The sequence below is a fragment of the Anopheles stephensi genome, unplaced genomic scaffold (assembly GCF_013141755.1).
Source record: "Anopheles stephensi strain Indian unplaced genomic scaffold, UCI_ANSTEP_V1.0 ucontig65, whole genome shotgun sequence".
Taxonomy (NCBI): domain Eukaryota; kingdom Metazoa; phylum Arthropoda; class Insecta; order Diptera; family Culicidae; genus Anopheles; species Anopheles stephensi.
Genome location: NW_023405433.1, coordinates 22,559 through 88,804, shown reverse-complemented (window position 1 = coordinate 88,804; position 66,246 = coordinate 22,559). Strand labels below are relative to the sequence as shown.

At 45.6% G+C, this 66,246-nt stretch overlaps 1 protein-coding gene across 6 annotated transcripts; it reads right to left on the bottom strand.

The window, feature by feature from the left end:
- Window positions 1-5,560: 5,560 nt before the first annotated feature.
- Window positions 5,561-56,355, bottom strand: LOC118517203. Of its 6 annotated transcripts, none has more exons than XM_036063163.1 (6): window positions 55,245-56,355; window positions 34,425-34,479; window positions 11,681-11,791; window positions 11,306-11,488; window positions 7,024-7,270; window positions 5,561-6,953 (listed from the first exon to the last, which is right to left on the bottom strand). In XM_036063163.1, the coding sequence occupies exons 3-6, from the start codon at window positions 11,789-11,791 to the stop codon at window positions 6,667-6,669; spliced, it is 828 nt and encodes a 275-aa protein (XP_035919056.1). In that variant the 5' UTR covers window positions 34,425-34,479; window positions 55,245-56,355; the 3' UTR covers window positions 5,561-6,666. The 6 variants fall into 6 exon arrangements, with proteins under 6 accessions (XP_035919056.1, XP_035919057.1, XP_035919052.1 ...); XM_036063164.1 differs by having other exon boundaries at window positions 11,306-11,485; XM_036063159.1 differs by having other exon boundaries at window positions 11,306-11,791.
- Window positions 56,356-66,246: the final 9,891 nt, after the last annotated feature.

Genomic DNA, 66,246 nt, shown 5'->3' with positions numbered 1-66,246 from the left:
TACGAAATATCGGACTGCAACTAAATTGCGAGATGTCGGTTGATCAGAATTTATACGGCTTTGTGCTGGTGTAAGTGTACTGTGCCGGCCTGTGTGCGCCCCCATGGCAGCCGTCACCCGTCGACGGTTGAGCGACAGGAATCCATCAGCAGCAGCAGTAGCAGCAGCGGGTACAAGCGGGTACAGCTGCTCCAACGCGAGCGGACGGTGCATATATGAATGATGATCATTGCGATCGCAACTCCGGTAGTAGTGGTCCCAGGGATGCTTGCGGAGAGCCAGTTTGCTCCGAGTTCTGCGTTGCGGACTCTAGTTCCGGAGCGCGAGAGAACTGAAGAAGCTCCGTAGAATCTGAGGAGTGGTCCAGACCCTGGAACTAGATGACTTCAAGAAGATCATGCATCGGGAAGATCTCTCGATGAAGGCATCTCCAAATTCTTGGAGAATCATCTCTCTGCTCGAGAGAGGTAGTATTCTGGACCTTTTTGGATAGAATTCTCCCATTGAGCCCTGAATGTACAGTGATGCTCCATTTTGTAGTGCTCTTGGCAATGAACCTACCTACACACTGCAGCAGATCGGAACTCACGCGCACGGTCACTGATAACGTTACTCCGCGAGAGAATGAAGGATCGTTACAGAGAGATCACTCCCTCGTTTTGACCGCATGTAATGTGGCTATTCGAGATATTCGCGCCATTTACTGACAAGAGGCTGGTTAGCGGCATCATCATCAATCATAATTTCTACCACAGATGATTGGCTTGACTCGCGCACGTCCACCATGCTAAGGAGAAGGTAAAGGAACTTTGCTGGATACTACGATACTAGTGTTGCTACATCTGGATTCCTGTCACCAATGGACAAAAAAGGCCCCCTCTACTCATGACCAAACAGCCACACACAAACACACATACCTCAGCAGCCACTATCAGCTGGCTGATAATTTCGTTTTAGAGTACGTTGACCATGAATGGTTTCGGTGTGCTCTGTAGATGATGGTAGTAAACATTCCTGGAACAACGCTACCGGGACCTGAACTCGTTATCACTGAAAACGTGGCACAGCGTCACGCAACTAGAGAGCAGCCAGAATCTTGGACGAAGGTGTCTCGGTGAAGCTTACAGGAAGTGATGTTTTTTTTTTTTTTGCAAAAAATGCGCGAAGTAAATTACAAACAATTCTAGAGTGCAGAGTTCCAGAGCGCAACTGCGAGCGGCTTGATAAGAACTCCACAGGGTGCTAAAGGGTGAAGCAAAAGGGCACACATCATAACACAACACACACACACACACCCGGTCTCGGTCGGGGTGAGGAAACCGTGCCAGTTTTGCTCTGCTCTGACCCATTTGGTACTCGCGAAATACGCGCTCCATCAGACATCGCAGCGTCCTTGGGAAGTTCATATTACTGAGGCACTGGGCGACTGGAAGGTCTGTCTCTTGGCGGGATTGTTCATGTTGTTTTCATCAGGGGAATGCACATAACATCATCTGCATTTCTAAAAGCAAGACGTTGCTCGGAGTTTTTTGATTTAGACTTTCAAATTCGTCCATCGAACGATCTAGAAGATTGATCCCGAGTCCATGATGAAGTAATCGAGGATTTATCCAGAGTGTGTTCCAAATCAAGGCTAACTTTGATGCTATCACTTATGACAGTTACCAAATGCGTTTACATTAGGCCATCCAAGTATCAAACACATTAAAATGGTATGCATTTCAAACGTAATCCCGGAAACGTTCCCGAACGGGAATGGAATTTCTCTTTCCTCACCGGTCAGTTCTTCTAGGTTCCTTCGGCAGTTGCGTAATGGAACGTTAATTTGAAAAACGACACAACCGACTCCTTCTGCCAATCGTCACTTTCTCTTTCCGCGTTTCTATCCAACGGTATTCGCTTATGCATTACCAGCACGTCGTCGAAGAACTTTAATATGCCTTCCGGTGGCCGGCCAGTTTCGGAAGCGCGTCCATACGCGTGCACCGCGTCGGTGGGCACGTAAGCTGACGTTGTGACAGTGTGATGATGCGTATTGCGCATATCGCACATTGCACGAACGGTACTTGTTTGGAATCCGTGCGCCAGCAGGGCTCTTGTCATTGGCCATTAGTGTCAAAGCGGAGTTATTTCTACTCACTTTCGATCACATACTCATAGTCGTCGATTTGCGTTGCATCGTTGCTCATCGTGCACTCCTCACGCGCCTCGCGTTCCTCATTCCGGACCGATTACTTGATGGTGCGGTACACCGGAATGGGTACTCACCGAGGTACAATTTCTCTCCCAAAGCTGAATAACTGCGGCTTACTCATGCGTTCACGCGGATGTGCAGGAATATGGTGATGATGATGGTCGCCAGCGAGCCGGGTCAAAGCGAAACGAATGCAAACCGATTAGCGGCCAGTTCGGACGGTTCGTTTCGGAGGCCAATCACCAATTCTAATCACGTCCAATTTTGGATTCTATTTTGAGTGCGCCGCGTCGATGATGGCGGCATTGATCCATATTTTGCATTTCGCTCGAGGACACTGGGACCAATTGGACGAGATTGGGAATTGAGTGATTGGGCTTTTTTCCAATGGTACCTATCAATATTCAGCAGAGACAGATCGACGGAAATAGCGATCGTATGCACATATCCTGATGCTTCGTTCGATGTTTAGTGCGTCATGTAGTGTTTAACTTAAAACATTAAACTTAAATTCCTGAAGATCGCTCCTCCTAACAACCAAGTCCCAGCACAGTCACAAGGAGGCACGCCACTTCTATTGCCAATTCACCAAGTCCCGAGAAGACCCTGGACGTGATGGAGACATCGAGTTGGCCAAAAACCAGTAAAAAAGGCCAGGCGCCAATCGCATCTTCGCGCTTTTGCAGAGCTTCCTATCGACGCTTGCTTCCCATGAATGAATGTATGAGCTCGCTACCAGGTTTCGACCACTTTCGTCCGGTTCAATCCGCTTCCGTGTGGTGTGGCCGTGCCGTGGCTGTGCAAACATCGATTGAACTCCAGAATTGATGGCGGGTGTGTGTTTTGTAGCTGTGGGATGCCGGGAAAGGGTTACAGAATCTGGAGCTATTTCAAAGTATGTGAGTCCCACGGGTGAACTGCGCCCCACGAACCACTGATGATGCTCGTGTCTTTCGGTATCGGCAGCGTACATGTATATAATTGGAACGACAATTCCAAACCTTGGTCGGAAGACGGGGGCGAACATCACGTGTACGCCGCTTGTATGAGTCAATTGAAGACGGTCTAAATTTAATACTTAATTTAATAGACGCGTCGCATTTCCAGATGCTCCGTCGTCGGACATTGTACGAACTGGGCAGCCGGTGGGCATCATCGTCTTATCATCGCCACTAGCGTAGATCTGAACCGTCTGTTTTGGGATTTGTTTTAGCAACAGATCTGCGGTGGAGGTGATTCACACTGGCAGACACACTATCGGTAAGTCCCGATCGATGTTGATGATCTTGTGGAATGGTGGCATTATTGAAATCTGTGATGTTGGTTGAAGTTGAAGAAGAGAAATTCAAGAATCGTATTGTTATGGCTACTGTGTTATAGAACCACAAGCCCTTAAAGTGATGTCGTCTAAAATCATGTTGATATTGTCCTCTATCGATGAGATCTCTCGCTCACAGATGCTTCGAAACACTTTTCTATAATCGTAATCAAAAGAAATTCCTCGATAATCTCATTGTCAAAATCTGGCAGCATTTGACTTTGAAATTTTGAGCCATTCGATAGATCTCGTAGACTCCTTGGATTAATTTGAATGACTAAACACAATGCGATTTTATCAGGCAAGTTCGCGATAAAGATCCTTCTCGATCTGCTCGTGGCTCTGTCAATACGCCTCGAATCGCGAGCCCCGGGTCTGGTTTCGTGGTGTAAATTAATTGCACACATAGGGACGCCCTAATAGGGTCTGCATGTGCTAAACTTTCAACAACGGCGGGCGCATGTGCACGTGAGAAGACTCCTCGCAGATGTTATTGACCGAACGCTGCTGCTGCTACTGCTGCTCCACTCCCGATGATTGTGTTTGTTTACTGCCCAGCGTCACATCATATCGTGTCGGGCCGGGTAAAACCAGATCTCGAGTGTGCTGTATGCTCGGGTGTTAGCTGCCTGCACCCCATTATGGCGGCAGCTGACCGAGTCCCGGTCCGTGAGGGGAGCGCTTACGGGGGAGGGCGTTAGGGGACCTCCACAACAAACCCATCCAGCAGATACAGTTCTTGGAATTTGGAAAAGTGGGTGTTTTCCCGCGCCTGATACCCAGGATGCCTTACGTAAAATCCGTCCCATCCGAGCCAGGCACTGCGGCACCGAGTAGCGAACCTCGCATGATCTAAGCGAAGAAGTCGACCGGCATCACCAAGTACGGACTGTCACCATCAGGTTTGCCGGTGATAACTGTCCGTCTGTGTGCAGTTTTTTTTTCCCCTTTGCTCATTTCCTTTTTGCTGGCTTCTCCTCGGTTTTGTGCGTCGGTTCCTCGTCTCCACGACTGGTGTGTCGGGGTGCGCTATGGGACATTGCCAGTTGTCGTCCACCTTGCCGGCCGATCGATCGATGACAGATTGATGAATAGACCGCACCGATAAGGCAGTGATGTCACTCTCTTAAAGGGAACGTGGCGTGAAAATTTCGCTTTCATTCTCTCACCATTTCGCCCAGAAACTAGAGGAAGCACAGGGCGATGAATGGGCAGAAGGGAACATAAAAACTGAAAGTTGCACCTGGTGGTGGTACCTGATGGCTTGTGTTGCATCCGATTGATCTCCTACCGAATCTCGTTCCTTTGGACGTCGTCGTCGTAGCTCAAACCTTCGCGTCCAACAGCTTCTAATGGTGATGAGCACTTCTTTTTGCACACTACGGATGAGATAGGTGATGGTTCGGAATGTGGCACGCAAATGTCATGCGTGGTGGTTTGAGTTGGAAGGTTGGATGGTGTAGTTTTTCTTTCTAACTTGCCTTAGTGGTAGTCACTGATGAACCGCTTTTTTCATGTTTTAATTGTGGAAAAATCAGGAGCAATTTACGAATAGTTTTTGAATTATTGAGTTCCAATCTCGTCAGTTACATTCCTATTATCCGGTTTGGATGTGGTTAAGCTTAGTTCTCTCAATAAGAATTTCATTGTAAGTCAATTCGATCGAAATGGAATACTTTTGCGCTACTAACAGATGTAGAATTTCCCTTAAAGAGTAAATTACACGCCCAAAATCCTGTCTCTCGCTGAATCTGTCAATTGTATCTTTGAAACCCCTGTAAAACTCCAGTTTACCAACACTTGACTCAATAAACCCTCTAAAGCAGCTCTTAACAAGCGACCAAAGCTGGACAACCGCTGTGACACACTTGTATGCTACTTTGCAACTTGTATTGAAACCTTTCATTGGATGAAATATTTCACGGAACGAAACATTTTTCAAATTCAAATACGAATGCGTTGAAGAATTTAAAAATGAAATGCAGTAAATTGACATTTTCTCAACCTTTATTTTTGCTCGTATTAGAGTAGTAAAAATAATTAATTCATCTGATCATTTTGATAAAATTGAAATTTATTTCTTCAAACTACACAAAAGGTTTTGTTGTTGTTGTTGCAAATATTTACAGCACGTGAAACACTGATGTTGCTCAGCATTGCTACCAAAATACATTTATATCATTACAAACGCACGTATGCCGCGTGAATGCCGGTTGTCTACATTCACTTGGATGTTCTTACACCCTCTGTACAAATGGGAGAAACGCATCGTCCTCCACAGACATCATATGCTTTGGCAGATAGGGAACGCCAACTGTAAGCCAATTGTACGATGCGTGTATGCGTATGTGTTTTGAGTAATAGCTTATATATGCTTGCAAATACGGTGAAATAAGAAAACTTTCATCAATCAGTTCTAACAACTAACATGGTTTGTGTCCAATTTTCTTCGCCCACTATTTTTCCGACTCCGTCTATGCCGGTCGCTTCGACCGGTGGTCGATCGTACCCACTGATCGTGGGGACATGATGTCTCATGTGTCTTATTTTCGTTTATCACAGACATACATTTAATTCACACTGACCAACTCTCCCGTTCCGTTCGATTCCATTTTCGTCCTATCCCTTAAAGCTAGTCACTTAAGCATCTACAAAAAATGTGGCACTGCAGTCTAGTCGTTCTAGCTATCTGCTATCGTCCCGAAGCAATATGGAGTTCGCTGCTGAACGTGTTGTTGTTACATGAAGAGATGTGAATGTTCTTAAGGTCTAAGAGTAGATAAAACCATGGATCTTAACTGTGAGTGAATAACCTGAATTCTCTTTCGAAGGGAGGTGAGTGTGTTGTCTGGGAGTTCTGATGCTAACATATGTTCTTCTTCTACATCTCGTATCCTTTATCTTTAGTTGCCTATCGCACAATCACGTCATTACTTATCGGCCTCTCAACTAAAATCCATACGCTTGATTGCACTTCGTCCTTAGAGATTAAACACGCACACGAAGAGAGGAATTGCCGAGGACACAAAGGAGAAGCTTGGAAAATGAGTTTGAAAATAAACTCCTACTACTTCCGGACACACACACATTCTCTGTTCCCGTGTCATGGATGCTGTCTATCCTGTCCATTCTCGCTCTCTCTCTCTCTCACTCTCTAAGGACTTCGGTGCTTTACCGGGGCCGAAACGAACGCCTGCAGACTGAAGTAACGCTGCGTGTCACCGGTCGTAACGCTGGTAACGTGATTAAACTGGCACGGTTGCGAGATTTGTGACTTCGGTGGCAACACGATCGGTTTGGCACGCTTCTGTGTTTTGCGCTTGCGGCCCGGTGCCGATAGGGCAATGTTTTCCGGATTGCTCGTCAGCTCCTCGACCCGGACCCACATCTCCCGGGCAGCTTGGTTCGAATCGAAGCTGAAGCCGATCACTTTCCGATGATCTGTAAGGTAAGCAAATACGCTTGTTTAGCACGATGCTAGCTTCTCGGGGATGCGAAGACCGGCGCTTACCTGCTGATAGACACATCGTATGGAAGGCAGCCGCTGCCACCTTATAGTCGGACAGATTGTCGATGGTATCCTTCCACAGGGCGAAGCACGTACCACGCTCGGCCAACACGAACGACACCCTCGGCGTGCAGCGTGACCGTGTGCTGCCCTTGTCATGGAGCAGCACCGGAATGCCGGTAAACACTAGGCGCCAGTCCTCCTTGCCGACGCGCTCGTACAGATTGGCCAACGATGAGCTGACGTACACCTGGAAACGAGAAGAGAGAAATGAGAAGCGTGTTTGTAAATTATTATTCATGCTCATGGTCGGAGTGAGACGTCTCACTTTTGGTCCCAAACGTACTATGGTCAAAAAGGGGGTTTTCTGGAAGATTTTTAGATTTGAAAATCATTTGTGGAATTTCAGAGATCTGAAAGTTGGATTGACTCTCTTGTATGGAAGACTGACTATCCAGCTACGGGTATTTTAAGTCAACAGGAGCCTCCTGAGGTTCTAGTTCCTTAGACGAAAACTTAACCTAGATGTGTGTTAAAAAATATTTACTATACCTAGTGATAATTGTAGGAAAATCTTCTTGTCATTTACGGTCAACGAAAGACAATATAAGGCTGAGTCTTTTTGACTAAGATATGACCTTTCGACTGAGACCACATTGATGCATAGTTACCATAAATACTAAATTGGCCGGCTTGTTGTTCTAACTTGCCCATAGTGCCATACAGTAGATCCTCATTTTTCATAATAGAAGCACCGTTCAACCTCCAACAGCGTGTATAGTAACGGGTTGAGCTGCAAGGATTCGCTTTGTGGAGGATTTTATTTGCAATTTAGATCAACACACAGAGTTGCCTTCTCGTGCAGCATATGTTAATAGTGGACGGGAGCTACCCAAGCTCACCTCGCAAGGACCAAGGATTCTTCTCGGAAAGTCCACCAAGCCCAACGCAGCAAGTTGGTGTACGTGTCTTTTGATTCTTTCACTTCCCCTCCCGGCTCAAAACTTCAACCCTGAATGATTGGAACTGTTCAGGCATGATGGAGTGAGTTCCCTTTTTTTGTGCAGTCTTCTCTACGGCGAGTCCTATGAAGGAGTCTTCCTTTCTCAACAAAAAAAAAACAGCAAGCAAAAGTTTATGCTAAATGTGTTTGATAAAGTTTACCCATTCTGACCTCTTCTTTTTTCTTTTTCAGAGGTACTTTATTTGTGGTTCGTGCGCACCACCCCAACATATGGAGTCATGGCCGGGTAGCGCATGAACGATTGCTGCCGCAGATTTAGACGTTATTTTCCGGATGCTTTTACGGTGTAACAACACGGCAACAGCTTCTCCCGCGGGACAACTACCTGCCCGGGTGCGGTATAGCAATGTGTGTAATGGCATTTTTTGGCGCCATTTCCGATGCTAATAAGCCTCCCCAGTGCTGTTCCGGCACGACCCAGCGAATGTGGCATCTTGTAAGGCGTTTGTTTAACAGTTTCAAGGTTTTATAATGAAACGCAAACGAAAGGCGCACAGATGAATTGCGAGCTGTTGATTACGGTTGCGGTAGGATGGAAACATAACCGAACCTTACCCGAAGAATGACTCCAGTGGGAACCATTATGGTGGGTTTGGTGCAAAAAACAGAAAAAAAACGACCGGACACGTTATGATTCTTAAGGGTGAGTGAGGGAGTCACATCGCTCGTTTTGTTTCTCCACGTCCCCATTTAGCTTAATAAGAGCAGTTTTATGGCGGTGTTGACTAAAAACAGTAACCAATTCATTAACTCGTTACGTTTTTCACTCCCTTCTCACTCGAGATCAATTAGATGACCGCACTTTGTAACGCTGTGAACCATAGTCATTTCTCTTGGAGAAACGTTTTGTGACTGGACCGGCCTATTTTATGATCTAATAAACGATCATCATTTATGTACTAAGTAGGTCTCTTGTTTGTTAGAATGCGGTTAGAATATCCAATGAGACATTGAAGTTTTCCAAGAAAATTAAATCCTCTTTAGTGAGTCTTCAAGATGATTTTGCAAAAATGTTAATTTCTGATTGGATCCCTGTAGGGTTGTGTAAAATCAGTGTCCCCATTCTTCGATTCTTCGCCATTTTCGGAGCTCTCTGGAAGTCCTCGTGTGGCAGAAGAATTCTTCGTAAAAAAACGCACAATCAGTGAGCCTTCAGCCCATCCTGCGACCTGTCGAGGATGTTCTTCTTCTGCCGGCAGTGCATTTACCATGAAGCATCTTCCTCCTGTAGCTCCGCAAAAATTGTATCGATCATTATTTGAAGCAGAAGTTCGGCTACAAAACGTTGCCACAGCTGCCAGTAAACACATTCCGAAAGCCACAAATCATCATTAACAGATGATAACTTTTCGATTTAAGATGCAAAATCACCTTTTCTTTGTTGTTGTTACCCCCTAGAGGGAGGCACAGTGTCCGTGGCGCAGACTGTTTGCCGATCTCCACATCTCGAGCCGTTGTTTGTCCTCCGTCTGGGCTCTCCGTCCTGATGGGCTGTTTTTTTTTTCGCGATGTGCCCTGCCGGAGGAGGAATCCTCATTTGGCGAAAGAAAGCACGAGATGGCCCGTCGATGTCTGTCTGTTCTTTCGTTGCAAACTCTCCACCCGTAAGTGTCATAATAAAAAAACTGGCGAGTATAAACATATTTCGCATTTAAGTAAATCCTCCCCTTGGGAAAGGGAAGCGAACTATACTCAGCAAAAATGGCATCCACGCACACACAACAATAACAAACCGAGGCGAATCGGAGAAAAGGAGAACATAAAAACAGCTCCGACGAGGACGTCCCACAGATGACATACCACAGCATCAGCAACAGCAGCGCACCAGTGGGAATATCAAAGTAGTCAAACTTTTTGCTGACTTGTACAGCTTCAACCGTCTTGTTGAACTTCACTCCGCATCTCGCTCGTCCAACAACGAAAACAAAAAAATGGTTTGAAAGATATCCGTATCGTGCACGTGGCTCATCACAACCGCCATCTTCCGGTCCGGATGGGTAAAGGTTTTTCTTTTTTCACCCGAAAATCACGTTGCCCATGACTTGCGTGCGTGCGTCACAGATATTCGCGCGCGCGTATGTGTGTGGGGGTTAGTTTTTCTTTTCCGCCAAAGCCTACTAAGTATGTCGCTGTCATTCGATCGTGATTACTCGCATGAAATTCCTATCCGGCTATGTCAAACAGTCAACAGGAAGAGGTGATGTGATTGTGGTGATGCCGTGACACTCGAACCGTTTTGGGACTCTCGAGAAGAAGATACATTAGCCGAAAGGATAACATTGGTGGACGAAGCGAACGAGCTATTGTTGTAGGTGACAGCTCGCCCCGGAACCACGGAAACACGTGACCCGGATTCACTGGGTTGCAGCATAGCATGGCGGCGTCAGAAAACGATTCTGACTCACGATGTGGCAATAATAATTGTCACTAATGTTGCCGCCGACTGAGAAAATTGAGCCCATATGGGGAAGATGGCGGTAGGTGTAAGGGCACACCACCCCACTAATGACTCACTGTTGTTCGTGGCGTCGTCCAAAAAGGGGGCTAATTGTTTGTTGACACCTTCTGCTCCACGAATAGCGCGGCGTACTGTTGCTTCCGGCCACATCGATAAGGCAGCAACACGGTTTTGCAAACAGTTTTTCCATCTCGGGGTGACATACTCTCCTACTATACTACGTGCAGCACACCCGTTTTATGGATATTTAATCTTCACGTTGGTCAGTAATGGAGAAGGTACTGTAAGCTGTCAATTGCGATAGTTTATGTGTCTTGGTTTTCACTAACGATTAAGAGTTTTACTGATATCTTTGTTTTTTATAGATTCTGAGAGTTCTCCTGCATAAAGCATCTTTCCCTCTTCTTCTTGGAACTTCAACTTCGTGATGTGTTGACTGAGGAACCTGTAGCTGTAGATAGGCAAGCCTTGCGTACAGGGGAATTGCATCCTGGAGGGATTTGATTCCCGGACCCCATCGTATGGAACCACCATCTCCACTACACGTCACCAGTTTCAAGTGAGCATCAACTCCGGCTAGTTAGAACCGAAGAGGGTTCCATTAAAACCCACCATCAATCGATTCCTCGAATGCACATGACATTAATTCTCCTACCCATTCGCCGTGTGCAATCGGCACTGGCAAGCGAGCACATGCACATGTTCCAATTATCACCTCGGCCGGCTTGGACGATGCTGCTGACATCATCCAGCCACTCCAGCCAATTGATTTATCGATGTGCCGCCCTGCCACCAGAACTCACCTCGGTACCGAGACCGCTGAAGAAGCTCTCGACCTGTGCCCGCTCGTAGTCGGTGATGATGCCGTTGTCCAGGCTGATGAGGTCGTGCTTGCTGTACTCGAGATCGTCAACGTCCTGCTCGTCAACGTCCTCCTGGGTGTAGCTCGAGTTGGGCGAGCTGAGCTGCTGCTTCGGTGGCTGCTGCTGAAGATGATGATGTTCGTGAGTCGCAAGAAGCGTACGGTGGTGCTGTGGCTGATGACGTTGATGGTTGTTGTGCTGATGATGATGATGATGGTGATGGTGGTGATGCTGATGATGGAGCAGGTTGGGATGGTGCAGCTGCATCGGATGTGACTGCGGGTCACTACCGTCCAGAGACCAGTCCTGCATTACCTCGCATATCTCCGAGGCCGAACCGTCCGAGCTGTCCGATTTGCTCGACGAGCTGGACGGACCACTGTGGTCACTCACTGACTCCAACCGGTGCCGCTGGAGGTGTGTCATCTGTAGCATCGGGAGAAAGAGCAAGAGAAAGGCGGTAAGAATTTTGCACCAGTTTCAACGGTTTTATCTACATCTCATTACTTTGGGAGATTTCGACAACAGTCGGCTCATTTCTATAACTCTTCCCGGCGGCAGTTTTAAGCGAAAGATTCTGACCACATCAAACTACGTGCACCATTCGACAGGCCCAGTGAGGAACTGCAACAGCTTTCACTCTCCAGCCCCCAAATCAAATGAATACCGGTAAGTGTGTGTGTGTGTGATAGCGATAGACCACCGATAAGAGTCCACATTGCATTTTTATCACGATATGATACGCATGTGCGCAAGGGTTTGTAGGAACTGCTCGATTGAAGTACTTCCGTTTAACATGAGCCTTCATTGTAGTGATTTGATGTGAACGACCCAAGGTCGTATGTCGTTACTTCAAATATTATCCTATCAATGAGCTGTGCTAATTTTGATAACAGCAACACGATAGTCAAATATTTCCTCGACAATATTTGTAAATCTTATTGCATTTTGGGGTGAAAAGTGTGTCGCAAAAATAGCATTAAAACGAACGGAGCAACCCATTAAATCTGATGCCTCCCTTGATGACTGTGCAGCATAACCGATGTCTGCCAGGTAGCTGATAAGAAGGGAACTCCCCTTTCAACGCCAACGTCAGAATTCGCTTGGTCCGTACATGAAGCGTCATCAGGTTGTTTATGTTCAGAATTGGTCCTTCCACTGATGTGAGGTTCTATGCCTCACCGATTAGATAAAGTATCGTGTCTCACACCTTTACGAAACCCTCGTCAATGGCTTGTCACGCCGATGGAGCAAAACCTTTCTCATCGACCAGATTCGAGGGGCCCGTTTTTGCAATTCTACATTGGCAAAAACGAATTTCCGTGAGGTCTCCTTGATTCGTCACTTGCTTTTATCGCGCAAAGGTGTAAATACTTTTTTTTGCTCCAACTGTTTATGTTTGTTAGAAGGGATTGTTTACCCTTTAAGTTTACTGTTTACTTTGCCGAAAGCATAACATAAAGGGATTCAAGAGGCAAAATAACTCCATCAGCACAGCTTTAAAAAGAAGCGAGCTCCCAGTATTGCACCGTCCACAGTCAAACGGTCCAGTCCCGTCCAGTGAGTCAGAAAGAAAAACATTCGTTTTGCATCATTTCGCTGCAATGGAGAGGATCAACAGACACACACAGAAAAAACGACAACGCTGTGTCTCTGTCCGTGTTATCCTTCGCTAGAAGCGGCCAGCAGCGTATGCTGTTGATCGTGCTCCGACGTGGATGGGAAGAAATGAAATGATTAATCAACTGAAACTAGGACAAACCCATCGCGCCTCGGTGGACAAATAGTGCGGTTTTGATAGGGTTAGCTCTAAGAGGGCAGCAGCAGCAGAAAAGGACAAGGCAGGAAAAAAAACTGGCAACAAAAGTGTACAACTTATCCCGTTGCCTTAAGCGTTGTTGTCATAGCATTGCATACTTTCAGGAGCTCCAGGGCGGGACAGTTTCAACCAACCAAGCCACCTTTAAACCGCACATTTTTCCTCCCGGGCACGGTGTGAGCAGCGAGTGAAGAAGCTTTCTTGCAAGAAAGCTGCCTTGGTTTTCTTGGCGCTTTTACATCATCATTTGAGTTCATAATGGTGCCCTTTTTGGTTTTGTTTGGCAAACCCACCACGCAGAGTGGAGCGCACAGAAGCTGCGCTTTAAAGCACGCTCGACTCTTGGTACTGCTTTTGCTGCAACGTGCCCTCACGCTTCCCTGGGTCCTTTCGGGAAGCGGAATTGCTTTCACATGATGAACGATATTCATCCATCAACCGTACCATGGTTGACTACCAGCAGCACAGCCCCATCCCGTTCCAGGATGTAGTGGGGAGCAGCAGTTTTCTGTGCTCATTTTCCCAAAACCGTTCCGTTTTAATTTGAGCGACAATGTTTTTGCCGTAGCTGTGAGTTATGTGCAATTATTCTGTTCTTTGTTTTTGTTGGGTGTTAAGATTAGGATTTGAGCTATTTCCTGGGAAAAAAATAATTGCAAACACCGCCATGTTTGAATGTTCACACATTAAAAACAGATTTTTGGTTTAGTTCTTGCGAAATAAAAAGGTGTTGAGCATCTGTCATCACTACTGGCTTCGATACTTTCTACCAAAATGCTGCAGCAGATCCACAATTCATTATCCTTGGTTTCATATTATTGTTGCAGCAAAGTTATTGCTAAGCTGTTGCGAAAAAATATAATAATAGAGTCCATACCATTGCAGTACGTTGACAGGCTAGAATCAAGGCATCTCTGAATGCATTCGTCATCATGTTAGGTGACTAGGAATTGGATGAGATCCTCAACTACAACACAGTAGAATACTAGGGCTGCATGCAGTTTTATACAGTCCTATTTGCGGATCATTAACGCTGGATAATTCTAGAAAAGTTCTGATCAACACAGATTAACACATTTTGGATCCTATGACTCTCTAGCCTTAAGGTCTAAGTTTACAGCTCTTTAAACAGTAGTCTGTTCCAGTTTTAGTTTACTTAACAACAAAAACCAAGTTATATTTGCTTTAGTCCAACCTTGTAGTAGATTGTTGTTTATTTGTTGAACAAACCAGTAAAAATTTATTCTGTAGACCAACGTTATCTGGATGACTGCTACGTACGATAAAAAACAGCCATTAGGAAAATTAGCATAGGTTCGTAATGTATTGCCTCCCATATCAAAGCTCGATTACACATTCGAAAACCTTCATTGCAGCACATTTTGTCGCATTAAAATTAATTAAAAGTTAACGTTTAATGTCATTACATCTCGGGCTTCCTCTAGCCGTGCCACGGCTCATACCGTACACATGGTTAAGCAAACGTTCATTTACATTAATTAATGATGGGACATGTTAATTATTTTTATGAAAGACATAAGGGTCTGCATGCCGGTAGCGAGCAGGGAAGGAAGATTTTTATTAATTGCCTCAAATCTTCCCAGGCCCTTTCCTGCTCGCTCTCGGTCTCTAACGACTAATGGAGTCCATTTGTTCGTATTCCATCATGAAGGAAAATTGAATTCCAACTTTCCAACTCCTTCCCGACGGTGGTCCTCGGTATCGTCGATGGCAATAAATGGGTAACGCGATTGGCAACGATCTCGAGACTCCCGACGGGCAGGGATCATTTGTTGAACCTACGCACCACCGAACGGGAGGATATGTCACTCTTCATGGGGAGTACATTCCTTCGACAGCACGACACGCTGCATCAGCGAAGAAGTAGCAGTAGTTGATAATGTTAATAGCGCTTCTTGAACAGCGAGAGAGCGTGGTAATCAATCGGCAAGTGCCTGCGAGCGATTCAATGTTGCAGTCGTCGGCTGCTGTTTGCGTATGCCGTTCCAGATTAGACTAATTCAATTGCCCATTCGTCTGCCATCGCAGCACTCGGTAGGTGGGCCCCAAGCTCACCAAGACACAGCAGGTCGTTCGGCAGTGATTTGCTTCTTCGCGTGCCTACACAAGTAGCGTTTGGTACAAATGGCATTTGCATACGACGGAAAAGCACACCCGACTACGACCGCACCGACCTGGTCGGATAAAGTTCGATGAGCTGTGGCAAGTTTACTGCTAATTTACTTCCAACATTGATTGCAAACGTGACCCACGAACTGTTCGTTTGGCCAAAAATTCATGAAAGCGCACCGGGTCAAACGGAGCCCGAGGAGCCGGAGGAGGAAGTGGTAGCTAGCAACAAGGTGTGAACAAGGCACACACAGAGTGAAAGTGTCGGATAAGTTAATTAAATCAATGTCTCGAGCGTATCTCGGGGTGGCCTATTCTGAAGGTACGATTGTTCCTCGTGACTACGGCCCGCTGTGGAATAACTTCTTTAGCAAACAGCCAAACAACGAGCAAAGGAAAGGAGGAAGAATTGTGCAAAAAAGCTGTACTCTTAGAAGGGAATAGATGAGAACCAGCAGCAGTAAGTAAAGGCACGTTTTTCGCTCCAACCCAGCACATCCTACGCACGTTGAAGCCACTCGAAGCGGATCGTTGTGGGGATGCTGCCGGGATTTTTAAACCCGCCGACGACTGTCGTCAGCGCCGCGTGCTACCAAAAGCAACCCACCGGAAGCAAGCACACCATGCAGCGAACGGAAGCTGCATTTGGCCGGTGTCCGGTCTAGTCTAGTCTCGGTTTGTCTACGCTTCACCAGTTCAAAGTGAAAATGCAATTCAATTACGAATGGCAGACGAACGGTGCAGACGACAGAATGTGTGGCATTCGGCATGACACAAACCCCCGTGAAGGTGTGCACTTTTCTCACGTGTTCCTGTTTGGGGGCGCCATTTTTTTGTCGATCAGATGCGCTTTTTGTTCATTCTCGACGTCCATCGGGAGCGGATAACATCAATGGGAAACTTTTACATAGAAATTGTGCAATCAACTGATAAGGTTATGGCGTTTGTTTTTATTGATGAATCTAAATTTTAAATCTCGTTAAAGAAAACTTTTAACACCGGGACATTCTAATGGAAAAAAATACTTTCCACGCCATATTTCAATTAACGCTACGCTTAACCCAACTGTTTCATCAATTTAGCAGAGTTTTTTGTTGTATAAATTATACGCACAGGCACACACGCATGACCAATTAGTTCTGGAAAGGACATATTAAAAAACTGATCCATCTATCGAATCCCAAAATAGCTAATTGGGTACGAACGGAAGAGAAAAATCGGAGGGAACAAAATAGTGCTCAATTGCGCCTGGTGGTATGCAAAACCGCAACACAAACGCATAATAGGATTGAGTGCTGGATTATAGGGAGATTTAAAAACACACACACACAGCACTAAATCTCACTGATGTATATCTGCACGTAACGCGCGTTTTGAATGATACCGCCGATCCATCAAGCGGTAATATTTTAAATCCTGGCGTCCACATGCACGGTGTAGCAAAAATCACATCACACGCCATAAATGCCGATGACAGCGCGGATTATAAGCTTCTGCATGTTCTGCTCTCGGTTTCGGTCGGCGTGCTTCATCCGATCGATTGCATTTAGTAGTTGTGTGCTCTTCACATTCGCAACCGAAGTGGCTCTTCCGTCACTGTACTGTACCGAGCTGCCTGGTATGCACATTCCGGGATGAAGTTGCCACGTACGAATTTAACTCCGACAGCGCAGCATCCTGGAGTGGGTACGATGCAATTTTTGAAGTGTCGTCTATTAGTCACGTACGCTAACGTTCTATTCACTTTCTGCGCCATTTTCTTCCACCGACCAAGAGGGTTCCTCTGGAGCGCACCCTGGCGACTTGAGTTAGTCCACTCTCCCGTAGGAGCAGGAAAGCGATAGTCGTGTGCAGCATTCGCGCCTTCAAATAGGTTTATTAAGATGCAATGCTCGTTGAAGTTGTGGAAGCGAAGCAAACTACGTGGGATGTCGGAGTTTACAAATTAAAATCATTTTCCGGACGAGATGGTCCGGATGGTCCACCCGGTACCGCACTTCAAAGCATCATTACCAAATCTAACTGAGTATGTAACGAAGATGCGCCGACTCCACCGTAAAACCCCCGCGGGTAGATAAAGTTTAGGCGTTAGGCTTCTTGGTGTTTCGGAAACTTAAGTCACACCTCGAGTGCAAACTCATGTTGTCGCTTCTTCGTGTGGCCGTTACGTAAAGTGGCGAAGGACTGTTTGAAGATTGGCCTGGCACAAAAAGGGCAACTTCGCTTGGCTACAGTCACCATCGTCACCAAACCAACCAGGAAGAAGCCCTATCGAAATGGCAGCAACACATTTCGGGGACCGTTCGGGAAAGAAAGCTGTCGTGCGGGACCAGAGCCACCAGCAAAGAGCAACTTTTCGAACGCTTCAATGCGACCGAAGACTTGCAAATCATGGTCGCGAATTTTTGCTGCTGGTGCTTTTCTTTCAGCGCAGGCACTCCTTGCTCGTGACATTTAAGGTTTTGTTCCTTGGGCGAGAAGATTTCGCCCGGAGTTTGATTGATGTTTAAACACACTTCAAGTTGTAAGCGCTGTACCACACCGAATCTCACCGCACCGTGTGAAACGAAGTGAATCCACATTCAAATCGAAAATGGAGAAATCAACGCCCCAAAAATCAACCATATGCATACGCAACTGACTGGCGTACATCGATTCACAAGACATCGATTTAATTTTACAACCACAAAACGAGAGAAGAAGTAGGAAACGAACTGACAACGACCAATACCGCCCGAGGGCTACAGGCTTTGGGCGTGGGGAGGGCCCAAAATTAATAACGATAAAATATGGTTACCTTGGGGAAACCACGGGGACGCAATTACGTTGGACCACTTTCATGTCACCGCAATAAGGCAATAAGCTCGGCTCGGTGGCGTTGCAGCACCGTACATGCTGTCACGTAGTTTTCTTCTCATCGTCGTCTTCTGTTGCCTTCTGAACACCTTGCGAAACACCGAACGAATCCATTCGCCTGACTCCTTGAAGCAGCCAGCGGAGTTGCCAAAGTCTTATCTGGCGCGTAGGAACAGCGTGACACTTGCTGGGATAAGATCGAACATCGATGGAACGCCCGGTTTCGTCGGGAGGATTAAAACAGGGCAAACAGTCGCGAGCGCAAACAAACTGTAATAGAAGTGTAATTAAATTTATGCGCTCCAGCGTAGTTGAAGTTTAATGCAGTTAATTTCAGCGTACCTCCTCCCATCTCGACTGGGAAGAAAGCGGAAAAGAAGAAGCACGAAACTTCTCTCCTCCGGTAGCGCATTCAGTGCGAGGACACCTCACGATAAGGCTCGGTGTACTGAAATGTAATTAGCACACTTTATCCTCTCCAACAGTGCCCCACTGGGTTGGAAGTTGAGCAGCAGGAGGCGAACGGACTGGAACACCCAACTCCGTCTCACTTACAAGACACAAAGGCACTGCGGGGACAAGTTGGGTTTGTTGTACATTCCGGGTGATTCAACAAACGGTGTGAGTTCTATTCGGAGAAAAAGGTTCGCTTTTTGTACGTTCAGATTTACGAAACTGGCGAGAAGAATGAAAAATTATGGCCACTTGGCAAACAACACCAGTTATGGTTTGGCGGATCGTTGTTTGACGTCGTATAATTGGCCATCACAGGCACGTGCTAGAAACAAAAGGCAATTGAAATGAATTGCATATGCACAAGGCGTGCACTGGAATGAGATGGCTGTTGCATTTGATTATGGAATCCTGATAAGTTTGTGGTTAGTAACTATGGTATTATGATATAGTCTTCTTTATCTTGGCCATGTTGGTACGCCGTACTTGACATGGTCAGCATCGTCAGCAGAAATCTGATCCACATGCACACATCATAGTCAAAGATGATTCCTAGCAGCTCAGGAGTCTATCAGAACCTGATGTATCATTTTTGGTGGAGTCATCTTGATAGTTAAAGTTTGTTAAAGATTCCTCACGAAGTAACGATCGTCCCTATATACCAGAACTCCTCTACTACCTCCTGATCTTCCACGTCAACCGAATACTCTGAGTCTCAGGTGAGTTCTAGATCATGGTCTGAGGTCTGGTGTGGCAAAGGGGCTGTGGAAGATTAGTTGGGATAGAATCTTGCAGGATGTAACATTCCTAACAAATTCCAAAGCGTCATCTAGAACAATTTAGTAAGCAAATCGGATATGCGTTAATCAAAACATGCCAATTCCATTTTCCGAATGTTCACACAATTTCTATTTTTGGTCTAGATGACCAGCTACTTTCTAAATCCGGCTGTTGCAGCCAACTGTCTGGTGGATATCGATTCACGGTGGCTAAGCTTCTAATCACTCATCAACCAACATCGTCATGGCATCGAAGTATGCTGCACAAGAATAGCTACCGTCAATTTTCGGGTTCGCATACACACTCGCTATCGCCGGCTCGGGCAGCCGATACATCCCAAAGCGATTCCCGATAATGGACGCTAATGGAAAAGATACTTCGTTCGTGAATAATTCTTGTATCACATTAGCATTGATTGATGTCTGCCCAGCTCCCTCGCGTGTTTCCATCCACGGAGCTATACTGGACCATGACTTGCTCCAACGACTGTCCAGTGTGCACGTCCAAAACAAAAAAAAAAGAGCCACATCGCATAAATCATGTCAAGGCTCTGACCAGCCATGTCCATCTTCTTATCACAACGATACCGGTGAGTCGGAGCTCCATTTTCGCCCGACAGACGCCGGTTTCCAAACCCGAACCGGGTACTTCAAACTCGTAAACGTGAAGCTGACATATTTTGTGGTTCTAATTTACCCCGATTTCCGGCGGGGACAAACTGTTGGGATCCGACGTTCTATATTCGAGGCTACCCAGTACCTCGGCTGCACTCTGTCGACATGCAAGTCGACCGCAAAAACAACACACAGTTGACACAGTTCCCAAGTGCTCCCGGGAGAGGGAGCCCGGACAGAAACCGGAGCAATAAATAGCAAACAATGCAACGAACGCCACTTCCAGAACGGCAAACCCCGGTGAGCTCTGGTAGGGTGCAACCTTGTCAGACAGCGTCTATTTCCGGGGACCGAAAACAGGGGTAGTAGGCTGCACTTTTCTTAGCTCCAGCCGGCATAGTACCGGCGTGTCTGGTGCTGACCTGACCGACTTCTAGCACCGGTCCGTGTGTGTGTCTGTGCGTTATATAAAACTCGGAACTCCTAGGGTGGGAGTTCCGATAAATTAGCATATAATAAAGCATTTTGCCGAACGAGCCACAGCCAACTGAGGTTCCCTCGGCGGTTATTACGCTTGCCGGCCCTGGTGCGTGCGTGCGGTGCGTGATGCTGCCCTTGGACGATCCGATACCGGAAGCAGGTCAAGCATTGCCCACCCCAAACACTCGCTTCTCTCCCTCCACTCACCGGTCCCTCGGGTCAGATAAGGTGTGGTTTACTGTGACCGAGGAAAGAAAGTATACTTTTTCCCTCCACAACATCGCTGTGAGAAGGTTCTATTTTGCTTTATTGTAGTGGGAAAACTCTCCGGCGCGTTTTATGCTGAACCGACCATTTTCCACAGCATGACCGAGTTAGCCAGCCAACCCCACACCATCATGCAGTTATCACATATCATGGAAATTTATGCTCATGAATAATTTCACCTAAAAGACCCAACCCCAGCGCTCCCAGCACTAGTAGGGTGGTTTGTTTGCTTTATGAAGTGTGTCTTGTGCGCTGCTGCATTTGCGGGGTGCTGCACCCGAGGTTGCAGTGTGGTCGAGTGAAGCGCTGTATGTGAGGGTGAATTCCGACACACTGTTTGGTTAGACTTTTTCTTGTCAGTATTTTTATGGCTATTACCCTTCACATCCGGCCAGGGAAAATGTCAACCATCCAACCCGATTGGCTTGTCCAGGGGGAAACCAGCACCGGGAAGCATCGATGTGTAAGAAGAGCTGTCGGAAATGTTTATGGAAAGCAGCATTTTCGGGCAGGAAAACGAGCAACGTATGGCCGGTGGCAGGATTTACGTTTATTATCGATATTAGCCCTTGCTGTGTGATGTTGTGTTGTATGGAGCTTTCTGATGCTTGAGGCTTGGGAATGTTTTATAAGCTTGGATGACCACCGGGCTCAGTGGAGATTGTTTTAGAGCGGCAGTACTTCATAAAGTCAATTTATGGAATATTGCTTAAAAATACAGACTGCTTGAGGTTAGTTTAGATTGCTTCAGAATTTCACTTCTCAGTTACTGAGCTAGCTCTCTTCTCTCATTCGCTAAAGCTCATCGTGTACCGCCGTTTCTAATGCAATTACACACTGCTGTCAGCTGTCATCGTAATCGGGCACTAAAGTCAACCCTCGCCGTGAAAGTATTCTTGGTGTTACGATACGACGTAAAGCTATGCAAAGACGGGCTTAACCGCTCACACCGAAGCTCAAAGGGCATCTACGGTGTCGGCAGCATGACACGCTTGTTTGTCTTGGCTAATGATAAAAGTTGCTCCCGTGCAAGACACGGGAGACACCACGGCACGGTGAATCTTTGAATTCGGATCTGTGCTCCCTTCGCCATTAGGCGGAAGCAACCATGAAGAAGGAATGTAGCCAATTCCGGTCGAATGAGCTTTACCGAAAATCCACTGACCGAGGAAAACCCTTAGCCGGTGGCATCAGCAGACTGGAAACTACGACTACACTGTGCCACAAGATATTAGACCAGGAAGTGTGCAACCGTCGTGACGCTCGATCTAGACCGGGCCCGTTCTAAGGCCACCACCACCAAAGAAGGTTCGTACTATCATCGGGTAATGAGTGCCACATGAAAGCGTAATGCGTGGTGCATGGGAGAACGCTTGCTTTACTCCCAACAAATGACCAGCCGAGCGTTAGTGGTTGTGTCATTCGGTACTGCTTCCTAGGAACGGTCCAGGGAAGGCATGAACTGGAATGTGTAATAACCTTCCCTGCGTCCTAAGGTCCTTGGGTAAATATCGTAAATTAATGCACCAATTGGATAACACCGGTGTAGAATCAGTGCCCGGGCTCGGAGCTTGGTTCGGAGATTATGACTTCGGTCCATTAATGAACTCCTGGGGACGTTCCCTGTCGTACGAGTCACAGGATGTACCGAGCAGAATTGTTCTCACACACCAGGGCCAAAGTTTTCCACACTTCCGTACGGCGAGATTGCGGACCGATGACCGATAAGAACGTCACCTTGTTTGCGCAAGTGTGCTACACGTATGCGGCATTCACTGCGTATGCTAATATTTGCTGCGAAGTGGGCTTGTTTCGAAAGGCTCGACATTCGGTATCGGTGGTGAATAATTTAATGGCCGGAGGTTTTCGGTTCAACCAACCCTTACCGGGTTTGTTTTCTAATTGATTGTTCCATCCTCTGTGTGGGGAAGTTTTAATAGCTTTGTTTATGTCGCACCGAGTTCATGTTTACACGGGGAATAGTTTCTTATACCGAGCCTAGAACTACATTATCAGACAATTAATGAGGTTTAAATATTCATTTTTAAACCTTACTGGAGGAAAATCAAATCTTTTATATTGGTGGAGTTTTAAAGAAGGATGTACTATTTTCGTTCCATTAGTCTCACAAGCGCTTATCAATTTTCGGAATTAATATCCTCAAGAACATTGATATGTCCAAGGGAAGAATAGATACATAAGTACTTCATCTAGAAAATAATAGGACACTTTAAAAACGGTTAAGTGAAGGTTATTGATGAGAAAAGGTCTGACTGAAAATCCTTCAATTTGTCCGAAACTCATGATGAAACTACTCATAAGCTGGGAGGCTCTCAACGAAGTTTCAACTTCTTTCAAGTCGAAAGAATATTGATCTTGGAACCTGATTTTATAGAGTTTTTTATTAAATTGCATGATTATTAGGAATTCAGGGATATCCTCTAAGCCTCCATTAAAGATTGTCAACAGAATAGCAAAAGTTTCTTTCTCAATCCTCAATATTCATGTGTTTAAATTAGTTTGAAATAGTTCACAGTTGCCTCAAAGCTGAGCTCCGATAAAATCATTGTACTGGAAAATTGCGTTATTCTAGCGGAAAATGGCCTATTTCGGTGCGTTGTCAGTTTACCGAAGTACATGTACTCCAGCGATGCTATAAACCGGTGCTATAAAAAGTGCTTTAGAGCAAAGCTGTATTTAGTATTGGTTCCCAATTTGCAAACGCACATTCCTGCCATCCAAATTGGCAAACGGAAGCAAAAGCATTCGATTTACGTAAGCCCTCTAATCTATGTATGTATCCGGAAGCGCCAACACCAACCACCGTTCCCTAGCACGAGCTAGCCCACTCATACTCCAATCCCTTACATCATCGTCAACGGGTTTTCGATCGGAGGTTCGTGCACGGTTTGGTGCACGGTATAAATATTTCAATCGTAACCGGCCAAAACCGATAGCAGACACTCTTTGGGTACCTCCAAAATTCCACACCCGAAAGAAAATAAAAAACCTGTTTTTGCTTCTCCCTCGGGAAAAATTGGGGAGAGTTGGCTGTGTGTGAAAATTGAATAATCCTCGACGGGGTTTTTTGTTGTTGTCGTGCGCTTCCACTGCTGTTTCCGATTGGAATCGGATCTTCCGTCACCAAAGATAGATGCAATAGAAAAAAACCGAGGCTTTATGCATATTCACTTCTCACTCATCTTCACCAGAAGATTGGGACAAAAGGGTACCGGGTGTGTGGCATTTTGGGCATGATTACAAAATTATTTAACAGAAAAGCCTAGACCCTCCGATAGGCTCACTCTCGCTTATCGGAAGCGGACGATCGGAAATGGTAATGTCCAAGAGCCGAGCTGAAGCATTAAGTATGTTGTTCGAGGGGTCGAGGTTTTGAAACGAAAGCGAAAGGTTCACCGAATAGACGTGTTTGACGTAACAAGTGAATAGCGCAGAGTGATCCCAACGACTGCATAGATTAACGCACAGGTCAGTAATGGAAGAATGTTTCCAAAGGGAGGTGACATCGATAGAGTTTTTCCTCCCAAAAATTATTATTACCTAAGGTCGTTTTCTTCCACACGTGATTTCCGTGAAACCCCTATAAAAATGGTCACGTACGATCGATTTTAATCCGGCAGGACGTGTTGATACTGGAAATCGATAGGGATAACTGATGATTGAGTAATCTTAGGGTCGTCCAGTCGGGCAGAGACCGGTCAGGGCAAATCTTTTTTGTCGTAAGAGGTTGGATTGAAGGGCATAACCCCCCTCTGAGGGAATATTGAAGACGTAGGACGATTGACCAAACGGTGTGCTAACAAATCTTTCGATGGATTTTATTGCCTTCAATCAGAGAGGCCCGCTGGGAACGACAGTCCGAGACCGAGCCTGAGTAAGGGAGAAAGTTCGGGTTCGGGGAATTTCTATAAACGCACCTGTGTGCTCCGTCTGCATTCCTACCAATTTCGATTCCCATCCACCAGCCGTCAGTAGGCTTTCGCATTCGGAGATCCGCGGAATGTGAACCAGGAATCTGGCGAATTCTTGCAAAAATACGATTTTCACGGTGAAGGGTCAACCCACGGTGGAATTCTGTTAACTGGATCAGCCACCGCAAATTAACATTGTTTCCGAAGTCTGCGTCCGTCTCTTGGGGAGCGGACAAATTCCAGTAAAAGCCTCCCGACCGAATCGGACTCGGCTCGGACACTTTCCCTCCAGCATTTTGGTCCGCAAAGCGTCATAAACTTTTCTTCCCGCGTACCAATTTCCACGCTAACTGCGTCAACCGATTCGTGGCAGAGCAGAGGGTAGAGTACTATGGCTTCTTCTGTTCCCCCGGTCAGGTGTGGCGTCGTTAAGAGTTTTTTTTTTTGTTAATAGTCGGAAAATTGGGATGCTCGTGCTGACGAGGAAGAGGAGAAATAAATCCGTTTGATTATACCCGCTGGTGTTGGAGAGCTGGAGAAGCGGAATTGAATTCGGTGGGCTTTTTGACGAGTGCTCCAGAAGTTGAAGGCCACCGTTTCGTCGATTCTAGGCCAGTAGGCTTTGCAGTTTTGTGGTTTCTTGCAGTTGAAAACGGAGGTTCCCGGGCGGGAAATGAATTTCCCGAGTACGTTTTATCGATGATACCGTACGCAAAATAATATTGCCACAAAAAAACAGCTTTTATTACATCAAACAAAACTAGATCAAATACGGGTTATGCTATAATTATAGGACACGGTTGGCTTCGCGCCAGAGAAAAATTAATTATCTAAAACGCTCCACAATGCTGCTGCTGCTGCAAAAAAAAAAACTTTTACTCTGCCTAATCCCAACCTCGACGTTGAGGTGCATCTCTAATAACAGTAAAAGCTTTTGTGGTAGCTGAAGCTACACCTGGCCGAAACTGAATAGCGCTTCTGAACATCCTATCTTTCCGTCCGAAAAAGCGCATAGCTCTCTCTCTGTGCCCCGGTAAGATTTACCTTTTAATCCAGTCGATTTTTCTTTTGCTTTTCTTTTCTTCACAATTTTCAGTTACTCTAGAACAAAGGCAAATTCTGCGACCAGCCCCGAAACTGTGCGTAATAATGCGGAGTAAAATCATAACCCAAGAACCCTCGCTGGCTGGCGCGAACCCATCGGATAATGAAGAAGAAAGGTACGCTTAGTTTTAATTCCCCTGTTTATCCATCGCCAGTGGGGAATGGGTCAGCCTTACGTTTTTTCCGTATGTGCTGTGTTGTGTTGGTTACTCTCGCTGCGGCAACCACAATCCGGCTGGCCGACTAAAATCTCGTGTAATTAGAAGAGAGAGGTAATTAATTAGTTGTACCTTCTTTTTTTGCTTCTAAGCGCCTCTACAGCAAAGCAGCCAGGAAACAGGTGGTCAGATTGTGGTGCTATTTTTCTCTTTCCCGGTCGAGGAAAATCGGGGAAAAGTTTTTCCCGAAGCTCCGAAAAAGCCGATGCCTACCAACGAGCATCGATGCTTACTCGCTCGTACGTTCCATGGCGCAGTGTGAAGTATTTTTAGGTGTCGGCCTTGAACAACGACGAGACGAGCCGAGTCGAGCCACTGTTCCGTTTTTAATGGCCGCAGCACCGGTACGCCGTGCTTAATTAGATAGAATGATCCATAAAAGGTTTCTGTGTGCAGATTGAATTGGCAGACGCGTGAAAAACTAAAATGGACAGGCCATAAATCGATCTCGGTGCAGTGGGACAGTGCTCACCTCGTTCAAGAGGAAGAGGAAGCTCTCGTTTTCCGGGTATGGTTTAATTTCAGAAGCATATCAAAAGGCAAGCCATACTCTCGGGTCATTGCAGCATGACTTTGAACGGTCAATTTGGATTTGGAGCTCTAATTACTGTTTATAATCCATGATCGAAGCTTCTACGATGACCGATTGGTGGAAGAGAAGAATTATTAAGAAGAATCGCGGATGACTTCTCTCGACAAACCGTTACAACAAAACTGGAGTCAAGTGGTATATTAACTCCAAATTTGAGGTCCAACTGTTGGAAAACGTCATTCTATAGATGACTACCTCTGATAAATTGCTGGAACCTATTACCCAGCTCAATGCTCTGATAAGGCCCTGCAAAAAACTACACTTATTATGCTCAACAAGACTTCATGGCTACCTTCATTGCCTAGGAATGACATCATATGACCATGAGAACTAAGTCTGAATAGACTGTATTTACTCTCAAGGTAGGCTTCGCCAATGTATCTTTAACAAAGCTCTACAGACTTGGTCTTTAAAATGCTTTGCTTCTAGACCTCTGTGTTTGTCTTCAAAGTCGTATTAAATAAGTCATATTACATCTGTCATGTCGAGAATCTTGGGCACAGTTTCTAGTGCAATTCTGGAGTCCGAAACACCTGTTGGGGTTGGAGAAAAAGCTTAAAGAATGTTGATCAAAATAGTATATGATTCCTTCTACACCGGCTAACAGATTTAATATGCCAGGTGATGTTGATCAGTAAATTCTTGTTGAGGACAAATAGACGAACTTGATGTACCTCGTAGTTTTCACGAAGTATTTTTTCATCGGATCTTCTAGCAGTGCCAATGAAGTTGTACGTTATATCATCATTTGTGGGTCATAGTATGATTAGTACACCACTTTATAACCTAAGCCTTTGTTAGCCTTATTTTTCGCTAGAGGACTCAAATAATGCAGACAACAGTTGCCATATACACTGCCTGAAGCAACATCCTCGTCTACAACTGTCGAAAGTTTCGATTCGATTGCTCACCTTCAACCCTCTGTCGAACGCTCAACCTCGAACTCACCGAGGTATCAACATGTTGCCGTTGTGTACAAAAAAAAGACAACTGGAGTATCAAACTAAACACAGAACGTTCGGTTGCCTATCTTCCATTGGTGACCTCCAACACAGTTTTATACGACCACCGTAAACCCGAAAGTAGGATCAGTTTCCAATCGACAAACAAGCAAGCAAGAAGGCTCTCTACCTCAGATAGAACATACCGGCTACTCTGTGGCAAGTTGTTGTGTTTTTTTTCGTGGTTCTGTTGGTTCTGCTTTCGGTAACCATAAACCATGTTTTGCTGTGCTCAACCACTTTTCAGCGCTTTCCATCCATCCACCGTTTGCCCTTTTTTGTTCGCAAACTTCAAGAGCAACTGCAGCAATGGAATGGAAAAGCGCTTCCGTCGACTTGAAAAAAAAAACTTTGTGCGAAACTTATAGCGTTCGATATGCAACCCGCGAAAGGGTGGAAGGTTTTTCGCGACCCAATGCGCGTAATGCGTTACTAGCAATTGCTAACACCAAACGCGGTATGAAAAGGGAGAACATCCTTCGGTCAGACGTGGACAAACACACATATGAAAGCACAGAAGGCCCAAGTGTGGTAATGGATTTTATGCAAGAAGGAGCTCACTTGACGGATTGGGAAGCAAGTGCAGCAGCATAATGCACCCATTGTTTCGGTTCATTCCTTCACCAGGCAGCCGGTCGAACGTAAGCATTTTCCCATTGTTGTTACAATGTGTGTGCAATTTATGTGTATGATCGGTGTGCCTTTTTCCACTACCTCACTCACATGAGTCTCGTTCTGTGCGGCGAGTTTAAAATCGTTTAACCACCGGCCGAGGGTGTACTGCAAACGATTCAACTTGTACCTAACCTCACTTCGAGTATCAATTGAGTAGCAGAAATATGCCATACGCCAAAGTACGCGGATGTTGCTGGACGTTGGAATTGATGGAGGAAAACTGCGTTGCATACAAGCTGGCAGTATGTGGTCTTTCTCGCGCTCGCTGATGATCATAACCATTACGGCTGCAGGCATCAGCGACGGCCAAGAGTACCGGGGATCCAATAAAATACAAAAATAGCACACTGTGCGGATCGTGAGAATAATCATGCTCGTTACTCGTTGGATGCAGCAAAGCCAAAAACAAAGGCAGGAGATAAAACGAAGAACGCCGGTTTTTAAAAACTCATTCCCGTTTCTTTCTTGAATCCCGAGCTGAATTATATGAAACATTAGAACACGACAACGGGGAGAAACAAAGCCCCGCACGCGTAAATGAGCAGAGAAGCAAAAGCAAAAATTGGATCGCAATTACTCGCTTGGGGAAGAACTCCGGCCCGACCGATAGATACAAACCAGAACTATGTAAAGCAGATGGTTGTGGAGGTTAGAGCGTTGAAGATAAAAAAAAACCCCTTAAGACTCAGCCAACCAGCAGCTGTTACGGTTTTAATTTCTTTTGCTTACTGAAATTTAGCACACTTTGCACACGTCATTGCTTTACTCTACTCTACTGCAGCTGGATGCATGCATGTGCATTGTTCACCAGCATAGAAACGGTGCGTTTCACACGATGCAACGGTGAGATGTCTTTATGCGCGTCCCCATGCTCCCGGTGCACCATCATCATCACATCGCAGAACCGTGCAAATGTGCGAATTATGCTGCATTAGTGAGCATTAATCACAAACTAACTCACACATGTACGCCATACCGGTGTTTGTGTGTGTGGCCCTCTGACCCGGATACAGACAGTGGCTAGATAAGGCTGAAAGGGAGAGGGGGAGTGAAAATCCCCCCCCCCCAACCCCCCATGGAAACACACACATGTTGTGGAGAAGGGTTCATTGAATCATACGTGCATTGTCGTGATGATGAAACGATGCCTTTTCTCATCATCGGTGTCTGCCATCATCGGTGTGCATTCAATCGATTTGAACGGCTTCTGTTGTCGCACCGCGTTAGGGGAAGGAAGGGGAGCTTTGCTGCGAGGGAAGCGCTGTGAAAGCGTTATGCTTTACATCGTGCTAAAACATGACACTCAATTTTGTCCCAGGGGCCAGTGGAACATCGAAAACATGCATACGTCTGTCAACCAGAGCGCGTTGGAAGTTTTCAGCTCAGAGGTTTTCCTTTTTTTCATCCCCCAAAAAACACGATATATTGTCATCAGCATCCAGTGCGGTGCAGTGTTTTGTGAGGCCATTGCGTCAGTGTGTCTGTAAGCCTCCTTGAACTACATGGCCTGCTCTCAGATTTGTCTGTTTTGTAATGGTCTGCATGTGGTGAAGGATGCTCAAAACTAGGCCAGAGAGAATTGTATTTATTTCTATGACCTACCCTAGTAGATACTTATGGTAACATAATTTGACCATCTCTAGCTACTGTAATAGTGATTCCACTAGAGGGCGCTTTGGGAGCTAGGAACATCAGGAGCTCTGGACAATATTTTTTGAGCTGCTAAGAGCTTAATAGACATAATTAACTACATTGTGAGGCTTATTGAAAAACTTACGTAAGCAAAAAATGTGACATTTGTGCTGTTGGTGTACTTATTCTAACCTTAAGTATCCTAGTAGTACCGCGCGATTCCGCTAGAGGTCGCGTTAAGAGTAAAGTACTCTGGGATCGACTTTATCCAAAATATAACAAGTAACAAACTAATTTATGGCTACATTGCAACTATCATATGCCTTATAATGTTATAAAATATCTCTCCATACGCCATTGCCACACACCATACAATTGATAGTTGAAAAATGAATCCTCACTCACAACACACGCATTGAAACATTATTAACACGCACATTAACGCACCACACTATCACCCCGCGTGAAGACGGAAATGGCACGATCGTTAATAAAATGATCATAAAAACGTGCCATTTTACGGGCACGGACATAAAAACATAATAAGACACATCTCGTCTGTACACACTAGCCGGTAAACGTGACATTAATTACGCCACTCGGATATTCCACGCAGCCTGGAGTTTGAGATGGGACAGAAACTCGGTGCTGGGCAATAATTTTAATCTACTTATTGACGGTATTGTTCTCTCACATTTTACTTTTATTCCTTCCCGTGCGAATACTTGAAGCGGAAACACACAACTTACTGTTGAAATGAATCGTTTAATGCAAAACGGTTCGATGTTCGAATTACGCTTGATTTAATTAAACTCTTTCGCACTGGCGGTTGTGTGTTGGAATGATTATTGGATAAATATTTCGCCCCGATCGGATTACATCGCGAAAGTAATACATTCATCAAGCGCGGAACACGGCTTCGATCGAGATACAATCGAGGGTTTTGTTTTTGTTGTACGCGTGTTTAAACAAACGGTACTGCACTGCACCCGAGAACTGTACGCCCTTTTGCATATGTTTACACGACCCCCACGCCAGGGCACGCTCGCCTACCGGAAGGCGCTGAAACTTGACGCCTGGTGTAAACATTTCATCGAGATCCCGGTTCTCGGTCTGCTTTTTGTTTCGTTTCGGTTGGCACGGGTTTTTGTTTAGCCGCAGCGAAAACGAACTGCAATCAATCGATGGGATCAATCAGCATTACCGACCAACTCCCGTCGTTCTCAACGGTGCATTAAGGAAAATAAATTCTCCAAACGAACCTCGGAGACTGGAAACGGGTTGACGCTGGAAACACATTTGCCTGATGAATTTTTACGCCATTTTTGATCATCTATATGTCTCCAGGAGTCGTCGAGGAAACAGTGATAGCTTAGGTAATAGGAGAACACTCTGTAAATTAAGTTCTTCTGCTTTTCTTTCATTCTTTTCATGGTAATCAGCGCCAGCAGCACGGCCATTCCCACCATCACGGTTGGATGGCTAGCGCACGCTTAATGTTCATCATTATGCATTAGAGCATAATTTCCATATGTGTGTGCTCATTTTCTCTCCCCAACGATCACAGCGCCAGCATCCGTCCCAGCCCAAGGAAACGTACATCAAACAAAAAACTGAACAGTAGAATGCAAATCGGAAAACCATTGAAACGTCTTCGAATCTAACCGATCGTAAATTTTGCGCCTCCAACCTCGCACAAACCCTTTCTCGCACACGGTGGGATATCGTTTAGAGCTTTGCGGCATTGTCTTCGGGGCTGACCTGGATGTACGGACCGAAAAGACAAGCCTCCGAGCCACACACGGAGACATGGAGATTTTGCCATTGCCACCGTATGAAAATTGTGAAAATTGTGATAAATGCTCACCGTGTCCATCAATCTTGCCGGCTGCATGTAGGGAAACGTGCTTCTCGGGGCCAAGCTCTGTCCCCAATCCGCTCGATTGGTTGCCACGGTTGCCGTTCGGTGTCATCTCGGTGTACATTGGTTTTAGAAAGCGTACGTGTCAGGCGACACCGGCCAATAGTTCATGACCATCGGTTCGGGCGGATGTCCGTTTTTTTTTTGGGGGGGGGGGCTGTAATTGCATCTGGCGTTGCAGCTGAGGCACTCGTTTGGCAGATGCGTTCGAGCAAATGATTTACTAGAGATCGTCAGCCGAATACCGAATGTGAAAGGGGCCGTTTTGGGCGTTCAATTTTGAGTTCCATTCAAAGGTAATCGATATGTGCAAACTTTTCATTTAAGGTTGAGGTTTTTTTGTTTTTAAAAGACTGGATTAAACTCTTTGCCAGGTGGGAGTTCCTGGAGAAGAAGGCAATCAGCACAAGACAGCTTTGGCAAGGTAAATCTACACGATTCAATGAGCTCTTTTGGAGTCTTAGTCCTGGGACTACCTCCTCAAGGTTTTGAAGAAGCTACTGCCTAATCTCAAGGTTTGAGGCTTCTTCAAACTACATCGCTTTAAACATTCGACCCTAGAAGTTTCGAATTTCGGAATACATCTTCTGCCAGTCAATTCTGACAACATCACAAGGACCCAAGAGCAGCGGTAGGCTCAATTAGAGATACTTCTTAGATCTTGATGCGGCTTTGATTGTGACTTCTTCGTCAATCTATGATAGACAAAGGAAAGCTATAAAGCTCTTTCACTAAACAATTTTGCTCCACCCTTTCGTGTCTAAAGAAAATTTAAGTAATTATAGTTCGTGGAATCATATGACACTTTCATTTGCGATCTCCCCAACTCGAACCAAAGCCGCTTGCTTACCAAGTCGCTGCACTGACGTTGATCTCTTCAGCTTATCACACTTCACGCTCATTGCAGCGCATGCAAAAACACGAAGACAAAAAGTGTGCCAGAGATGTGATACGTCCGCTGGTTTAAATGCTGCAAATTAGCAACAACTCCACAGCCGAGGGTGAAAGACGATCACAAAACGCGTCAAACAAAAACCCGCGACTCTCAAACCTGGGCCGCTGCTCACGTGATGACGGTCGATTAACGCCTCGCTGGTCGTGTTGATTTGCGCAGTGTACAGCCCGGGCGAAAAAGGTACCTCGTGCGTAACCGCGAAGTCCTCCACTAAAGCAACAATTTGGGCTGGAAATAAGAAACGGTGACGAGCGTCATCAACATCCCCTGCTGGAAGATGTTTTCACGTGTGCTGTGGTTGATAGAGACATGGATCCGAGAAGTTGGTAAAACAAACATCTAATTGCAACAATTAACCGGTTTCCCTTTTTTTGTTGGGACATAAGGAAGGTTTTTCGTGCATAAAAACTTCAAGTGCAAGTGGCAAATGTTTTTGTCTTCACGGTCAGTCACGCGTAGCACACGTTTATTTTTGGGGAGACCTGTCACTCGTTTTTTCTTGCCACAGTAATTTACCCACTACCAAACCACACACGAGTGACTACATTTGACGTTTATTATGTGACACTGTGAGGGACACATCACAATTTGACAAGGCCTCCTATGCCGTTGTCGGTTCCGGTTCGAGTAACATTCGAGAAAACAAAGCTGCATTCCTGCTAGACACCGTAATGGCGGTGAGTGATTTGAAAGATCACATCAATCGAACCCGCATACTGCAGTGCGGTCCACAGGCTATTTCTTTTTTCCGCCCCGTCTTTTAGTACGTGCTGTCGACACCTGAGAGGCCACATGTCGTCCCCCCCTCTGATCGGTGCATTGCAATCACATTAAAAGCAAACCACATCACACCTACCTAGGACACACCGGAAGGATTCCACCGTATGACGATTGATTCGATTTCAATTAAGAGCACGTTCCACGTGCGTGAAGTGAAGAACCATGTTCGGGTGGAGAATCCAGGTGGAGTCCCGGTGAAATTTATGCAAACATTTTCAGCGCTACAATAATCAATGTATTTATAGCGTCCGATGCAATGTAGCAGTAGAGGATGCAATTCCATTAGCATAATTAATACCGGAGCTATATCGGGTGTACGAGGGCCTGGTGTCATGTTCGCCGGCCCGAGGCTGCTGCTGTTTGTTTGACCAACCGCGAAAAATCAACATTTTAGCACATTGCACACACATCGGATCACGCCCAAAACGGTGGGGATGATCTCGCCTAGGCTCGAGGCGCCATTTTCCCCTTTCCTTCGATGCGCGTGTCTATCTGAATGCGCAGCTAAAGTGAGTGTTTTCAATTACTTCCAATTGACTTACGGTGTAATTTCGCTCCGTGTGTAATCAACAAAAGCTCGCGAGAGCCTCGCCTGTTGTCGGCTGCTGTGTAAATCAATTGATGATCGTTATTTATCATTTAAATTAGCTTGGTCGAGTGGGTTCATCGTCGAAGCTTCAGCGGACAGAACACTAATGGGAGCGGTTATTATTCCGGTTCCGGTCAATCGATTCCCCGAGCGTCTGTCGGCTGATGCTTTGCTAACTTGATACTGTCGACAGACGTGCCCGGTTGGGGTTGCGTTGAACATAGGCAATACATTAAACACATTAAGCATAATTATTCGTACCTTTTGACTGTCAGGAGTGTTTGCGGTAGTGGTGTATCGATTCGTTTCCAACAACCTGGAGTGAAGAAGAGAAGTAAAGGAGATTTTTAGTTCAAATTGTGTCGTTTAGAAGAGCATATATGTATCCAAGTCATGTTAGCAGATTTCAGAGATATCTCATAAAAAAATCAGATGATACCACAATTCACTCAGATGATTTGAAATAATCAGTATCGAGGCCGTGGAGGAAATTATGAGAAGTAGTGAGCTTCTATTGTGATACCATCTGATCTTGAGAATCCTCTCAAGTTTTTTTTTTAATATTTTGAATCGAAAGCCGAACAATCTGTTACAAAAAGTCAAGTTCCTCTTTAAAACGTAAAGTGCGTACGTTCGTGGACGCAACAACACAGACGCTTCCAGGATTTTTCTTCGTACCAGTTATATTTATGCGTTCTAGACCCTTCAGGCTCCCGCACAACCTCCTACCCCCTACCCTCGATAGGCAAGAGACAAAAGCGCACGAAGCAAAACATAAAATATTAACACCAGCTTCTGCTCCCAGCGCACGGTTGCGTTGCGGAACACAAAAGCTTCCAAAGTTATCGTCCGGACGGTGAAGATTACTATCAACGAACGGGACGGGAACGAAGAAACTGTGAGGCGCAAGCAAAAATGCCTGCACCCGAGGTGTCCCGGTCGAGCGCAGAAACGAATGGGATGGGAGGGTGTGAAAAATCGAACCTCCGGGTGGATTTGTCGCCTCGACGCCCGCCGGGAACGCAAAAACCGTGCCATTCTTTCGTGCCTGCCTGCCGCCATTTCGTCGTACTCATAAAAGATGGAAAGGCGCAACAGCAAACAAAAAGACAGCGAAATGACCAAACGAGGATCCCGGGATGGGGGCAGGGCGTTATGCAAAGCAGACGGAAAAGAACTGCAAATTGCGAAACCGACGAACGACCGAGATCTGGTCGCCCAAGAACCTGCTCCGGGTCAATGATTTCTTTTGCCCTCTTGAACCCAACCGGAACGCAACGCTAGCCGACTTCAGCGGCCTCATCTTGCGCCGTGGAAGTTCATTCGAATAAAGAAAGATGTTGGGAACTATCTTTGGAAGATCATCTTGAACGGTGATTCCTCTGTGACACGGGAAGGCCTCCGACTGGGAAGGATTTGTTTACGATGACGCTGTTGGAGTTTAGTTGAGAGTGTTACAAATGAGATAGGCAGAAACAAAAGCTTACGAATTGCTGTTAACTTCAGAAGTACAAATTTGAGACAGCTCTGCTCTCAAGTTTTTAGAATCGTTAGAGTACATCAGTTTCAACTTGAAGAATTATTGAATTGAGAAGAGTGATCTCCGATAGTTTTCACTTAAAGAACACATTTATTTCAGAAGTGTCCTCCCAATACTTCCATTAGAAATCATCTAATTTGAAAATTCAGGACATTCGTTCAAAATCGCCGATACGCAACACATGGCATCTCATCGCCATAAGCGTCCTTGAATCTCTGCGACGGGTCCCTTCAAACCCAAAAAACCCATTTGGTGGAAAGCTTATCATGATGAGCATATTTGTGCTCCGAAAATTTGCCAAATGGGCACCATCGCACACCAGCTGGAACCGGGTGGCAGTATCAACTTTCCATCGTAAAAATGTCCGACCATTTCCGAATCGGATGGAATTGCCTTTCCCGTCGAGAAATACAAAACTATCAGCGAAACGTCACGATTGCTTACGGTCGTAATGTTTCAAAATGCATCCTTTCCTATATCTGTAGTTCTGTTCTTTTTTTTTCTTTTACTGGCCGAAAATGATTCCCTGTAGAATATGAGACGGTTCGGAAAGATTCGCCACGACTCTTTCAGAACTCCTGCCGCGAGTTCCAGGAAAACGATTCTTCGCCTTGCGACCATGCGTGTGTGGGTTGGGCAAAGTTTTGTGCAATTTTACCACGGACCACCGTCTTCAGGATCCGGTTTTCGCAAAAATTAAAATCCTTCACCGAGGACTTCTTCTTCCTCGGCTACCTATAAGATGGAAAAGACAAAGCAAAACTGGTCAAACTGCTCGGTTTTTGGGCTCATCTCAGCTGTGCCCAAAAATTCTTGGTCCCTCCGAGCCCGGGAGCCTAAAATCCATCATGACGCGAAGAATCTCGGTGATTGTGGTTGCGTGGAATGCGAGACCCACAAACGCACACTTGTGTAGAATCGTTCGGAATCGGTACAGCAACGGCTCAGGGAGGTCCGGGACGACAGATTCACGGTTGCGGTTGGCCGTATGTAATTTGCTCCCATCGATGCCTTCGTCTGCTGTGCTTCATTCCGTTTGACAGCACTGCTGTGGGAATGAATGTGGCCCGTGTCATGCCGGTGCTACTGTTTTGTTAAGCGGATGGAAATGGAAAAAAGAGCTTTTTACATTTCGTTTCTTTCGTCTTTTTTTTTGGGGGGAGCGAAACAGACATCTTCGAGCCTCATTTCAAGCCACAACACAAAGAAAGCGTTTGGCTGAAGAAACGTGTTAGCTAGTGTTTTGAGGAATAAAACCCACACGAGAGCAGGAACGAATCCGATTGTCATGTAAATCACGCTCTTCTTCTCCTGTCCCGATGTGACAATTGAGCAATTACCTTCCGTCTAGAATATTTGGAAGATGTTAGGACTCCTTTTTGCTCGATGTACCAGGAAAAGAATCGTCTAAATAATAATTTAAATACAAAATTGTCCCAACAAAAGCTTCTCCCTCTCGTTTGAATGTTTGGGCACATTGACTAGACACAAACTCCAACGCTCGTCTAGACAAAGAGTAGCAAAATTGGCTTCGGCTTGGTTTGGTGGAATTTATGGATGGCAATAAATTTGCTCATAAAAGAAGCCACTCGTCTGGCACACGGAAAGCAACAGCCAAACCTATTTCTCTTTGTGAAGTGTTTGGATGAGCTATGCGATAAGAAACATGCTATCGTTTCCTGCACGGAAAAAAATGCTTTTAAATGTGCTGTTTGACATTTGCCCACTTCAAAAGCCCCAAAAACCTTTCACACACACACGGACAGGTCGCGAGGACACTACCAAGTCCAATACTATCCCTTTAGGCCTCCCCATTTGACGTACGGCGACCCGGGACGGACCTGAGCTCGGACAGGAATGCAATTAACGGCCAGATAATGCAAGGGCGCAACAAGAATTTCAACATGGCTCCTCGGCTCACCCAACCCATGCGCCAGACATACAGGAAAGGAATTCTGTTTGTAGCCTCCACTACACTACGGTGGGCTCCATTACGACGCCACACGCTCCATTACGATCCGCCTGGTCCGCATGGTGCAAAGAAAAATGAAGTAATTGGTTTTATGGACGACCAGGACGAATATTTTAACACAGACCAGTGTGTGTGTGTGTGTGTGTGAGAGAGAGTTCAATGTCCGGTAAATGTGATTCCACACCTGTGGTTCGGGGAAACCTGAGCCCGGTGCAGTTGCGGGTTGAGACCATTGTATGGAAATTATGCTCCAGCAGCAGCGCCATGTTCTGGATGGTGATCGAAGATGGCGGTTGGTTCGATTTCTTTTCCCATGGCCACCGGATCGGGACCTGGTTTGGTGGACAGCTGCAGCGTGGCCCTTTTGCCAATCCTTTTATGTATTTTCAAATGTCTGCAGAACACTAACACCGTGGTGTTTGCCCAAATCCAATGCAATCCATTGCGTGAACAGTGAAAGTGACAACAAGCCAATGTGCCCCGGAAGAACCGGATTCAACCTTTCTTGCGCGTTCGGCATAGGCAAGATGTCAACGTAGTGATGGAGAGTTCCCTGGGGATCTTCGACACCTCGTCGAAAGTGTTTCCGTTGCGGAAATCGAAAAACGTGCGCCCAGGAGAGCGGCAGCTCTGTTTTTGACACTTTGTTCAACATACCGTATCTTGTCCGGTCCTGCTTCTTCCTGGATAGTTTCACTCCTGCTTAAGAAGTGCATTTTTTGCGCTCTTTTCGTGGAAAGCTATTCAACAACTTCCGGCAAGCTGAAGTTCCCCGTTTTTTGCAGCCGCATCAGAAGTTTTTCTTTTGAGCTTTTTGTTTGCCTGTGCTGGTGTGTGTTAATGCTTCAACTGTAGTGGTTCTTTGGTGTGGTCTTAATCGAGCTTGAAAAACGACCGTGTAACGTTGTACAACACGTGAAGTTGATCCTTGCGCTCTTGTTTCGAGTGAGTATAGAAGAGCGTTTTGAAGTTGAACTTTAGTGGAAACCAGTGCAACCGGGAACCACTGCTTGCAACTGTTTTCACCATGGTCCAATGGTGGACATTGTGTGAAAAGCGGAATCTTTATCAAAAGCTCAAACAGATGTAGACTTGATGACCTTTGGTGAACTCTGAGGATACCTCCATCGCTTCCGTTGTACCTTGGGTTAATACTAATTTTTGACTTGCGAACTGGAACTCTCTCATACTATTCTGAGCCTAGCCCACTGTGAGCTCCGGTCATCGTAAGAAGAAGTTTTCTTCAAGTAAGAAAGGAGTTGTGAAAGAACTTTACAATTACTGTATTGTAATACAACTCTTATTTAGAACTATCTCTCAGTTCGGGAAGCCTTCTACGTAGCTGAAGCATCAAATTAAACCCTGATTTTTAATCCCAAAAAACGAAGCATTCTTCCCTAACTATCATCACCCATTACAAAAAGAGCATACAGGAATGCATACATAATGAAGGATCCATTCACCGCCCAAACGACTGCTCCTTAGCTCCATTGTAAAACTAATTATGTGAGCCTTTAAGGATCAGACGGCGAAATAATCTCGCCCCAACTACTTCGCCTCCCTTTGCTCATGTGTGCTCGGCACGATGCAGCTGTCGACGTTAGTCATAAATTATGAAACTTTTAAGACCTTATAAATCTTTCACGAGTCGCGCGCCACGGGACTGCAGCTCCTCCACCAGCACCAGAGACTGGTCAAACCGTTCAAAATGGCGTTCTAAATTAAAAGAGCAGAAATGCAGAATCCCTTCACCAGTCTCACACCAAAGTTCCGATGTGTGTAAGAGAGAGCAAGTCAAAAAAAACCCTCGCGAACTCGCCCATACTCGCTCAGCTACCATGGACATAACAGTTAAAATTTATAGTTTCCAGCTCCGTCCGGTCGGATGATGCCGTGTGTGTGTGTGTGTGCACGTCTCTGTCTGAAGTAGTTGCACGGCAAACAGTCCAGAAGTCAGATAAGAAAGGCACACCCCAGCCCGGTTGTCCTGTGTAACGATGAAAGAGGAAGCACCGCGCTTCGATGCAATGCGCAGCCATGCTCGCGCGAAACCAGTGACCATCGACAGCGAGTCCTAAGAAGATTAAAGCGGGCAGCTCGCTGGTACGCCGTGACTAATCACACCACGAACACCAGAAGTGCTCTGCCGGTGGGTTCGAGGTTCACGATCAAGGTTCAGGGTCCGCTGGTGCGTGCCGAAGTGCGCCTGGATGGAAATTTTATACACACGCGTCAAAGCTGATGTTGGAGTGTTTTGAAAAACAACGTTCGACGACCGCACCACGCACCACGCATGGGAGCATGGCCTGGAGCTGGCTAATGAATTGAGGCTTAGGGTGTTTGTGTTTTATCCGCCTGCCTGTGTATGACGCCTTTGCCTTGGTGGCTTTTCACTTCACCGATAGAGACGTTTCGGCTGCGGATTTACGCTTTACTAAGGCAAATGGGTTCGTGTAAGCGATGGCCGCCTTCGAACAACAAACCTCGAACAACGCTCAATTACGCAATGGAGTAATGAAACTTTCCCTTTTTATTATAAAGCACCCCTTTGCACTCGGTTCCATCTAGAGTCGGTTCGGAAGGATCTGCATGGCTGCTAGCTGACTGAGCCAGCTGAGGGAACAAACGTTGGGGTAAGATTTGTGGGATCGTTTAATGAACGATTCGAGTGTGCATGATTATTACTCGCAGGCAGACGAGAAACATGCACTTTGGGCGACTGGAATGCGAGCCGAATGAGTGTTGTTTTATGCAAAGGATCGGAGATAAATTTTTATTGAACAATATTTACCGCAATGGGTAACTTTTGTAAGGATTATTTCCATCTTTAACTGCAGCCCTATAAAACAGATGGCGATATTTGTGAAAGTTTTATGTATCGTCGTTTAAAAACTGTCCGCTATTATGGTGGACCCGATGTGAGAGACTACAGAGCTCTCGAAGAACACGTCGAAAAAAGGAAACCCAGGACGCGATCGAGGGCTACAATATTGCGATAAATTGTATCCCGATAAAATATTTCGCGATTTTAATTAATTTCTCACTGTAAACGCATCTCGTCCCATCCCTGCCTTCTCCTTAATCGAACTTCAATTTCGATAACTTCAAAATATCCGCGTCCGAACACAACACAAAGTTGCGCATGGATCAGTGGGATTATGAGTCTTTTTTTTGGGGGAGCATTTCAGCTTTGCCGCCTTTCTCGGCTCGCTGAAACAAAATAAACTCCACCAGAAACAAACGAGAAGAGGACGGAGCGGACGTGAGACCTCGCCTGATGGAGAGATAAATTTACTAATTATGTGCAAAATTTATCCAATTAATTTCAATCGTCTGTCGGCTTTTTCGGAGTCAAGCCAAAGCGTACCCGAGGAACAACAGAACGAGACGACGAAACTCGGCCGTACGTTGACGAGTCCAGCTGGATCCGTCGCTTATTTATGGCTATTTGGTTGTTTCGGGGTCGCTCCGTTGATTGAATCGTGTTTTTCTTTTCGGAAAATTACTTCGCAAGCATGGAAAACACCGAGCTGTTGTTTTTTTGTGCTCGAAATCATTGATTTCTTTTTAATTTCGTAAAATAAGTCTATAATCACTAATTGATTCGGTGGGCCCCGTAGGCCGCTGCCGTTTAAATCCTCTTCACTCGATCGAGTTTATCCGCTTTTGGCCTGTTTATCTGGCGCAGATTAGTCGATTTCCGTAACGAGCTGGCGTATGCTCTTCCCAGAATGCCCCATTCTGCCAATGTTTGTATCCAATTCCACCAAAAATAGTGTCCTCAATCTCTCTTGCGTCAAGGTACCGACACGAAGCACTCACCTTAAGGATCACTGAAATTGAGCTGAAATAAATATGTTACGTTGCACCACCGACGGCACGAGACTTCGCCACTCTAGCCTTTGGGTGGGAAAAGATGCTCGGAAATGATGATGATGGACTAGCTGCGAAAAATATGTACCCGAAGCAATTTTAAACAAGCACTGGATACGTTCCGAGACGAGCAAGCGTGCCAACTGAGAAAACGAGAGAAATAGGACAGCTGATGGATGCTCCACTTGAAGAGGGAAGCTCGGCTGGGGGGGTTGGATTTATTTTTCCAATATAAATTTCAATTTATTTTCCACTCACTGTCTCACATGCCCAGCGTCTCGTCACACAAGGACACCGCCCATCAGTGGTAAAAACCGCCATTACACTAAGGGAAAGTGAGTGAGTTTTAAGGGATTTTTCATATGAACTCGACTATCACTTAAGTGAAGTGTTAACCTAGTTAAATAATTGTGTGGATGGTGTATTTTCTCCTATTTCCTATTTAATTTCCTATTTTTCTTAAGAAAATTTTATTTATTTTTATTTTTATTTTCTACCCCCAAAAGTATGCAATCAGTGTAACATCTCAAGTAAATTGGGATTGGTTTGATTCGATTGCCGGTTCTCGTTTGTGTGCGATCGGCGCACGCGGCGCTCCCTGTTTTCTCCGGAAAACGAGCTTTCCACCCACGTGGATACACTACCCTTTTCCCTACCTACTACCCCCTTGATCCCTCGTCTTCCCGCCCTGCAGACGTCGCAAAATGTCAATCGTGTTTCAGCGCGCATTTTCATCGCTGCGGGCTGTCAAAAGCAAAGCACGATAACATCTTCAACAGCGCCGTCTGTTTCTCGGCTCCCTCTCACTCCAAAATATCGTCGATCGTCATGGCTTCCTCATCTTTGCTTTACTTTTGGGTACGATTGGTGGTAATGCGTTTCGCCAGAGCAGCAGCAACCAAGCCTTGCTTGGTGTTGGTTCAAAATTTAATTATCAAACTCCCCGGTACCGGTCGAAAATTGCCGTGCTAAGTAGCGGTACGGTGGACATGCTGTGGGCCGTGCAAATAACAGCCCGGTTTGTACAACACCAATCCTTCGGAAACCAGATTTTGCCCAGAACCGCTTGGGTTTTGGGAGTTGTGGAACGTAAATGAACAGCCGGTGCTTTTTCTGACAAAGACAGCCAGCTTGGAGTCGCCTCCAGGGAATCGGATCCCCCGATGGGGTAGGTGTAATAAACAAACATTCCCCGTTCACTCCGTCCAAGGGTACATGGTACCTCCGAGGATATTAGATAGAACGCATTTGTTGGCGGGTTTCGGTGCGTTTCGCCCGGAAGAACCTAGTTGACGCTAGCAAAATTTATAGCTTACGGTTAGTGAAGCAAGACCACTTCCAGCGAGGATTCTCGCTACCCAAAACGCCGACCGTGTCCCGGGCACTACCAAAAAGTCCTCCCCAGAGGGCGCTTCCTGCCTGTTGACATATTTTGCTCCGCAATGTTTTTCCCCAATCTAGCCCAAACCTTGCGAAGCGGAGATTGAATGGGATTTATTTGTTTGTTTAACCCGCCCTCGGGTGGAAGCTTTTCCAGCTTTTCCCGGGCCCAACCAACGGATTATCGACGGCGCGCGTAGCTGTGCGTCGTCCGTTTTCCGATCGATGCGGAAGAAGCTCCTGCAGGGTACGAATTGTTTCAACAATCAACAGAAAGCCATCAAGAGCCGGGTTACGATTTATCAAGCGGATTGAGAGGTTGGGGTGGTGTTAATAGAGTTTGGAGCTTCGGGTCTCGAACATTAACCCTTCCCACGGTACGCTGATAAGCTAAGCAAACGAGCTGCTATTAATTGAAGGATTTAGAGGGAATAGTTCCTTACCGAATCTTTTGTTTGAACATAATTTAATGAAATGTTTCCTTGATCACGACCAATCGTTTTCCGTTCGATAAGTTCCTATTATTTTCCGGTAACTTCAAGATAAATCTTATCTCTCTCTCTCAATCTCTCTATTTATTGGCTCGTATCTAATACAATCAAATCGATTTTGCAAAACACAGCTGCAGCTGTACACCAAACGCGTGCGCTTATAACTCATCGCGGGGAGAACCTGTCGGCTGGGAAGGCCCTTTCGATTTGGAAGTACAATTTTCCTGCCCAAAGCTAACTCGGTTTACGTTTACACCCTATCAGCTCTTCCCTTCCTGTGGATATGGAACGAGAGGATTATTAACATGACAAATCGAAACCAATTTCCATCGACCGCGCACACCACATTATCGACGGTGGTGGAGAAGCGAACAAAAAGCGCAGGAAAACCACCGTTACTGCTACTACTCCACCATCGGGTGGTGTGAAGGTCGACTCGCCTCCGTCTCGACCACTTACCCTGTTTCCCTTCCAGACACGACGATCAAATCGATCGAGAGTTTTATTGGGTTTCGGGGTGAAAAATGAAGTAATTGGCAATATCCGGATATTGGCGCAAAAGCACGCGGTACGCTCGGGGTGGTCGCTTACCCACCGTCGAGTGGGTGAGCTCGGGAAAAACGCAAAACACACGCGCCACTGGAAAACCGTTAATAAGGTTAAGGCAATAGCGTGGACGCTTCCCCACCCTCCGGAGGGGGATGAAGTTTTAGTTCATTAAGCCGATTGTTTCGTGCATGGTCGGAGGCGGAATGGATTATCGACAAATTATGGGAGGACCTCCGCCTGAAAGCTGTCAAGAAGTTTTTCTCCTCTTTCTACTAACATTCCCCGCACGCACTCGTTCTACTAAGTTTTTTGGCGGAAGTCTAGGTGAAACATGTAGCAGAAGCGTCGCTACATTTTCCTAATGCGTTGAGCAAACGGGATAGAATTCGCTTCGACCATGGAGTTTATTGCAATCCTTCGGTGAAATAAATGCTTAAATAATACCCATAATCTATATCGCATCGTGCCAGGCAAAAAAGCAGGGGCGAAAACACATCGCAACCAACGATTTATATTGCAGATCACAGAACACATTTTGACTATCATTATTACGCCGGGCTTTTCGAACTCCAGGGGAACCCTTGCGGACTCGATTGTCGCTTTCGCTTTCACTACAGTACGGGGCAAATAAATGTCGTACTCAAACATTCAGGCACGTACATTCCTAGTTAGGGACGGCTTTCGGTCGTAAAAGGATTGCCGAAATAAACAAAAGCCGACCGGCTGACCTAAAGCTGGATTATCGTAGTAAGAATGAGGTGGAGCGAGGACACCAACATTACCATTGTTGTAAAAATGTTGGACACAAAGGGCTTAGTAGTAAGGAACCCTTTTTTGCTATTGAGGGGCTTACTTGTACGAGCCTGCTTCATGAGGATGGTTGACAAGGAGGACACAAACAGTATAAGGAAATGTTTTCTTGAAGAAGGAGGCATTTTTAAAGACATCTTGTAGGAGGTTTTCCCTGATGATATGTCTTATGACCTTGAGAAAAAAATTCCCAAACCTCTTATTTGATCAGTTCGGTCTAAGTTAAAAAAGCCACTCACTTACATCTGTTATTTTGCGATCTTTTACAAAGCAAACTTTTGCACTATTAAGTACACTTTTTTTCTTCTCGGCATGGAAGAATGTTGTTGACAAATATTTGATAGCGCGCTTGTAGGGAGCGCCAGCACTCATTCGCGCCATGTTTGTCTTTCCATCCCAGTGTGTCCAAACAATTCCAGCCAGCTGCATTGACATCATCGGACGGTGGAAAACACTCATCAACACGTGGTGTGCTGAGAGGCCCCGGTAGCATCTTTTTCAACGTTGCTGCTGTGGCTGCCGTTGCTCACCTTCTGCAAGGTGAAGCAATTACGTCGAGCATCTTCAAAAAGCTGTTGATGTGAGGGCCTTTTTGTCGGTGTTCGCGACTTCAAAAAAGTTCACCATAAAACCGATATGTGTATTATGAAAATTGAGCTTCACACTTCTGAGCCACCCGGTTGCGGTTCTGTAACTCATCATTAACGCAAAGGTTGTAAAGAAGATTGGTTTGGTTCGTCGGGGCAGAAGTAACAGGAGGTAGAGCAGCTGAGTCATAAAGTTAAAGGCGTGCTGATGTTAATATTTGCACTGAATGGTTTTGTTTCTTTGGAGAACGCAAAAAAACTTGAAGTGCTGTTTGTTGTACTGCATACATACTCGAATTTGTTTTTCGGCTTTTTGGTATTGTAGTGCGCGGCAGATATCTTAAGCTGAGTCATGCAGTTGAAATTAGTCAAGTGTCAAAAGTGTATTGAAGCACTATTGGTAGAAAATAGAAGATCAGCATGAGAAGGCTTCAGCAATATTTGTCGCAAAAAGAGAGAACGGACATTGAACATATTGCATTTCAGCGTTGTTGTGCATTTTTCTGGCCATTTGGACCATTGGGCTCCAAAAGTTCCGAGGGATCGTCCATGCAATACGTGACGCTTTTGTAGAGCATGGGGGTTGCTTTAGATTTGTTGCTTCTTTGAGCTACTTACATAAACTAAAATGCACCTTATACTCATTGGAATGTTATTGAAGAAGACTGCGTGAAGTTTGGAGGCTGCAGGTATAGCCCAAGAGTTCCCAATTTTTGCGTTACGTTTTAAATGGACCACAGCAAACGCCATTATTTAGTGTGCATCACGTGTACACTATTAGAGCATCGTAATGGTCCACCACTAACGAGTTGCTCCCGAGATGCTTCACTGACGATCCGAGTGGTTCGACGACAAGGACATCATCGAAAGCAGGGACGATCTTAGTAGGGAAGCGAAAAGGTTAGGAAAAATCCCGTCCACCAAAACCATAAATCCTCGTCCATCCTTCATTTATGCTTCTTCGCACGAAAAAGCTTGAACCCCGCCTTGGACTCTTCTCGAGCTTCGGTGAACCATAGCGCGATGGCGCTTCCAAGATGCCCCACTTCAAAATTGCTGCTTGAAATCTTTCCTCTCCGAAGAGCAAGAATAAGGAAAAGCTAGGAAAAAGGAGAAATCATTCCAGAACATTTCCATTAGCGAAAGAACGTACCACTCTGCATCTGCCCGTTGGAAGGACACTCGAGATTCACCGGGACCACTGTGTGATAGGACACGAGGATTTTTTTATTTTTGCAAAGTGGTCAAGTGAGCCACCCGAGACAATGTGATGAAGTCCTCCGTGCCCGCACTATCGATTGATCGCCTTTCGTTTCGCAGCACAGTAACGCAAAACCCTTCAAACTTCCGCACGGGCCACACACAAGCGATGGGTGGTAGCTTTATAATTCACCGGTTCGTGTTCAATTATTTCCTGGCCCGTGAGTCCCGTGCCTTCCCAGACTGAAGAACGAAATGAAATCGAGGGAAGGACGGAGTGAGCTGCCGTGGTGCATAACCGATTTATGCAACCGCAGACCGATGGTGAGTGACAGTGCAGCAGGAAGAAATTGAAACGTTTCGATCGCAATGCAACGCGCTCTGTGTGTTTGATACTTGATGCAAAATTGAACGAATGAAGGGAAGCGGCTGCAACAAAAAAAAAAAAAAACAAGAGCTACGAACGGTTTCGAATGATAAGCAAAGTGGCACGTTCCAGCGAATGGAGAATGTTTGTGCCAGCTCCCTGAGGAAGAACGTGAGCAATCAATCAGATGGGGCTTATGGGACAAAGGGAGGATCGGAGCTTGGAGCAGTGGAAGTCATTTGTTATGCGTGCATGTTTGGTCTATTGTTGTCCAGTGCTTGATGCAACATACTGGAACTCTACTCTTGGTGATTCTTTATGCCTCTACTATTTTAATAGTGAAATCTTTCGCATGAGAGAACGAATATTTCTACGTTTTATTCTCCGAATGTCTCTTAACTATAGTTTCTCTTAAAGCGCCCTCTTACGGTATCACTATGTACCAATATGACAGCTAGCAATCGGTCTAATTATTTTGACACTTAGTCAACAACTATGCAAATAGGTTTTTAATGGTTGCTATTTTCATGCCTTTTGTTCTCCACGCACGTACCAGTCGAACACAATTTTTAATGACTTTTTGTCTAAAAAATCCCCAACCGGCCCAATTCGCAACTGTTACGCAATTGCTTGCCAAACGGTTTTGCTTTCCGCAACAAAACAACGTGACGTGACGCAAAACAATCGCCGCGATAGAAGGACTTGCCGACGCGGCATCGTGTATCACATCATCGAAACCATTGTCAACGGCATGATCCACCATCGGCTTGGTGGAACTGACGCCGGCTAACCTTTTCGCTACCACTAAGCTTCACGGAACTTGCCGAGATACGTGCACGTGACGATACTCCTGATGTTTTTTTGCCTCCATCACGGACCACGCCATCATTCTCACGTCCTGCCGCGTTGTGCGGGCCGATGACATTTTCCAGGATGCGAAAGACCGCCGAAGACAACGGATGCATCGCGACCGAAACGCGACCGGCACAGGATGATTTATAGCGTTCCCTTTAAACTTTTTCACAAGCCCTGGCGGCTGGCTGGGCGTGCGTCACTGTACGACGCTGGTGTAAACAAATAGGCACAGAAAGTAAAATTCCCATTTCAGCGCGTAACGAGCGCAAACACACGAATGAATCATCAACTTTAGGCACGATGGAATGGCAAAGGCATTGGAGAAAAAAACACACAGCCTTCAATTGTCACGAGCGAGCCACCACCAGCAGTATTCAATTATTTTGCCGACAGTTAATGAACGCGAGCGCGACAAAATATGCATATCTTCTGGCCGAAATGCCGATGCAACAACGGGCGATGCTTCGCTTCAGTCCCGTATATCGCCGTGGATGCGTATCGGAAATGCAGCCGACTGCTCTGCTGATGCCAGACGCTAGATAGCGCGGCTAACAGAATTAAAAAACTCGCCCCTTGATCGGATCGGTAACGGTCATCGGAACCGTCCTAGGGAGACAGCAACACGTTTTCGATAGGCCAGATACAGAAACACTGTTAAAAGCGGGCTCCAAAAACAAAAACAAATTCAGCAAACATTTTTCAAAGGCCCGTATCATTCTTCTGTCCCATTTTGAAAAGCCCGTCCGTTGGTGTTATCCGTCACAAATGCAACAGATGACGTTCGGTAAGCGTGAGAGATGTATTTTTTAAATAATGCACCCCACGTTTCCCGCCATCAGCGGTTGTCTTAGTACTCGTGCCAGTAGTGACGAAAGGCACTCACGTTGCAAATTTGCAACTACAAATAACACCCTCTGTCGAATGTGTTATTTGTAGAAAGATACAAATTTGGATTGAAATAACATTAAAAATATTGATCAAAAAAGTAATACAATAAAACACTCCTATAATCACCACTCGGAATAGCAGGAACCCCGGGTTCATTAGGAAGAGACATTTCGCTAGGGTGCGATATCCGTTTTCTGTGCGGAGACGTGCTTGTCACAGCCACAGTGCTCCAGGCGCTAGATGAAATAGAAATCGATGAAAAGAAAATCGATTGACATCATCAGACACTCCCCGGTTGACATGGATAGAGATCGAAATTTGACATGCCCGGTACGCAAAATGTCGCTCGTTAGTGCAGGAATAGTAGGAATAGTAGTAAGGAGGGAAAAATGTTAAATCTCACTAACAAGCACGTGCGAAGTACGCTGAGCGGCGATGTGTCGAGCTTTTTCTTCCATTGGGTGGCACTATTTTGCATGTACGATATGGATTAGGTCGCAGGCAAATGTGTGCAAAGCTGTGTATCATTATAATAGCACACAGAATGGAAGCACTTTCCAATTAGCGCGACAAACATCTCGAAAAATAAGCGAAAAGCAGGAAATGATGCTTTTACATTAACACCCACTTCTACTCTACTCCTTACTGTATAATAAAAATACTTGAAAATTCATCCAAGTTACTAATACTGACAAGCGTTACTAAGCGTTACAGCTGAGCTGTCAAAAATTCGTTACGCTCGTTTTTCGGCCTGTGTTATTGGAGGCCTAGCAAATGGTTTGTTTTAAACCAAAGCTTCTTCGCTATGCTTTCCTAATAGCACATCTTAACTTTTTAATGCTCCTCTTTTTCAATCCCATTTATCAATCCCATACCTTCAATAACACCGTTCACCATTCATTCATAAATAATTCATAAAAACTAACAAATCTCTTCATAACCATCATGACTCATAACGGTGCACCGTATTCTGTTTTCGTTTAATAGGGTTTCAAGTAATCCTGCTTCCATCATCAAAATCAAGAAACGTCCCAAACCGGTGTACCTCTCGGTACATGCGGCTCCTTAAGCAACATCTCGTTCGGATTACTGTGTTGACCTTAAGGGTTTTGATCGGTCGGGGCTTTTAAATTGAAAAAAAAGGCTGAATACCGTGACTTGTTTGAACGATGCTTATTCGCCGGGGTCCATCTTCCCCGCATGACATCATCATCATGTTCATCGTCATCACGATCACATTGTGAAGTTGGGTTACGTTGATAATAATCGTAGCCAGAGACTTGTGGTCGTGGAGGGGTCAACCGTGCCATTAGGCTGAGAACTGCGAAAGTAGACACATGGAAAGCAAAACAACAACACATACAGCGGTTCGGGTGTAGAGAAGAGACAAAAAACGACTCACACTCACATGTGTTACATGTTACCTTCGACCCTCGTACCTCGTAGGAGGTGGGTTAGGTCTGTCCTCGTTTTTTTTTCGTCGCTACCTTTCTTTCTCCAATTTGCTGAGGGTGTACATTCCGTATGTTGGGTATACAGCGCTCAGGTGAAGGAGGCTTGGAATGTTTGTGCCCTTCGTCTCAAGGTACACCATTTCTGGCCGCCAGGTGACCGTGTAAAAGAAAATAAATTTGTAAAACTGACCCCTCGACGCACGAAATCGAAATTATGGTTCAGTTCCACCACGCATGTACGCACTTGGCAGTTGGGATCGTTTACCAAAGTTTGCGAGTTCTCACCTCTTTGATAGGTTCAGCTCAAGAGATGGAGATTGTCTAACACACTATTAAAGCTGTCCAATTCACTCTCGATTTTTTTTTTGCTTTGGGAACCTCGCCAAAGACACCACGGAATTAAACCTTTATCTGAGATCCGTTTCAGGTGCGGCGAAACGTTTGCTCGAACCTGAGCTGGCGCACTTTGCACGCGGGCTCGGAACCGACTCGACTCGAAGTTTTGATTGTTATTGTTTCCTTTTACCAATAACCCCGGAACGCAATTGCGCCCGAGGGGTGGTTCTGCGAGTAATAAAGCCGGACAAGATCGCGATCGCGCTTGAGCCGCAGAGAGGTCGCGCCACCACACCCGGGGAAACCACTTTTGTAACCTCGAAACGGTGCCAGCGGGTCAATAGCGCGATCCTTTTTTGCTTCAGTTTTACCCCCTTTTTTTTTTGCTAAACTCAGGTGAAGTTTGCGTTGTCCCGCGAATGTGGTGGAAATTATGGTGTTCAAGCCCACGTTCGTTCCAATATCCATAGAGCGAGAGAGGGGGAACGATTAGCTCCGGGACACAAAAGGGTCATGGATTTTTGTGTCTAGGAACGCCTTTTGTGGAGCTTTTCAACACCTTTCATCCTTTCCAGGAATCCTACCAATTTATTGATCTATTACTCACGATACATGAAGGTATCGTTGCCCATAAACCTGAGTTAAAGATCTTGTTACTGATGTCCCAGCCCTCCTCAATACTCCTAGACTAACCGAAAGCTCGTAAAGACCGCTCTAACTCATCCCTTCTGAGCATGGTTGTGCTCGGTGTCTGAGTACACCTGAGATCATCAATCGTCCACAAAATGGATGACACGGTTCAGGTTTAAGCATTCTCCCGTAACCCATCATCTCCACACGGACACCATCATCTATCACGGCGATACACGGCGAAAATCCCACCCCAGTAACCAGCAAAAGGGCACCGCAACAGCACTTACTTTATTCTTTATCGGATAACATTTTCAAGCTCCTGCATCCTTCCTGCGCTACCTGATCCTGCTCCGAAACGCTCTCTAATTGTGATAAATTATGTGTGCATGAAAATACTTCGAATGTTTATCATCATTAGTTGGGTGCGCGTTATTTATTCTTGCCTTACCGGTCGGGAAGATGCGATAGGATCGTGTTCTACCGGCTAGAATGCAGCACAAAAACCAACACACACACACACACACACCCTGAGAGAATGCATTGAGTGCCCTTTGTTTCCATTGTTTCCTTAAGTCCTTTTTGCACGAAAACTGGGAACAAATACCAGTGGTGCAGAATGTAAATTTAGAGTGTATTGATTAAACACATACCACACCAACTGGTGGAGATATTTGCCCACGCCAGGAACAAAATCTAATAAGAGAGCAATTAATATTGGTACGGTCTTATTGTTTACGAACGCTTCAAATTAGTTTAAAGAGTGAGTGAGAGCACGTCATTAAAGGTCATGATAAACAAATCACCTTGTTCATCAATGTCTAGGCCTGTTGACGTTTTGTGAATAATCATAGTTGTTGCAATTAATTGCCAATTTAAATGTTGTCGATGACAACCATCACATTCATCACGATTCACGTTGCCAACACGCTCAGTGTGAGTCATTACTTTAAGACCTAGTTTGTTTATTTGCCAACGAGTTCATTTTCTTGAAGCTCCTCGCCTATTTACTGACATTGAAGTCATCGCAGAGCACAGAGTAACAAATTGTAAACAGTTTGCTCGAAAAACGATATGCTTCTTCGCGAAACACTTTGCGCAATGGGCGAATCGGTACACCCACATCTTCACCCCCAAAACACCTCCCTCCAAAATGGCTCCCAAGTGACTTGGCAATCAATCAATTAGATGCCCTTGAACAGCATGCTACAGAGGGAAAGAGAGAGTGGGTATCGTTGGTACCTTACTGTTTGCTTCCTTGGAGTTCCAGTACGACAGAGTTAAACTTTTACTTTACTGAATTCCTACTCCCTGTCCCCCTTCCTTTGCCTTACCCTTATACCCTCCTGGGCATTGAGAAAACGAGCAAGGACACACACGAAAAATCACCGAGGTGGGGGTTCCGAATGAAAGTGAAAATTGATTTGTTTGCTACATGCGCGATTTGTTCGAGGCAACCCATCCATCCATCGACGGCTCTAATGCCGATTGGCAACGAGCGTTGTTCAACTTCTGCTATCGAAATGGGAATCCGCTTACTTTCGGATGTCAGACCATCGTCACAAGATTCCTTTCCCATGCTGCTCGTCCACGGTCCGCAGGAGTCCTACTTGATCACGTAAAAAAATATGAGTGCAAGAGGCCGCTCGTGGAGACTCTTTGATGGTGGAATTTCGTGAGGACATCACGGTCATCCATTACGCCATCGGCAACTCTTCAACCCTCCAGCACAACCACTTCAACATCTCAACCACCCTTGACAAACCGTTCAGAATCTTCGCTGCGGTGTAATCGAAACTTCATCAAGCACCGTATCGGAAATCGTTAATGATCAAGCTCGCAGCTTCTTCTCTTGTGTGTGGTGACGATCATCGAGCCCGTCGGGTGATCTAAGGTCAGAGCATCGTTTGAGTCAAACTCGCCGTTCGGTTCCCTGTTCGACGATCGGTGCGTTGACGGTAGCCACCATGATGTATGTTATTAAATTAACCTTTTTTGGCACCACCGATTGCGGCATACGATGTGTGGCCCCCTTTTGGTTTTTGTGACGGTAGACCTTCGATAGCAGTCGTCTGTCACGGCGACGGCATCGTCCACGACCACGATCGTGGAGTTCTTGTACTCCACTTGCCAAATCGATCAGCTCCACAGACAAACACACAAAAGAAGCTAATGTTTGTGGGTCACCGTGGCGAAGGGATTAATTCTTCCCCCCCGGTTTTTTTGTGCTTTCCCAAAGATGTCTACGGGAGTATGGTGATCACGAAGAACTAATGCTTGGCGGGAGGACTACGACTTCGGATTAAATTAAAGCCAATTAATAGGATTTTGATGGAGCCCTTCGGAGTCGCCCAGCCGCTCACTCTGTGGGACATTCGGTAGCATACAGTTACAGTTAGACCTACGGCATAAGGGCATCACGGTGGCTCCCCCAAAACCACCGGTTACTTGGGGTACGGTCAATTAAAACGTCTGACAAGCTTCCCACAACCAGGGAGAACGAGTGCGCGTGGAAAGATGAACCGTTGATTGCTTGCCCTTTTACGCTCTTTGTCTTTGCGATGCTCGAGATGCTAATGCCGTACGGTGGAGGAACCCTAACGGAACTCGTTTCCCGTTCGAGAATATAGAAACCCCTACTCCTTTACCGGACATTAGCTAGACGAGGCGACCATTTCGCTGACATCAGCGCAGTCACGTGAGACCCGCGCGTTCTCAGGAGTTTCACATGTGTTTACGTGCCTGGTGCGCCCCCCTTCGTCGTTGTTATTATTTTCTTATTATTATTTTAAAGCCCTTCTCCCCAGTACTTTACCCAGCGTTGGACCTGTTCAATGTCAACCTTCGATGTGGTCGTCGACTGTACTTCACCGCCGCTTCATAACCTCATTGCTTACCGGGCGGTTCTCTCGGGCGGTTGTTTTGCTTGATAATGTATTCCATATTGGTGCCGCACCACGTGCTTGCGGTGTCGATCGCGCACGATCACACACACACACTTCTACGGCACCACAGCATTGCTAACCTCCAGAGGACAAACTGCGGAAATGAAGTTTTGTGCTCCAAAAATAGTGCATTACATCGACGAATCGATTGTTACGACCAATATTGCTTTTTGATCGATTTTGTGCCGTTCAGCACGATTTGGCAATTCATCACTTTAAAAATAAAATACCGAGCAAAATACGCAGTAAATAGCTCCAGCACCCTTCGGTCTCGTTCTTCTCGGAGGTTTGTTTTCTATTTCCCGGCCTCGCTTTACGAGCACGCGTTAGCACCAGCAGAGGACCGCCCCTTCGGGTCTGAGTCATCCGCAAGTATGAGCGGCTATTCGGGGTTGATGTAAAACCGAGATTGAAACTCAATTACGACGAACGAAGTCGCGACCGGATCGAGAATCGGTCAATAAATAAATTAACCGCTGTTCGCCTCGTGCTTCTCGGGCTGTTGTTCTTCCCAAGCAGGAGCGCACGTGCACCCGGATGAATCTTTCCACGCCGTCGCCATTTCGAAAGCAAATAAAGTTTTTTTACAGCACGCCCTTGTGTCTCCCATCTCCCGACTCCACCTTTTTTCGTGGGAGAAGTATGGCGCACCGAGAAGATAGATGATTTAACCTCTCCAATGTGTCGCGGCATCCCGTCCCTCTTAACGGCGTCAGACGCGCAATGTACCGTTTTAATCCTCCTGCAATGCTGACACCCGACGAAACGCGAGACTCGAGCCAACCGCAAGCCTTAAAACTTTTACACAGATTTTACGATCCAGGGAGCCTTGCGGGTCTTCCCGCCCGCCACGTTCTGGGGGGATCTTTCTCCCGGCGATTCTTTGAGAAGATCGGAACAGTGTGGGGAGCTTTGTGCGCGCGAACAACATAGTGGCGCTGTAAATCACTCAACGTCCAATATGTTTGAGTTAATGATAGAGTTCTAGGTGTAGCTAAGCTTCCTTCCCCTAGGTGCGCTAGGTCCGAGGGATATAAGAATTGCCCCGAGAGAACAGTTGGCAAACGTTTACGAGCAATAAATTTTGTATTGGAAAAAGCGCTCGCTCGTAAAGCACCGTATTAGCGATCTAACTACTGCGTAATATGTCCTATTCGGGGATACCTCAAAGTTTTCAATTAAATGCCTTCTTTTGTCTACTTACCTTTGTAGGGTTCTACTTATTTGAGCTTGCTCGTTTGACCACGCTTTATCAGGACACTATTGTTTTGAGCTTTAATTTAAGGATCTCTTCTCCCGCACACCTTCAAAAAGTGTAATATTTCCACTGCTTCACAGCAAACTCTTTTAGCATATAAATTTCACTTACACCTCACATAACTTCACCTGATGCCAATTTTTCCTTTTTTTTGCCGTCAACCGGTCACCAAGTTACACCACCGCTGGAGGTCCTTCTCGGACCACCTCTAGTATCTCTTATCGTGGGCTGCTGTCGGAGGAAACGGGCAGCCGCCTGGGTGGGCTCACAATTTATGGTACTTCAGGGAGTGAGAGCGAAAATTTATTTCGCCTATTTATTCATTTCAAACTGTGATGGAATCTTTTCTGTGTGCGGGTTTTATGGCGCGTTACACTCGCCGTTCACTCACAATCGCGAATCAATAAATGTTGCACGTGTCACACACACAGCCGGGGAATCCTGGACGGTCGGAAAAACTCTGGCAAAACATTCAATCACCCCGTTTATTTTGTTTTGTTTTATTCGATCCTCATAACGACCCAAAACGCACCCAGAAAAACCGTTTTCCCTTTGTTACTGGGGGCTGTCAAACACACAATCGCGAGCAGGAAAAACGGCTACTACGATATGGGTTTCTTGCACTCTAGAACGCACGGAAATCGACGCTTTAATTTGACTTTTCATAGGACACTACCGAGTAGATGATTTTATTTTATCACTCACTAACCACTAATAATTTCCCAAATTATTACTCAAGTCACGTTTACAATGCACCGCCTTCTGCACTGATCTTTATTGTTAAAAACACTGTACCGCCCAACCAAACAACACACTACCCGTTCTTAACGAGCTCAATTTCCACAAATTGTTAACCAATTTTCACTTGCGTAAAATTCACCTCCAGTGTGTTGCAAACTACTATTCAAGCACATGCACGAAAGAACAAACCGACAACTGACGAAAACGACGCTACCGAAGTTGCGCTCTGAAGGTCCACCGAAGCACACGGAATCCCCCTCGAGTGAAGAACCAGCGAATGCACAAAAACCCGTCCGAAGCACTGGGCGTTCGCACCAAGAGTGATGGGGCGAATGCCTTTTTTCCGGTGCGTGTTTTGGAGCTGTCTCTGGAAGCTGCAATGTTGTTGTTGTTTGCTGGGGAGCATTTACGGCGAGCGCGAGTGAGAGAGAATGCAGGTGAGAAATGGCGTAGCAGCGAGAGCGAGCTTGTGTGTGTTGAAACGGTAAGCGTTTGAGAGAGCGAGAGCACGGGTTTGTGAAGCGTTTTTAAAGCGTTTCTTGTGGGGAATACTGCGTTTATTATTTTGTAACGTTTTTAATATCTTATTATGTTAATCAGTACAAGCTTTCTGGTTCTTTAATGCAGAAACTGTAAATTTAAATATAGAAATAAATAGGAAAAAAAAAAACTTTATGAAATTCCCGCGCTTATAAACAGAGAGTGAAAGGAGAGTAAATATTCAACACCTTCTCGCCTAGTACAAAATTGAAGAGAGCAACATTGCGCCTCGCTTTCGCGATTGGCAGTGCGTGTGTGAGGTAAAGTAAACAAAAAAGTACGTTGAAAAGAACTGACGCGTACTATCTAAACACAATCTTTGAAAAAATTGGGTAAAAAGGAAAAACAACCGCTCTAATCAAAACACGCTTTGGCAATCAATTTTCAACATCGATTTTTCATTTGTTCCTTCCGCGTTTTATTCAAATCTGAGTTATTTTAATTGATTTATTTCACGAAACAAACACTTTTGTCTCGCAACAGGTTTTTCCATTTGGGATTCGTTTGTTATATATTTTGCGAAGGACTTTATTGCTTTATTTTGTTCAGCTTTAATCATTCGGATCAGCTCCCACTTTCATCCCAACAATGCCCTTCGAAGTATGGAATTTAAATTTTCGTGTGAAAAAACGGGACACATTCCTATGGTTCCGCCCCCTTTTTGGCCCTTTTTAACTGTGAAATAATTATCCCCAATAATTGTTGACAGTAGTATGCAGAACGAAGAGACAATTTTTAATGAGCATCCTAAGGACAATTCCACACGCAGCGTGTATCGTGTGCATTCCGAAAAAACCTCCGAAACCTGCTATTAACGAGGTTCATGGTTGCGCATTAATTTCGCTTCCAGCATACCATCGTGGCGACAACGATGTATGATACATCCTGAATTACAACCAGCCAACGAAGTAGACCGAAACCGCACTGCCTCAGAATCACCTCTTGGGTCGCCTTCCACTTTCGAGCGACTCGAGAGATGTTTGTTACCCGTTGCACGAAATTAACTTTCAAGATGCGTTAGGATAAGGAACGATATATCTTCCCCCAGACCAACCCGGCGCTCTCGCTGCCTTTTTCATGCCTGAAGAGATGCTGGAGATATGGGGCTATGCTGGAGATCTGCCCCATGTCAGCGGCAACTATAATAATCAGAACGAGCGTCCTCCCTCACCGGATTAGACGAGTGATGGTCCTCCTGTGTGATGCACGCAGATTGACAATGATTCTCTCATCCCCTCCCCCAAGGTCTCGCAGGAAGCATACGAATCCATCCAATGCACTCTACCCGTACGTCATCTTTCCGTAACATTTAATAACCTTAAAACCAGTGGCTTGTCCCGGTACTTGTAGAATATTGCCGTGCGAAAGACAGAGTCGGCAGGGCTGTTCTCGCGCGGGTTCAAGAGCACAGAGCAGGCGTGTAGAGTACTGAAGGTCCCGGGTTGTTTTTTTTTGTTGCTATTAATTCCATCATATCATACTCACGCCGACTGCGGCTGCGGCTACACGGGGGGTCAAACGCACAAATTGCCGACCGCTTTAATTTGATGTCTGGAGACGGGCAATTGAAATCAGTTTTCATCTGTGCGACTGTTAACTGTGATGTGGTGGCGTGCATGCTCCTGTTACAGATCACAGTTGCCGATTGAAAAACGATCGCCTGGCGCCTAGCTGGAAGCGTGGGTTTTATGAGAAAGGTAGTTGAGTGGCTATAACCTTCTTGTTGAGGTACGATTATGTATTGTTAACTGTATGATTTATGAGTGTTGATGAATTGTGGCATTAACGAGCATTTCCATTAGTTCTATTTGGGAAATACAGTCTTTCCTATAAGAGATTCTAAGCTTCAAACATTCTGAAGCAGTGTCCACGTGGTTGCATCAAGTGTCAGATGATAGCTGTCAAATTTTGCTCAACATTTCTAGTAGACTCTTGCCTTAAACATTGGAACGCTATTTTAAAGTACAGTAAACTATTTCCGCACCTCAAACCATCGATCCAAGAGTTGTTGATTTCTAGCTGGTTAGTTCCACTATCACGTGTATCCACCAGCGAGCCACCGTTGCTATCAACACACCGTAACCCAAACGGTGCCAAAACCACGTGCACGATACTGCCGCAAGCATCCGACAGCCGATAGTAACGAGATTGTTTAGCTTTAATTAAACCATCCAGCCGGAATGAGTAGCGGCTCACTGCCAATTGCACACAAGCCGTAAGCAACGGCGGTGCCTTATCAGCTATCAGCAAAACGTGTTGATTTCGTACCGTCTACAGCTTCCAGCGTCCAGCATCGCGAATGCAACTGCATTCGAACAAACCGTTCGCTCGACGATGTTAGCAAAAGGCACAGTAACATAAATATGATCTTCGATTGTACTGCCTTGCCTTATGCTTTGCGGTTAAGAAGTCAACCCTCAGCGCCTAAACAGCTCATCCTCAAAAGTTCGTCAACAGAGATTATCCACACGCGGTCACACTTTTAGCTAAACCTTGCTTGCTGGGGAGTCCTTTTTGGCCAAAACACGCACATTAATATTCATGGTTTATGATTATTATAACATTATGCTAATCGAATTTTATCCCCTACCGCAAATCAGTGCTGCAAAGTCAACCGTAGCTGCCACCGTACTGTGGCGATGTTGGTTCAAACAGTGTGACGGCGTATAAGAAAAAGGAAAATAGGGCATTATCCTTCTCTGAGGGAGCTGATTAAAAATGTAGCGCCTTTAATGTGTAATGGTTTACGCGTGAATGAGTTTAAGAAAGAGGGAGGGTACTGAACAAAAACCCAGGCAACAATATGTGTTTAAGCTAATGATTTAACTGCCAATAAATATAAGTGACAATGAGAAGAGATCTTGGAAAATGTTAGAAAAGAAATAGAAAAACCAATCGCACTTTTTTATCTGGAAAGCAATACATCAAACAAACCCTATCGAAGAATGATCTATCTCCTGAAGTACAACAATGTTGCCACACATCCTTAAACGACATCCATCTACTTAATCTAATAATACGCTCCTCCTTCGACTCTTTCAAGATGAGCTCTTCTTTCTCGATTACTTCAATACCACGATTACGGGTTCCCTTGTAAACTGTCAATTTAATCTACAACCTCGTGTTCCGGCTGCCAAGTGGATTGCAAACAGGTTCGTTAAATTATCGTATCAGACGCATTAGGGTAATCCATCACACCGCCGTTCGGTGCGCCACGGTGAACAAAATTGCACTTGCAGCATCTCGTGACGTCGTGTGACTGTCGGTCGGTCGGTCTGGCCGAGACGGTCTTGCTTAAGAAAAAGGTGATTAATTCCAGTCCACCATAATTTGCTGCTCGCTCCGAGGTAAGAACCGGTATTATCGAAGCAGATTGATGGTTAAAGGGGACCTGTACAGCAAACGCCAGGGTAATAATGGTGCTCCAGTTGCGGTCATGAGCTCAGATTACTCTCAAATTTCAAATTTCAAAAATTCTTAACGGCTTTTTTTCAATTACTTCGCCCAAAATTGAGCGTAAATTGGGGAAAAATTAATCTTGCAACACTCTCTACGATAATGCCAAAGGTCGGTTTTAGTGGAAATAGAAATGGAAAGCCATTTTTCTACTCGCTCCACATACGCGGATCAAATTTACCGCGTGCGTTGTGGTCAAATATTAAAGCAATTTATCGCTCGAGAAGGTTACCAAGCGGACCGTAAACGACAGTCGAGTAATAGTAGTGAGAAAAATAGCTTTTCCTTTTCTCTGTAAGAAGATTCCATCAGCTTGATCCAACCGATTGCTTCTTGGCTAGGAGATAGAGGCGAAATAGAAATCTCATCCTAACCGCCCCGTTTCGGATTCATTTCCGTTTCTCGAGATGCATTTTTCCATCCAGCTCGATTTCGGGAACGTAATTGGAAAAAAAGTGTGTTCTACTTCTATTTCGCTGGCCGGATCAGCGAGTGAGCTCTTTGTCTTGCTACATCCGCAGCCGCTTCCTTACAGCGTCTGTCTAATCGGATCATAAAAGAAACAACAACAGATCCCGCCTTCTGTTGCTGGCTGCTTGCATGCACGTTTGCATGAATGTTTGTATGAGCAAAAGCAAACATAATCAAAACCAACTGATATGAGCAAGGATAGCTCCCGGATCGCTTCCCGCATCGGTGGTGGATGCATTCGTGCTGCATTCGCAATTCCAAGTGCATCTTAAGGGCGCTGGTTAGTCAAGAAAGTAGTCGGGGCGCGTCTTTGTGTTGTGCCACATTTTCCGTTTCCGTTGCGATATGTCTTTTTTTCTGCGGAAGCGATGCTATCGATAATGAAAAATGCAAATTCCGCAAAATCTTTCCTCTCTTCCTCTCGGGCGAGTACGTTCGGTTATGAAACATTCTCTCGTGATTGCAGCGGGAAGGCAAACATGCCGAGGATGCAGGAATTCAATCCGCTTCGTACTAACGTAGTAAACGTGAGCCGGGGTAAACAGCAATAACAACTTCAATGTCTCCCTGTTGCCCAACCCACGGGACCATGACAGCCATCCTGTGCAATCCTTGGAGCATTGCAAGACAGGGGGATATGGTTTTCCATTTCCTCTAACCCGATCGGTGTGTCCTAGCCGCCAGCACTACAACTTGGCGGTAAGATTACACCACGCAGCACGCGACCAATGCTTGTGGTTATCCTCCGTGGTGGTGAAACCGATCATTAAGGCACGTCACCTCTTTCGGCGGATTATTTCTCCTTATGTTCCTGTTTTAAGCACCTTTTACAACCATTCTTCCCAGGATGGATTATTGGATGGCGGTGAAAGGATCAACTCTCTCCTGAGCAGCCTTCTGCATCGCGGTGCAGAAACGTGCATTCGTATTGTTTCATCTGATCCTTTCACCGGTCCGTGACACAGCAAAATGAAAAGTGTGATTTCTTCCATTTCTCCCGGAGGATTTTTGTGTCACATTCCCAGTAAGCAGAAAATAAAACACCACCAGTAGAACTATAGACAACGGGGACAAATATTGACACCGTCTGGGTGATGCAGCTCCGGCTGAATATGCATACAAATAGGGTCGAGAAATCCGCCCCGTCCGTGCTGCTGCAGTTTTGAATCAATATCTAATTGAAGTCAACAGGACAGCTTTGCAGCCCTTTCACGCCCTTGCCACGACCGTACACACAGTCTGTTTGTTATGCACGCTGAATAATTTAAAGCGCAATGTAACGGACAGTACAGCCACGGTGTCCTTTTCTTTTTGCTGCCAGCATCGTACTTTCAATGAGATGGAAAAATAATGCAAAAATCTATAAACATTTACAATACACCACATTGTACAGTTGGGAAGGGATGATTGCATTGGAGATTTAGAAAAAAAAAGTAACTACTGCTAACTCGAAATGTAGAGCAGCAGGAATCAAGTCTCGCAGCGAGAGTCATGTCTGCACAGATGGCGTATTGTAACCATGGGTAAAGTAAGTAAATGAAGCGCTCATTAATTTATGCTGTAGAGTACCCCATGAGAAAGTGGAATATTTTAAAATGAGTGTAATTATTAATTATAACTAATTTTTCATGATAATGTTTTGAAAAAATTGCATAACATAGGTCCTAGTTGTGAGCTCTGACAAGGATTCATTTATAATTGTAGCTATAAAGAAATTCATTTCAAGTTCATCCTTCAGTTCGTTTTCATATCAAGAGCTTAGAGTTTCGGGATATTCATTGCCTTACCTTTTTGAATTGGATTTGAACCCCGGTCCTGCCGTGTGACGAACGGCGCCACGCCACTGTCGCATGTACTATTGAGCCGCCCCCTCGTAGGGAGTTTTTATTAACGATTCCCAGCTATAAATTTAGGGTTCTTTATTCCTTTGACTCAATATTTTCATGTAAATTAAATAACTTAAAAAAGTTACATTATATAATGATTATTTCTTAAATTACCAATGACTTTAAGCTGCCAAAAAAGACCGTCACAAAGATGCAATTTTTGGCAAGGCCCGTTCGTTGTCCTGAAACATGGGAAAGTAATTTAAATTTTTAATTCAGCCCCCTCCTGGCGACCGTTTCCAACCTATCATCACAACAGGCTGAACCACTTTGATTGCACCACTCAAGATAGTGCACATGCAATCCCTTTTTTCCCGTAACTCATTTGCGGGTCCCTATTGACGGTCCAGACACCGACAGCGAAGACCACGACAACCACGACGAACGACACTCAACGTGCGTAGGCTCCTGCTGGCACTCGGCACCACACGACACGATCCGGTTACAGTTTGATGGTGGATAATTGTTAACAAAAGACCCGGGCCCTTTCCTTCTTCACGCAATCGGGCGGAAAGATAGGCAGCCATAAGGTATAAAAAATGAGGAGAAATTTTTGCACCACCATGAAAACGACGATGTAACACTCGCAGTTCCTTCCTGACGGCTCCGAAACCCCAACCGACAAAACGATTCCTTGCAGCCCCTTTTTCTTGCAGTAAGATAAGCAGCAGGAAGGGCAGGAAGGAAAGGGCCGAGGGCCCAATCTTTCACCGAACATATTCCGCAGCAGCAACCTGTAACAACCAGTGCCACCAACGTTACAGCGGGCAGAAAAGGCATGGATGGCAGGGAGCGAATTAAGTGTCTGTAATTTTTGATGCTGCTTCTTGCCGTTGGCTGTCGGTGGTGTGGTGTGGTTGGTGTTGGTGGTTTTTGGCAAGAAAGCCACTCGAACGGGTAAAGCGTTGGAAAGGGCAACGTCATTGCCGAGGACCGGGTGATAAATTTGGAAACGTTTGTTTGCCGGTGGAGAATATTTCGAGTGCAATCCGGCTGCCTTTTGCTGCACGACGACGTGGTGGACATCTTACGGTAGAAGTCTTTTTTACGGGCACTCTCAGCCTAGTAGAATGTTCTGCTAAAGGCCTCTTTCATTTTTCTGGGCGGGTCGGGCTTGTTGCTTGTAAGATTACATTTGAATTACACTTTGTAATACCGAGCTTTGTGACATTTATTAGCGAGCATGAAAATTGGGCCTTTTTATACTTTCACGAGATGATGGTTTAGTTGGAGAATTTTATATTATTTGCTGCTTTTGTTACACTTATCTTTTATCCTTACTTTTTTAAATATTCTTATTATTTCTTAAGAGCCCTTCCTGAGCCTTTTGCTTTGATTTCCTCATTTATAAATTTACTTTGAATCATTGTCTGACTTCTCCAGAGCTTTAATTTATAGGATTCACAAGAGAAACCGAAAGCGCATTTTCCTCTGATAGCAATCCACTTTTTGTTCCCCAATCGATTTTCGCACAAAATTCGCAATCGAATTTCGGTTTTGCCTGGAAAGCATTACTCGCGACTCTCATCCTTTCGATTTTCAGTTCCACGAAACTGTTACAACATTCATCAGGCTCTGCTCGGTGGAATCAGCAACCGAAACCATGAAACAGCGGGCGCGCGCGCTCGCTCACACAGACAATTCCAGATTATCCATCACACATGATGTGACATCATGTTACGAAGTTTGGTGCTTCCTTTCTAGCTCTTGTTACGAATTCAGCGCACCTGTCACCATTATTCCGATTGGCCCGATCGTTCGTTCGTGGTTGCGTGCCTGCCGGAAAGTCACTCACGAGACCGCTTCCACGTCTCATTAGCCTGCCTCGACCGATCGAGATATGCCAACCCACCCGACCGCGCGCAATTGCGCAATCCAAACGACAAGCAAGCAAACGCAACCCGCAACGAGAAATAGTTAGCCTCATTATCCTACACGCATCCGTCGGCGTTTGTTTTTTGCTCAACATTGTGCCCGAACGATCGAGGCCGCCGCAATGCTTCCTACGAAAGGTGATGATCATTAGCATACGCTGCTTTCTTCAAATTTCGTTTCATGTCTTTCTTTCTAAGCCCGATCGACATTGTTCCTCTCGGCTCGTTTCATTATCGTACTACGCGTCAGATTTATTAAGCCGTTTGTGTACTGGAAATGGGATGATAAAACAAAAACAACAACCACAGACGAGTACGTCCGAAACGCTTAACCCACCGGCACATAGACACCGCCAACTCCACGTCAATCATTTCAAGCATCAGCACACACGATGTTGTTTGGAAGCGAGCGAAAGAAATGGAGGCTGTGTTAATACAGTGCTTCTCGTCTACAATTGGACAGCTTTGGATTCAGTCGATGCGTCCAAAACCAAAGAACTTGCTTTAATCCTCTACGCCTGCAGAATAGTATCTTCATGCCGTGCCTCAAAGATTTTAAATTTGTCCACCTTCAGACTGGTCCAGGACTATAGATCCAGCATATAACGGTGATTTTGTTTGTAGTTGGAGCTTTTTGAATCTCAGGAGTCTATGAAACTCATAGTAGGCAAGATTCCTTACAAGACCAATTTCCTCTGCCTACCTTGGAAGCAGAAGCCCTTCACTAGCTTGAGAACTTCGCCAACAACCTAATAATTAGCTTTTCAGGCGAGGTCTATACGATAAGAACCTCCTGCAGACAGATACTTAGTCTTCATCTGATTGATCCTCAACCTAATCCGTACAATCTTCTCCCCTATTGGACTGTAATGTGTTAAACCAGCAACAATGTAAGATGTCCCAGATTGGCTGTGAACAACTGTATACGCCTAGCGCCACCACACTGTACGAAAACAACGCATACCCGAACGACTACGATTCGCCTGAAATGAGCATTAATGAGCGTGGAGAAAGTGAACACTCGCACTCGAAACGAGCGAACTGTCATTCAATTAATCAAAAACAATAACAAACACCGGTTCAAACGAAGAAAAAAAGCCACCACAGCCACATGTTTTTGGTTGGGAGATCGCATTTGCATTCACCCTCGATTCGAATTCGCGCAAGCATCCTTATCTAGCGAGCGAAATCAATCGGTTCGATCGATACAGGACACCCTTTCTGCTGACCCTTTTCCTTCCTCGCTCTCTCTCTCTCTCCCCCCCCCCCCCCCCCCCTAAGCTCTTCCATACCTGAACTCGTTTCTCTGCCCACTCGGAAAAACGCGATGCGATAAGAGCCGCCAGCAGCCCAGTAGTAACGGGGCGGACATGCGTCGTCAGCTTTATCGTAGCGTGAAAGTGCTTACATAAGCTGGGCCACTTCTTGATACGGCCGCATGTGGGCAACGGTGTGCATGGTTTTATTATTTTTATTAATTCACTTTCAATTTCTTTTTGGCCACGGACACGGTGCCGGTGCGAGCGCGCGAAAGGATTAGTGCCGGAGAGTGATCTTGATTCAAGTAGATGTTATTAGCCGCACGTCACATTCGCCACAGTGCATTTGGGTGTGAAATCGTTTGGTTTTTTTTTTATTCTTTGTTTTTGCTGCAGCTATGTTCGTATTATGTTTCAATCAGTGAGTTTGTGTGGTTCGGGTTCTGCGTGTAACACGAACCAAAGGAATGTGTTTATCACGATCGCGAAAGGAAGTTCCCGGCAGCAATGTCCGGAATGTGATCGACGGAATGTGCTGACGGGATGGTTCGTAACATTATGCAGCGGAATTGAACTTGAGTCACATTTGCAGCAGATAAGTCTTGTCTGAGATATTCCAATGTTCCTTTGTTCTAGCGATCGACTTAATTGTAATTTTCTAATTGAAGAAAATATTGACCAAGAGATGGCAAGGTAATAAAATAGCCTCAAGTCCTAGATA

What these genes read in the sequence shown, in the direction of transcription:
- LOC118517203 (XM_036063158.1), bottom strand. Translation starts at nt 11,902, where the DNA reads ATGAGCCGACTGTTGTCGAAATCTCCCAAA. An exon ending in TGTTGTCGAAATCTCCCAAA is followed by an intron (nt 11,792 to 11,872) that starts GTAATGAGATGT and finishes CCGATGCTACAG; the next exon opens with ATGACACACCTCCAGCGGCA. An exon ending in TACGATGTGTCTATCAGCAG is followed by an intron (nt 6,954 to 7,023) that starts GTAAGCGCCGGT and finishes CTTACCTTACAG; the next exon opens with ATCATCGGAAAGTGATCGGC.